The sequence below is a fragment of the Miscanthus floridulus genome, chromosome 17 (assembly GCF_019320115.1).
Source record: "Miscanthus floridulus cultivar M001 chromosome 17, ASM1932011v1, whole genome shotgun sequence".
Taxonomy (NCBI): Eukaryota; Viridiplantae; Streptophyta; class Magnoliopsida; order Poales; family Poaceae; genus Miscanthus; species Miscanthus floridulus.
The window spans coordinates 39,208,184-39,275,245 of NC_089596.1; the positions used below are offsets into that span (position 1 = coordinate 39,208,184).

The window sequence follows — 67,062 nt, forward strand, 5'->3', positions numbered from 1 at the left end:
AACCATGATATAAGGATCCCTTCCTAGGTTTATATATATATACCATCCAGATTACACTGGTTAAGAAGGAAAAGAAGTAGAAAAACATGAACTCCATACTCCTCGTCATTACAAACTTGTTTCTTCAATTGTGGTATTGCAAAAAGGTCTAACTTGTCAGACATTGTGCCTAATAATAAAATCCATGAAGTGCATCACTAGAAACTCTTTTCTTCTAGTTTGTTCCTTGTCTATGTTCATGCATTTCTTTTTGAAGTAATTTGGTATGTGAGAAGTGTTCGTTGAGTACTTGAGTTGTATATTCAATGACTTGCTCTTTTTTTCATTGTAACTTTAAATTCCATTATACCGAGGATGCAACATATTCTTAACTTTAAATTCCATTCTACCGAGGATGCAACATAGCCTCTATATGAGGATTAGTCTCTTTAGAGCAAACACAAGTACACAAGCCAACTCATCTAAGTCATGAGCTACTTTATTATAATCCCTAAGATTAAGCATAAAATCCACTTTGTGAAATTCAAGTCCATCATGTCCTTTAGTTTGCAAATGAGTACACCCACCAAACTAAGATCAGAAGACCATTTTACTAGGTATTTGGTTCACTCATCTTCTAAATCTAGTCTCATTTAGTCACTTTTACTCAAACACTATGATAAAATGGGACTAAAAAGTGCATTAACCAACTAATCATCCAAATGTTGCTAAATGGAACTAAAGTCCACCTTTTAGTCAGGTTGCCTCACATTTTAGTCACTTTATCCAAACACCCAGTGCCGGCCCTAAGGGGAGGGGCTGAGGGCCCAGACAGGGAGGGGCCCAAGCCCAGGTATATAAACCCACATGCCCTATAGTCCATTAGGCATCAGTAAACTAATGAGAAGAGGGGCAAAGAACTGGCCAGCCGGCCCAAGGAGGCGAGGAACCGCTCCGCAGTGCCGATCGCAGATCGTGACTAGTGAGTTCGCGACGCGCTCACACGCCGGCGCCCGAGTCCCGACGCACACACGCAGAGTCGGACGAGGCGACGAGCCACGCCGTCGAGTCCGAGAACGGTGCACGACGGCGGCGACCAGGACCAGGCAGGGCTCAACGACGACGATATCTTGGTTCTTGCCTTCTTGCGAATTGCGATCAGTTGTTTCAGTTCATGTCCAGGCCCTACGTATTTTTTCCTTGTTCATTTTTAATCCAAATTAATTATTTGTATAGTATTCCAGACTTCTGGTACTTTGTACTCATATAGTCATGTTTTTCTTCTAATTTAGGCATGTTAAATTAAAAATATATTATTGGATTTACTTTCCTTTTACAAGTAAAATTAGCGTCTATATAATATAAGATTTTATACATAGTCTAGAGGGGCCATCGCGACGAGCTCGCCAGAGGACCCTCAAAATCCTAGACTGGCGCGGCAAACACCATGACTAAAAGGGAGTAAAAGGCCTCTTTTAGTCCACCTAACCAAACAATATGTGACTAAAGTTTAGGAGCTGATTTAGGTGACTAAATTTTAGAAGGTGTGAATTAAACACGCTAGTCACTGCCTGCTTGATCATCAGAGCATCAGATTACACAATCACTCTTCCTGTTTCCAGGCCGTCCCCTGCTGGCCCATATAACGTCATCTGACTTTCTGGGGTCACATGGTCCCATCCTCTTGAGCATATTAGGGCAGCCCAAACGCACCATGTTGCACATCGGCACCAAATGTCCAGCGCAGACTGGTGCCTGCAGAGGTAACAGCAGCCTCATCTAACAAAAAGTTGAGGCAGCTGAGAGTAGGTTGTGAGAGAAGCGGTGTTTTTTTACAAAAATGTGAGGGCACTGAGAGTTTGTGCAAAAAGTGTAAGTAACTTTTTTATTGCAAAAAATTAGCTTGGGTTGTGAGATTGATATTTTCAGTTTTTCACAATGTCTACCTGTTCAGTAACTTTTAGCTGAGGCATAAATTGATGACTGCCCACATTGGGCCTGTTCTTATTGGGCAGAAAGCTCCATCACAACCAAGTTTCAGAAAGTTGTCTGGTGGTCTGCTCCATCTTTTTGTTGCCGGATGTGAACAGTACTCAGCTCTTTCAGATTTTTCACCACCTTTGCTTCCTTCAGTTGAATGCAATAAGCGAGATCCACTACTTTCCACTTGGCTTCTCAACACGACTGAGAAGAAAGACTATGTGCATCTCGGTTTTGCAACTTTGTCAAAAATAATAATCTCGACTAGTTTGATTTCAATGAAATACATCATCTACCACAAAGTTATCATCAATCATTAACAGAACTGCAAAACACAAAATGTCGGGTTTTCTTCATTTCCTACTAGCGCATTTCCATGTATTTGCAATTTGTGCCAGAACACGAGTAGAACAACCATCCTTGCTCAAAGCATGCGCTGATTGGCCTCTAAGCTCACTTGATCGCTTCCTCAATCTTTCAGCTTCCTCCCCTACCATCGCACGCCGAATCCCATTCGCAACTTCCTCCTTCCTTATAAATCGATCAGCTCCGACCTTTGCCCGGACGGCCACACCAACCTGGACCTCCATCATCGCAGCATTCATGTTTTGCTCAGCGTAAAGTGGCCAAGCAACCATAGGAACGCCGTTCATTACACTCTCCAGCACTGAGTTCCACCCGCAATGCGTGACGAAGCACCCAATGGAAGGATGGCCAAGTATGGCTGTCTGTGGCGCCCAAGACTGGGTCACTATCCCCATCCCTCTAGTCCTCTCCATGAACCCCTCAGGTAAGAAATCCAAGGGAATGTGCTCATCACCTTTTTGAGTCCCGAAGAATGCTCCAATTGTTGAACTTTGGTGTGGTCTCTTGACAACCCAAATGAATCTACACTGACTAAGCTCCAGCCCAAGCGCCAGCTCAGCCGTCTGCTGCCATGTCAGCGTGCCACCACTGCCAAATGATACATACACCACGGAGTCACGTGGCTGCTGGTCTAGCCAGCTCATGCACCTGTGGTCCATGTCCACGCCGGCCGGTCTGGTCCAAACCAATGGCCCAACCGGGTGGACAGGCAGCTGCAGCTGCAGACCGTCCAGACCCTCGCCCACCGCGGGCTCAAGTTCATTGAACGTGTTCACAAGAATGCCATCGACTCTTGCGGCATCCTTGGCCATGGACAAGAATCCGGCGTACGTGTTGCTGCTCCGGTCGGCGAGCATGGACGTCGGCAGGTCATGAGCATGGATGGGCACGCAGCCGGGGAGGTGGATCGGCTCCGTGGCGTCCCAGTGCTCCCCGGCGCGAGTGGCATCCATCTCGGGGAGGTGCAGGAGCAGGGAAAGCGTCATCCACGGGGACGTGAAGAACATGTAGAGCGGGACGCCCAGCTCCGCCGCGACGTCGCGCGCCACCACGCCGACCATGTCCACCACGAGCGCGACGAGCGGCGCGGCCGCGCCCAGCTCCCGCGCGATCTCCCGGATGCGTGGCACGTTGGAGACGACGGCAAGTTCGACGCGCTCGCGCGTGGGCGCGGAGGGAGGCAGCGCAGCAACTGGCGGCGGTGCCGGCAGCGCGACGAGGTCGATGGCGTCGGGAACGGCGGCGGCCACGGCGAGATACTGCTCCGAGGGCGCGGATGTAGCCGAGGCGAAGAGGAGGGTGGCGGCGAGGCCGTGGTCGGCCACGAGGCGGCGCGCGAGCTCGGCGAAGGGGATGAGGTGACCCATGCACGGGCTGCACAGGAGCAGCACGCGAGGCCGCGCGGCTGTACACGCAGGTGGCTTCCGCTCCTGGAGTTCTCCCATGGCGCGCAGGTGAGATGTGCGGGCTCACGGGAGGAACGGCAAAGAGAGAAGAGAGAGGACGAACATGGGAGGAACGGTTTATGTGTCCCACCGCCAGCGGTGGTGCTGCGGCGTCCGGTGACGCTGAGAGCTTGGAGTGGAGAGCCTGCGCAGTTGTGTTGTTCTAGGATTCTTGAAGACTCGGCGGTCATCAACTTTTTAGTTTTTTTCTGCAGAACACGACGGAGAGTGTTGATCCTGCCTGCTAGATCCAACTCATGTTACATCATTGCTTGCGTTATATCACGTGCCAGGGCACTAAGTATTCCACAGCTTCTGTAGATCGATGTGGTTTAGGCTGTGTGTTTAGTGGGGTGAAATTTGGGAATTTAGCTATAGTAACACTTTCGTTTTTATTTGGCAATTAGTATTCAATCATGGACTATTTAGGCTCAAAACGTTCGTCTCGCGATTTCCAACCAAACTGTGCAATTAGTTTTTTTTCGTCTATATTTAATACTCCATACACGTATCGCAAGATTCGATGTGATAGCTACTGTAGCACTTTTTGAGAAAAGTTTTTTAAACTAAACAAGGCCTTAATAAACTTCCCGTTTCACGACCAAAATAAGTGAGGACTGACGACGGCTTCCAAATTGCATTGAGTGCCACGACACTGCTACCTCCACTTTGATACGCTAGTCCATCAACCAGTGGTTCTATCGATCACCATTAAATGTTAGTTTTAGCCAAAATCAAACTTTTTAGTTTTCACCAAATTTATGTAAAAATAGAAAATATATTAAGATCTACGATATCAAATCATATATTTTATAATATATATAATGAATCTTGTATATGAAAGAATATATTTTCTTCATCATGATTTACCACGCATGATCTATGACAGATGGGTCTTCGTCATGCTACCGTCATAAATACGACTGCTATGGTGAAGATACCTAAAATTTTAACATCAACAGGCCGTCACAGATCCTTAGATTTCTGGTAGTGGTAATATTTCCCTTAACTCTTCGTACACCGAATAAAGGGGTATAAATAGCTCCAACTCCAAAAACTAGCCATGACCCACCGTTACAACGTTTTCTGCGAGCATCGGACTGATTTCGTGAGCATCAGACTAATAGGTGTGTAGTATCACACTAATATGTGCCACTGTTCATTTCAGTTCATAGAGCATCGGACTACACCCTGTTTTCAGCATATCATGCTTTTGTATTTTGGACATAACTTTTAGCTCCGAACTCCGATTTCGATGATCTTAGACTCTCTGAAAAGTTATTGAAAACCTCTACAACTTTGAACGAAGTCATGTCAATTTGAGCAGATCCAAAATCATAAGACAAGTCCAATTCATCCATCTCTTGTCTCGGCTTCAGTGGCTTCAATATTTTGTTTGTGTCTTTGCGTCCAGTCTTCTACTTCTAGGTGCCTTAGACTTCTAGCATGTCTTCTAATATCTTCCTTGAGGTGTTAATCATTCGGACCATCACTTTGCCTTAGTCTAAGTCCACCTTGCATCCATTTGAACTATACATTATATACTAGTGTCGATACGGGACCCATGGGATACCCCACAAGGAAGGGAGAAGACCTAGTCTAACTAGGATTCTTCCCATATAATCTTAGTAGTAGTATTATTCTGTAATCCTATTAGGAACTCTCATTGTAAACCGACTATGACTCTGGCCTTCTGACTATATAAAGGAGGGAGGAGTTCCTGGAGGAGAACACAACACAACACTTTACAATCAATCCAACGCAAAGGCTAACACTGACTGGACGTAGGGCTATTACTCGATCACGGTCGAGGGCCCGAACCAGGATAAATCGACTGTCTCTTGCGTTTACCGTCGAGTTCTGCATACGCTGAAGCCCAAACATACTGCCCCAGGTACCCCCGTGGCAGGCTATCGGTGGTGAAACATCGACAGCTGGCGCACCAGGTAGGGGCTTTCGGCGAATTTGCATCCAAGAGCTCGACGGACCTTAACAACATGATCTTCTCGACGGGATTAACCTTCATCTTCGGTTCATGGATCTACGAGGTGGACGACAACGGCAAGCTTCAAGGCCGTCTCCTCGAAGATTCGGATCACCATGAAAACCTTTCTATTTTGACGACTACGACAGATCAAATCGCCAGAAGATTCGCGCAGCTCGTGATATCTGATCCAACTCAGATTTCGTGAATTTCCGCATCTGAGATGGGATCTCTACCGAGTTCTTTCGAGAAACCGAGTTCTTTTCCGACAGGGCTCCGGTACGCGGCCTCGGCCTATCAAGAAAACAACTCAGAATACACTCAGACTCTTTTCAAGAAGTCAGGGCCTTTTCCGTCCGGACTCCACAACATGGCAAAATCTTATTAGGCACGGCCTGAAGGATCCCTCGATCCAGTGCTTAGAATGCCACTAAAAGGAGCTCAAGAAGGTCTCGTACTGACTATAACACCTCAAGACTGCATCGTTCACTGGCCAGGTTCTGTTCCTAAAGACAGCGGTATCCAACTAGTCGGCACGACGACGATGGCAATTCTACCCTACCAAGAAGGAGACTCGATCTGCAACCTTGAAGCCTCTACTAAAATCATCAACAACTCCGACAGTGTGGAAACCAACACCAATAACAGAACAATCCACACACGAGAAGTATTCATGGTTTGCCGTCCTCGATCACCTCTAGTCCCCCCAGAAGCACCCGACATCAGGTCATCGGACAAATCTGAGTCCAACATATCACCCTTTATCCAGGGGCACGATGGTGAGACCGAGAGCCAGAGGCAAGCCAGAGAAAGAAGAAACAAATTGAAACAAGGACGCCAACGCCATGCTAGGCAGCACAAGGAAGCTTAGATCAAGTATGAGTCAGATCTGGCTGAGTACGACAGGAAAAAATCAGAACAAGAAGTTGAAGAAAAACGTGCGGCGAATACACCCTACAATAAGATCCGAGAAGCACTAGAAGAACTCGGAGCGACATCACTTCCAAGTGAAAAACAGGAACAGCTCCGAGACCTCCTCCAATCAGCAGCCCTAAGGACGCACGATGGAAGGGCCCGCTCAAGATTACCCGCCAGGTCAACATCTCATAGGAAGGAAGATCAAATTCAAAAGAAATCCGCTTTCGAGAGACTTGGACCAAGCGGAAGTCACAACAGAGAAAGTAGAAGGGACCACAGTCAAAATTACCGAATCAAACAACCAAGAAAGATCAGAAGCGAAATACCTATTCAGACATCCCCGTAGAACTACTCTCACTAAAACAATAGTTGACAGGAAGGAGGTGCCAAATCAGAATACAAAGAAGCCGGAACGCACGATAGATTCCCCTATTTTGCAAACAGACTTGCTTCAATACGACTGCCTCACTAGTTCAAGCCATCCAACCACTCTAAATATGATGGCAAGACCGAACCAAGGCAGTGGCTCAGAATTTACTCACAGTCGATTGAACTAGCCGGAGGAGACAACGATATCAAGACCTTATTTTTTCCCATGGCACTGGAAACAATGCCCCTCCAATGGTTCAATAAATTAAATCCAGGGTCAATCAGAAATTGGAAAGACTTGCAAAGAGTTTTCTGTGGGAATTTCATGGGTATCATTACGCACCCCATCACCCACGCAGAATTAAAAGGACTCAAGCAGAAAGGAGGCGAAACTCTCAGAAATTACTATCGACGATTTGGCGAACTACGTGCTCAAGTACATGACATCACAGAACAGGAAGTAATCGAAGCTTTCTCTCACAGAATTATGGCTAGGTGGCAATTTCAAAACTTCTGCAAAGAAAACCTGAGAAGCAATGAAGAATTCAGACGCATAGTAGAAAAGATGATTACTGCAGAGGAGAAGACACGAGAAAGGTTCCCGGATAAAAACAACCAAGACAACCCGGACAAGCAAAATCATCGAAACATCAGACATTAGGAAAGAAAACGTGGACCAGACAACACCGTGGCGATGGCTGATAAATCAAGAAAGTTTTCCAAACCCAGAGGGTATGACGACATTGAAAACATGCGTTGCATTTTGCATCCTAAAGGAAATCACACCACTAGAAATTGCTACACATTCAACGAGCGATACACGAGAAAAGATAATAAGGTAAACACTAAGGAAGACAATCAGAAAAAAGATGAAGACAACCACGAAGGCAAGGGATTCCAAAAATCCAGGGGGACAGTAGCAGTAATCTTCGCTGGAGCCCCAGATTCTAGAAGTAAACATCAAGAAAAGCTAGTTCTACGAACCATCATGGCAGCAGAACCGGCTACTCCAAGATATTTCAATTGGTCACAATATCCAATCCAATTTTCAAGAGAAAACCAATGGACTTGCATAGGAAACACGGGCCATTACCCACTGGTTCTAGATCCAACTATCGTTGGCATGACTATCACTAAAGTACTAATCGATGGGGGAGCCGGACTCAACATTATCTTTTTAGAGACGCTAAGGAAGATGGGACTACGACTCGACGGGATGATTACACCAACAAGCACCCCTTTTATGGAATAGTACCCAGCAAGGCAGCTATGCCACTTGGACAAATCACTCTACCGGTTACTTTTGGCACTCCCTCAAACTATCAAACAGAGTTCATCAAGTTTGAAGTTGCAGACTTCGATTCATCATATCATGCAATCCTCGAGCGCCCAACACTAGCAAAATTCATGGCAATACCGCATTACCCGTACCTATTGCTTAACGGATTCATCAGAGAAATCCTTCATCAAGATTGGCTGGCAAACCCAGTTCTAGTACAAAAAAAAAGAACACGGACGAGTGGCGCATGTGCGTAGACTACACATATCTTAACAAACACTGTTCAAAAGATCCATTTGGGCTACCACTCATTAACCAGATAGTTGATTCGATAGCAGGATCTGCCCTATTATCCTTTCTTGATTGCTATTCAGGATATCACCAGATTGCATTAAAAGAACAAGACCAGAGCAAGACATCTTTCATCACTCCGTTCGGCGCCTACTGCTACAAGACCATGTCGTTTGGACTCAAGAATGTTGGTGCCACATACCAAAGAGCTATCCAAACATGCCTTGGTGATCAGATTGGCGAAAACGTAGAAGCATATGTGGATGATGTAGTAGTAAAAACAAAGAACCCGGACACACTAATTGAAGACTTAAGGCAAACCTTCAAAAACCTGAAGAGGTGGAGGTGGAAATTGAACCCAAGCAAGTGTGTATTCGGAGTTCCTTCAGGACAACTACTAGGATTCTTGGTCAGTCATCGTGGAATCGAAGCCAACGCCAAGCAAATTCGAGCCATAACAGAGATGGGACCTCCTCGAAGTGTCAAGGATGTGCAGAAACTAATAGGCTGCATGGCAGCCCTCAATCGCTTCATATCAAGACTTAGCGAAAAAGGGTTACCTTTCTTTAAACTACTAAAGAAGGCAAACAAGTTCGAATGGACAGAAGAAGCCAATGAAGCTTTCAAAAGACTCAAGACCTACCTCACAACCTCACCCATTCTCACACCTCCAAAGAAATATGAGGACATGATGATGTACATTGCGGCAACTTCTACTGTGATCAGCACAGCGATAGCCGTAGAAAGAAGAAGAAGAAGGGCACGTATATAAAGTACAATGACCCGTATACTACATCAGCGAGGTACTGTTAGAATCAAAAATCCAGTACCCGCATGTGCAAAAACTACTCTACGCCCTCCTGATCACTTCACGCAAGCTTCGCCACTATTTTGAAAGCCACAAGATTACCGTGGTGGCAGATTTCTCACTCGGAGTCATCCTACACAATAAAGATGCAACAGGGCTCATATCTAAGTGGGCAGTTGAACTTGGTGCTCTGAATATCGATTTCACCCTACGGAAGGCAATCAAATCTCAAGCCCTTGCCGATTTTGTGGCCGAATGGACAGAGATTCAACAACCCATGCCAAATACCATCCTTGACCATTGGAAGATGTACTTTGATGGATCACTCAAGCTAGGTGGAGCTGGTGCAGGCGTTCTCTTCATTTCTCCAGATGGAAAACAACTCAAGTATGTCCTTCAGATACTATGGCAAGCCACAAACAACGAAGCAGAATACGAAGCCCTCATCCATGGACTCCGAGTAGCAATTACCCTCGGAATCAAGCGATTACTCATATATGGCGATTCGGCGGTAGTTGTCAACCAAGTCAATAAAGATTGGGACTGCACCAAAGAAAACATGGGCGCTTACTGCGCTGAAATACGAAAACTCGAAAAACATTTTCAAGGATTGGAAATTCTACATGTCCTACGCGATTCTAATATTGCAGCAGATGTACTCGCTAAGCTCGGATCGGACAGGGCAAAGGTCCCACCCGGCATATTCATAGAGGAGTTATCAGCTCCCTCTATAAAACAACCCGGTGAGATAACCCCTGAACTCCCAGCAAAAGGCACCTAGATTTTGGTAATCACCACCTCATGGACCTAGGTTTTTATCGATTATATCAAAGAGAATAAGTTACTAGCAGATAAAGCAAAAACTACCAGAGTTGTTCGTAGAAGCAAGAACTACGTCCTAGTAGGAGACAAGCTATACAGAAGAGCCGCATCATCAGGAGTCCTCCTAAAATGTGTCTCGTTTGAAGAAGGCAAAGAGATCTTAATCGAAATACACTCAGAGTGCTATGGGAATCATGCCGCTTCAAGAATACTAGTCGGCAAAGCGTTCCACACCGGATTCTATTGGCCAACCGCTTTAAAAGACGCAGAAGAACTCGTCAGAAAATGCAAAGGTTGTCAAATGTTCGCAAGACAAGCTCATGTACCAGCCCACAATCTCATCTGCATCCCTCTCGCTTGGCCTTTCTCCTGCTGGGGGCTGGATCAAGTAGGACCTCTCAAGAAAGCAAAGGGCGGTTTCGAATACATCTTTGTAGCAATCGACAAGTTCACCAAGTGGATTGAATACAAACCACTCGCAAAATACAGCGCAGCCAAAGCAGTCGAGTTCATCCAAGACATTATGCACTGCTTCGGCATGCCCAATCGAATCATCACAGATTTAGGTTCTCCCTTTACAGCTATAGAATTCCAAAGTTGGGCACAGGATTGCGGTTTTGGCATAGATTACGCATCGGTCGCACATCCAGAAGCCAACGGGTAGGTAGAAAGGGCTAATGGACTCATACTAGCCGGATTAAAACCAAGATTGTATGAAGAACTAGTGGACTATGGATCCAAGTGGATCGAAGAATTACCCAAAGTAGTATGGGGGCTACGAACTCAAATAAGCAGAGCCACTGGATACTCACCTTTTTTCCTAGTTTATGGATCAGAAGCCGTACTACCTACCGACCTGATCTGGATGTCACCAAGAATAGAATAGTATGACGAAGGAGAAGCAGAACACACCCGAAGATTAGAACTCGACAGTACAGAAGAAGTCAGAATAAATGCTACCCTTCAATCAGCAAGATACCTCCAAGGTTTAAGACGCCACTACAACAAGAATACCCAGCCTCGATTACTCCAAATCGGAGATCTGGTACTAAGAAGAATATAAAAAACTAACAGACGCCATAAGCTACTCAGTCCATGGGAAGGTCCTTTCATTGTCACAAAAGTCACCAGACCAGGCACGTACAAGTTGATAAATGAAGATGGAAAAGAAGTCAACAATACATGGCACATCAGCCAACTAAGAAGATTCTACGTGTGAAAAACAAATCAAGGAGGGATATACGTACAAGCTACAAGAGATCAACATTCATGATCAATAAAGATGGTGTTCCACGACAAAACATGTATTACTATGGATTTCCACCAGTTGTTTTCAATAACCATGTAAACAATCATGATCAATAAAGATGGTTCTCCTCGATAACAGATGTCTTATTACGAATCTTCCTGAGTTGTTTTCACTGAGCATACCGGTTGAGAGCAAAAGAGCTGAAAAGATGCTTAAGCCCGCCGATGAGGGTAGCTAATAAGCTAACACCCGATCCAAAAAGTAAAATGACTGAAATCATGCCTGAGCATACTGGCTAAGAGCAAAAGAGCTGAAAAGATGCTTGAGCCCGTCGATGAGGGTAGCTAATAAGCTGACACCCAATCCAAAAAGCAAAATGGCTAAAATCATGCCTGAGCATACCGGCTAAGAGCAAAAGAGCTGAAAAGATGCTTGAGCCCGTCGATGAGGGTAGCTAATAAGCTAACACCCGATCCAAAAAGCAAAATGGCTAAAATCATGCCTGAGCATACCGGCTGAGAGCAAAAGAGCTGAAAAGATGCTTGAGCCCACCGATGAGGGTAGCTAATAAGCTGACATCCGATCCAAAAAGCAAAATGGCTGAAATCATGCCTGAGCATACCGGCTGAGAGCAAAAGAGCTGAAAAGATGCTTGAGCCCGCCGATGAGGGTAGCTAATAAGCTAACACCCAATCCAAAAAGCAAAATGGCTAAAATCATGCCTGAGCATACCGGCTGAGAGCAAAAGAGTTGAAAAGATGCTTAAGCCCGTCGATGAGGGTAGCTAATAAGCTAACACCTGAACCAATCCTAAGATGTTTTCTACAACCAGACGAAAGCCAAACAAGCACTCGACAAACCAAGAAAGTTTGTCAAGACAACGATCTACAAAAACCGAGTTGTTTACACGGCACAGATGAAAGCTAGACAAGCACTCGACAAATCAAGAAAGTTTGCCAAGACAACGATCTACAAATACCGAGTTGTTTACATAGCGCAGACAAAAGCATGACAAGCACTTAACAAAATCAAAGACATCCAGGCAAAGAAGATATCAACGAAAAATAAAGGATCTTCATTCAAAAAGAAATATAATATTCTTATTACAGAGGCTAGAGTAATAAAGTCAAAATACATCAAGCATTGCCATCAGGAGAAGAAATATCAATATCAAGATTATCTACAATCCTCCTAGCCAAATCTTTGACCTCAGGCTCCATCTTTTCAACAACGTCAAGATATTCTTGACTCTCGGCTTCCTCTACAATCTTGGACAGGGGCATCTCCGGAGCAAGAACCCGGGCCTAGGCAAGAACATTTCTGGTACATAGTTGGGCACATCTCTTCATGAACTCCTAGAAACGGGTCGGAACCTAGGGAATAAACTGAGCCCAAGATTGACCATCATCCGATGGAGTCCGAAGAAGATTGGCTACTGACCAAAATGATTTCCACAAAGCATTCTAGTTCTCAGTAGCCGTCGCCAACTTACCAGTCAAGGCTTCAACTGTTTTTTGGGTCTGCACAAGATCCCTGTCAGCTCCATGCCTAATCAACTTGGCAATCGTAAGTTCTTCTTCAGCACGAGTAATTACCTCTTCAGCCCTGTTGTGACTATTGTGAGCAAGTGTCTTCATTTCTTCAATACCCTCCGAGAGCTTCTGCTTTTCAACTCGGAGAGCTAAACCAGGCACCAAAAACAAGTCAGCAGAAAGGGAAATTTGAATACAAGAGGAAACAAAAAGAACCCACAATACCATTGCACTCATTCTTCATGGCCTCCACAGCTGCATCCCTCTGTTTTCCTGCCTCAACCACCTGGGCACGGAGAGCTTTCTCCTCCTTTTGGTGCGTTTGACGCTCGGTCTCCATCTCGGCCCGACAGAGATCAAGCTCTGTTTTTAGGGCACTAACCTCAGAAGACAACTTTTTCTCGGCTTCAGACAAGAAAAAGAAGCCGGTATGGTCCCGAGAAAAAGACTGAGCAAAAACAGAAAGAGAAAAACAAGACATAAGAACAGAAGAATGACGAACATCTAAAGAAAGAACTTTAGAAAAGACTTACCTAGAGTTTTTCACCAAAAGAAGTCGCAAGGGTCCCCCAGGCAGCAGTCAGCTCTGACAACCGATGAGTGGCATCGAATTGTTGCACCACATCATCATCCAGACGCTGAATGCCACTAGGAAGAGGAGCAGAGGGAGAAGCCAGCTGAGGCAAAGAAGACAAGACCAGGGCCGTACCCTGGGAAGCCCCGACTACCTCCCCAGATGGCTCCACCACCACGGCCACGGTCACCTCCGAAGTCAGCAAATCAGGATCACCGGAGAACTCTGTCACCCTCACAGCCACCTCGCCGACCGCACATTTCGTGTCCTGAGACTCAGAATGCGGGGGCGCACCAGAAGACTGAAAAGAAGTCAACTGAGGGTTGAGGGAAGGCGAAGGCCTGCAAGATGATAAAGAAAATCGACGATAAGAATATGAATTAGAGAAGGGGAAAATAGAAGAAGAGAAACATAACTAGGATTCACTCACTTAGCTATCTTCTTCTTCATAAAACCCCCAAGACCAATAGAAGACCTTAGAGGGGGAACTATAGAAGCAAAAATATCGCCGCCACCTTGCAACGGGAGTGGCGTGGTCGGAACCGGAGCTCTAGAAGAACTCGAGGTCGACGACCGCTTACTACAAAAGAATAAGGTCAAAATCAGAGCAAAAAGAAGTGGTCAACAGTAGAAAAGTAGGAAAACAACTCACCGACGCGTAATAAGGGCCGCATCATCATCCTCCTCTTCCTCACTCTCAAGCATGACATCCACAGCGCCATCTAAAAAAGAAGACAAGTACTTGGTTAGAGGCAAAAGCAAACAACAAAAAGACAACATATTAATATGCTCACCTAGGAGCATGCTACCTATAACTTGAGTACCTGGACGAGTACTCGATTGACGAGATTTCTTGGCGGCAGACAAACCGGAAGAAGAACAATCTGCTCGCCCCCTTTTTCCGACACTACGGGGAGCTCGAGGAACTAGACGAGGAACATACTCTACATATGTGTCAAGAATGGCGGAAGAAACACCAGGAAACATCGTAGTGGTTTGAAACTTACTGGTCAAAGATGCCCTAGCAAGATTCTCCCCAAGCTCCACAACGGCGGGGCAGTCATCAAGGGGGATCGGGTCAACAAAGTTACGCCCCAATTCCTATAAAAGAGTAAAACAACTAGACAAGAAATATTAAGCGAAATTGGAGATAGCAAAGGAAATACGAAAAGTACTAGCATCAGAAAAAACAACTCACAGGAGGAGGCGGGTTGTTAGCACAATACTCAGAGACAGTATGCGGGACGACGCTTACTCCCTTCAACATCTTCTGAAGGCGCTCGAGCACCTCCTCACCGGTCAGCTCAAGGGCAAGGACCATATGAGAAGGGTCCTCTGCCCTAGAGTATTCAAAACCGTAGTTTTCTCACTCCTTTAGAGGTTGAAGACGACGGCGAAGAAAACTAGAGACGATACCAAAGCCGATCAAGCCTTGCTGTTTCAGAGCACATATCCTCTCCAAAAATGGCTTGATTGCCTAGAGCTCATCCACCGTCATGGGATTCTTCTCCCATCGGTCGTTAACCACGGGACCAGAAGAAGAATGGACAGCAAGAGGAGGGATCATATTGGTGGCATAAAATCAGTCGGCACGCCAATCCCTTATAGAATCAACCAAATCACAATCAAAGAATCTACCCTTACGACCCTGACAAAACTGAATCCCGCAGCCACCAAGAACATGGGTGTCATCGCTGCGGGGTTGGGGCTTCAGACGGAAGAAGTAATGAAAGAGAGAAAGAGAAGGAGGAATCCCAAGAAAAGTTTCACAAAGATGAACAAAAATAGAATGATGAAGGACAGCATTGGGAGTAAGATGGTTCAGGCTAATCCCAAAATAATTGAGAAAGCGATGAAGAAAAGCAGAGGCGGGAAAGCAAAGACCAGCACGGATAAAGGAGATAAAAAGAACAATCTCACCAGAGCCTAAGGTTGGAACCTGATGCTGGCCTAGAGCTCTCCACTCAGCAATCTCCTTGTCCTGGATCAGGCAATCACTGACTAGCTCACGCAACTGATCCTCAGTAGTAGTCGGAGTCGGCCAGACCTTCTAAGCAGCCCTCATGGCCATGAATTCTTGATTTTCAATCATGGGAAATGATGCCTCCTCGTCTACAAAGGTTGCCTGGGACTTGCTCGTGGATTTCTTCCTACCCATATACTAGCGAAAGCAATAAGGAACTGAGAAACGACGACGGTCAGGTGGCGGTGCTTAGATGACAGTGACAATGGCGACAGCGGAGTAAGAACTAGGGTTTCAAGGCAAAAGCAGGGCAGTAAAGAAAAAGAAGAAAGAAGGCCTTTAAATAGATTTTTACAGCAATAAAAATGCGACCCATTAGGCCCGTTTTAACACGGCATGTGAACGCAACGGTTCATTTCCCAACACAACTGACAAAGCTGAAATGACGGACGGCACGATTCTACACAACGGTACAGTTCAACGGGTAGATTTCAGACTTATCCATCCAGCACCAAGGCAGAGTTAACATATTGCTACAAAAAGAACCCATCTACAATAAAGCAACGAAGGGTCGCCACACAAGGAACAGAAGAACTCGGATCTTACAGAAAGAACTCGGAATCTCACAAATAACCACGACATCAGCAGAAAAAAGAATGACAACCCACAAAACAATATTCTTTCCATTATAAATGGCTTCAAAAATTATAAGATTACACATCTTACAAGACCCAACGAACTCGGTACTACTACAAGCAAGGTAGCAAAAAGGAACCCAGACACAACTAGGCTCTAGAACGACTACGTGTTCCAAATCGCTACTCGGTAGAACAAACCGCACTCGGCTACACTATTTTCTTCAAAGGATGGATACAGAACATCCGAGGCAGAAGTCAGCAGCACGGCAGGACAACATGGAACAGGGAAGCCCAGCAAGCATCTGTCTACCCAAGTCCAATGTGACACCAGATCAGGTGTTGATCTGCACCGGACAGTCGCAGGGCAGGCAAGGGGGATTTACCCAGAACTGCTGGATGAAGGAATGTATCCCGCATCACAAGACTTTCTCCAACTACCACAACATACCTCCTGGTACAATGCCGCTGCGAGATTAGTCTACCTCTAATCTCTATCACAAGGCTCCCTCTAGCTACGACAAGATATACAAGAACTACGAGATACGCCCGGGGGCTGCTCTACTTCAGAAACTATCATATTCATGGCTATGAAGATTTCAGAACACGCAACAAAATGCTCGATGAATCAAAACAGCACACCAGGAGGATATTTATAGACCAAAGAAGCGGTGCACGTGGACCAGGAGCACCAATGGTAACATACATAACAAAGGGCACAGTGAAAAGACAGAATTCAATGAAAGAGGACTCAGGCATGAAGGAACAGTACTCAAGGACAAGCATATTCGAAAGGATATGCCAACACTGTACAACTCGTGAACAAATGACATTTACACTCAACCACTACCATACTGTGGTAGAACCTCCTAAATTATAGGGCCCACATGCACCTATCACTGTCCAACGACCTTTGACATCTATGCATATGTTCCTGGTAACTTAAGAAGACTGTCGGGTGTCCTCGGGGAACCCCGAATCATCCACGATTTCCGAGCAGGATCACGTTACAGAGTCATTGCAGTATTACAACATTTATTCAAATATATACACCAGAGTAAATACAACGGAAGTCTTACAATAACCTAATTTACAAAACAGTAGTTTCAAACCTCACAACTAAGTTCGATAATTATTACGAACCATAGTAGTAGTGGAGTGGCATTATAACATAATACAAAACACACAATGAAACTGCCCTGCCCAAGGGCCACACATTTACTTCTCACCGCCATCACAAGGAACAACCGTCATGCAGTACGATCCAAAACAGATCTGCTCATGAGGCTCACCTGCAACAAGGGTCAATGAACCCTGAGTACAAAAGTACTCAACAAGACTTAACCGAAATAAAAATTGATAACTCAGGAATGCAGGCTCAGGGATTCAAGGTATGGCTTTAACAATAATCAAAGTTCTTTTGCATAAAAGCTCTTTAACAAAATTCTTTACTTCAAAGGTAAAAATTTATAAGTACCACATATGAATCTGCCATGATCCGTAATGAGATCATGAGCTTCATATCGATCTCTTTCGCAAACCTTTCTCAAGTTCCAGTTATTAATACTACGATGATGAATAGTGAGTTGAGTCTCCATAACCAAGGAGCAACGACGATTCGAACCGATTAAAACCCAGCTGGGAATTCCAGACCACACGACATATGTAGGTCCCTGACCTCCATATACCAACCTACCCTTGGATCCTCTAAATAAGAATGGGTCCGCGCCACCCGAGAATACAGTACTCCACCAATCCAGCCCATGGCCACGTGGGTACACGCTACTCTTGCCATCTCTCCACTCCCAGTGCGCGAGTAGCCATTCTCATAATAGAATAGCCAAGTTAAGGCTTACCGGAGTATGTGGTTAGTACTACAAAGTCTCACCTCATGCAATTCAACAACGGACGGACCTTAATCGACACAGGCGGAAAGAACCTGCTCACAAGACCTCCATGTCTTGTGGCTCACACACACCGAGTCCGCCCGGTCTAGATTTATTACTCCACATTCCCATATCACATGATAACATAGTAACCAAAGTTCTATTAAAAATGTGCAGGTGGCAGGTAATCACCCGACTTTCATCGTTCTAAGCATAGCTAAGCAAAACTAGGCATATACGAATTTAAAACTGGTAATATGGTAAATATGGAATAACAAGGTTGGTCATGCACCAATTTGGTTTATACTTGACTCCTAATCACTTAATGCAGTAAAAAGAAGCAAAAGCGAAATCAATTTGTAAAATACAAAGTAGGGTTATATGCATCCGGGGCTTGCCTTCGTTGACGGAAAAGTCCGACTCCTGCGACGTTTCACAAGTATTCGATCCGACCTCAATAGACGGATTAACTTCCTCAACAACTTGATTAACTACCATGTGTTCACCTTCGTTCACTACACGTAATAATAATGCCATGTTTAACATGATGCGGAATACGAAACATGATGCTCGATTATGGATGCAAAAACCAAAAATTTGAATACAACTTTCCTTCGCGGTACAGTTGCAAGCCAAACAAACTAAATCTTTTTCGTAACACATATATCGATTGCCAAGGATCATTAACAACAAATGACCCAAGGTCATCACTCAATCCAAAATTTCAAACAAAACCTAAATCATTAAAGGTTACTATTTGCTTTTATGAATTAATTATTTAATTCAAAATTATGAAATAAATCAACTTATTCTAATTGAGCTCAAAATTTTTGTAAATGTTCATTACATGATAAGTAAGTGGCAAAACAAATTTCATAATTTTTGGACAATTAAATAAGCCTAGAAAAATCATGGAAATCCATTTATTAATAAATTGAGCAATTTTTATCACATTCAAAAAGTACCGAAAAACATTATTTCATATTTTTCTTAAATAATATACATCATAGGGAAGTCACACAAAAATTTTCATAATTTTTGGAGCTCTAAATAAATCTACACAAAAATAACAAATTACATTACTATCCATTCAAATCTGAAAATAGAAAAATTCCATTTGAACGTTGAGTCACTGACAGCCCGACCCCACCTGTCATCCCTAACCTCCGACGTTGACCACGGCGGCATGCATGCTGACCGGCGAATTCTCGATGCCGGTGAGACCAACAGCGACGGCGAGGGTACTAACATGATCACTACGTCACAGCGCATCGATTTATGGCACTAACGCGACCAATTACGGACTGAACCGAGCACTACGCCGACCATGGCGGCCACGACGGCACTGCTGCACTACGCCGGCGATGTGAGACCTATAAAGCTTAAACGGATGGCTCAGGAAGCACCAGCAGCTCACCCCGAACGAGTTGGAGCCAAGAGCCGAGCTGGATGATCAACGGAGGCGCTGGTCGACGTTCACAACAACCACGGCGGAGCACGCAACGACGACGGCGATGTTCCGGCGACTGTGGTGGACAAAATGGTCAATCAACCGGGCACAAAGCACCACGGCATCACGGAGAAGCTGAAACAATGCTTCCCGAGGTCAGAAGCTCACCGTAGAGTGCTGGCCACGACGGAGCAGCCATGACGGAGATGTTGCCGACCGCGAGGAAAAAGAGCGTGCACAGCAAGTTCTCGGCGAATACAGGCGACCAAGGTTGGTTGGCTGGGTGCGCAAGGAATAGGCGAAGCTGGGACAGGCTTTGCCGAGACGGCAACGGCGCTAGGTCGACGGCGAGAGCTCGACGGAGCTACGGTGGTGGTGACGGGAAAAACAGAGGAGGAAGAAAAACAACGACGATGGCGTCTCGGTTCTTATAACGCGACCCAGAAGCTCAAGGAAGCCACGACGGAGCCGTTTCCATGCCAGCGCGACGCCAAGGACGGCCACGACGCGCCTGGAACGCCGAAAAGGTCGCCGGCGGTGTAGTTTGAGCGGCGAGTACTGTTCCACTTAATTACAGAATTGCCATCCAGTTAGAAACTCAAATTACTCCCAAATTTTCATAACAACTCAAAAATCTCCAAAAACAAAAGTTGTTCAAAATCAAAAGTTCTACAACTTTGCTTTTATAACCATCTCCTAATTCGGTCTAGATTTTGAAATGAACTTTTGAATTTGAATAGGGAAATTTAACGAATTACACCTTTTTGAATTACTCCAAATTTTTCTAAACAACTTGAAAAACTCCAAAAACAAACTTTGTATAACTTGACAAGCTCTACACTTTTTCTTTTGGGCTCAACCCCAAAATATGCTTAGATTTTGAAATGAATTTTCAGGGTAAGATTTAAATGCTGAAAATCGGGGTTTTCTCGAAAAATTCAAAATCCAAACAAACTTTGAACTTGAGTCAAACAATACAATTCAACACATACCACATAAATATAAACTTGTTTTAGTGTATGCATCTCAAAGTTTTCACCAACTGCCAAATGCTTTGCAATGCGTATGATGACATGTCAGGTTTTAGTATTTAAACACCCGAGGTGTTATACATACAACCACATCTGACAACAGCAGACTACCAGAGAATATGCCAAGACCCTGCACTCGGGTTCTTTTTGGGTAAAAGAACCTGGATATATGTTCGGGGGCTGCAACATAAGAGGTTTTCCAGCTCTTTTGAACAACATAAGATTCAAGACCCTCCAGCTCCTTGTTCCAAATAGCAAGATGCTCGGGGGCTACACTCAGTGAGTGCACTTTTTTCCTTGAAAAAAGCGCACGTCACCAAGAAGACTTCTTCAAGACAAACCACTTCAAGGACTCGCGACAAAAAGAACCTAGACTGAGCTATATCCGAGTTCTTTTTGATAAAGAACCCGGGTGTATGCTCGGAAGCCTTTTGATGAAGAATCAGAGCAATTTCAAGACAAGACCATCTAGCTCCTTGTTCCAAATAGCAAGAGCAATTTCAAGACAAGACCCTCCAGCTCCTTGTTCCAAATAGCAAGAGGCTCGGGGGCTACACCCAGATGGGAGTACTTTTTTCTTTAAAAAGCACACACCACTCGAAGATCCCAAGAAGCGCTACACGGTTTCACTCAAGAAAGCACTCGAACGACGCTTGTTCCTGCTCGGCAAGACCTGAATGAACAAGATGAGGCTTCCAGAGCTCAACCATGAAGTGCTCGGGGGCTTGTCGATACGGGACCCACGGGATACCCCACAAGGAAGGGAGAAGACCTAGTCTAACTAAGATTCTTCCCATATAATCTTAGTAGTAGTAGTAGTAGTATTCTGTAATCCTACTAGAAACTCTCATTGTAAACCGACTAGGACTCTGGCCTTCTGACTATATAAAGGAGAGCGGAGTTCCTGGAGGAGAACACAACACAACACTTTACAATCAATCCAATGCAAAGGCTAACGCCGACTGGACGTAGGGCTATTATTCGATCACGGTCGAGGGCCCAAACCAGGATAAATCGACTGTCTCTTGCGTTTACCGTCGAGTTCTGCATACGCTGAAGCCCGAACATACTGCCCCGGGTACCCCCGTGGCAAGCTATCGGTGGTGAAACATCGACAACTAGTATACATTGTTAGTCAAAATGGTCATGTTGATCATCGAACACCAAAATCCAAACTTAATGGTTCATAAGGTTCATTTTCCTTACATCAGCGATGTGTTGTACCGCACCAAGGTCTGTGGGTCTACAGTAACTAATGTGACGCCGAGCTCTGTGGGCCCTAGTGCCACGCTGGCTCCTGCGCTCGGCATCCTAGCTGACGTGATAGGGTTCGGCATCCAGTCGTCCACTGACATGATGCTGAGCCACGTAAGTCGGTGTACCGTCCTATGACGTCGAGCTCTGGGTCTATTCATGGAAAAGGCTTGCCGAGGGATACAATTGTAGAAAAGGTTTTAAAAAAGGACTAAAATGCAAAATTTCCCCACGACGATGAGAGGCTGCAAGGCCTGAGTCTCGAGATGCAGGAAGCAAGATTTAAATGTGAATTTTGTTTTCAACTAATTCCTCAAAAGGGCTAATAAAATGCGTGGATTCAGTTATTTTTGTAGACTTGACGCAAGGCAAGCCGTATGTTTACTATCGTTTCTTGTGATACTTATGAACTAAAAGATTTCATAAGAGAAAAGAAATCCTGCAACAAGGCATCATTCGACCTTATGAACTAAAAGGATGGAATTTGTCTTTTGTATTGTTTGATGCAGGTGCTTGGTGATCACTGCCTTGGTGGAATAGAAGATTGTTATCATGGATACTACATTGGAATAGTTATTATTGTCCACGACAAATCATCCTAGGATCAAGCTAACAATGTTAAGCCATTGGGAGCACAATTGGAAGGATTATTCGTTTACATTACATGGATATTGTGTTATGTCCTATGTTGGATTATTTATAAAGATGAATTTTGAACTTTTTTTGAAATATAAAGGTGCCTTTGTATAATGACCTAACACGCCATTCAGATTCCAGACTGATGTTCTTTGGCCATTGATGTCTTTTGACAAAGTTGTCATCCTAAACGGCCGTGTATGCTTCATAAGAACATCTCCAGGAGCTCTTCTAAATCTCACTTTCTAAATCATCATTTGGAGAGTCATGCATAAAAATCATTTTCTATATCTTTTCATTTTTCAATAGCTTTTCTATATCTTATGCGTACTCTAGAGAGCCATTCTCGTCTTCTATATTTGGCTAGCGAAAAATCCAGAATAGAAGATAGCTATATTTATATGACCATTTAGAAAAGCTGTTGGATGATAGTTTTTCACCAAAATCTTTATTCCTAGCATTTAGGAAGGATATGGAGAGTCTCTTGGAGATGCTCTAAGGTTTCATTCGATTTGATTTCGTCAAGATCGGATTGATTTACATCATAATTGTCCATGTATATTTTCAAGCATAAACCTAGTACAATTATAGATGAGCAAATGGCCCACCTAGCCTGGCACAGCTTGACTTGGCTAGGCCAGGCAGGGCACGGCGTGCTGCCAGACCATGCCAACCTGGGCTTTGTGCCTGGTCGATGGCCCATGCACGGCCTACCGTGCCGTTTTTCAGGCTGGACCGGCCCAAAAAGCACGACCAATCTAGCAAGCCGGGCTGGCCTGTGTCCCGTGTCACCGTGGCCTCGTGGAGGGAGCACTGCTGTGTCATAGAGGAGCCGAGGGTCAAGGCCACATGAGGGCCTCCACTTCCATGGTGCCACCGTGAGCGGGAGCGAGGAGCCGTCACCGAGGCCTCATGGGAGAGCGCCACCACCCGCCATGGCCCACGCCAAAGTGAAGCATCAAGCTGCGACCGGGCGTGCGCGACGAGCGGAAGGCCGAGAGCGCCTCTCTCATCGGGCCGGCTTCTCCGCTGGCGCAATGGCGCTGTCTGTTGCTCGACCTTCTAGGCGGCCTCCTACTAGGGTTGGGCGCGGAGGCGCGGTCCGCGCTGAGAGGCGCGAGTGGGGACCAGGGACGAGGAGGCAAGGAATGAGGGCCGAATGCCGGATGGGACCGAGCAATGCGAGGGCCAAGGGGTACGATTATGATTTAGGGTTAGCCGAGATTGGGAGCGGGCGCAAGACGCTGGGGGATTTTACCAGGCCTTAGCAGGCCACGCTAACCATCGGGCCGGTACCGGGCCTACTGTTAAATGTCGTGTCGAGCTGTGCTGTCCGACGTGCCTGAGCAGCGCCCTCTGGAATGGCCCTATGCATCGGGCCGGGCCAGCCCAAGCCCGTGAAACATCGGGTCGTGGCGTGCTCGTGTTAGACTAAAATAGCGGGCTTCGTGCCGTGCCTACGGGCTGCACGATCATCTATAAGTACAACTTACAATTCTAACCGCACTCGTGCATATATTCGACATTCATATCTATTAGCTAATTGGCCAGAGAAACCACAGTTAAAGGTTAGACGCACGAGGAATGGGAAAAAGATTAAAAATAAAATGCTTCATATAGGTCTACGTACGTATGTAACGAGGTCATGACCCCGGTCCCCACCACTGGTCGTTGTGATCGATTCGAGTCCTAAACGGTCCTAAGTTTTGCGCAAGGGTCGCTCCTAATCCGTACAGAACTCAGTGTTCCAAACTCCGCCTTGTAATCGTATATAATTCGGTATTAGTAATACCCATCGGCCCTCTATGTATTCATATATGGTAACACGCAACTAGCTAGCTGCTTTCCGTTTTGGACGTCGCCGGTGTAGTCGACGATCGAAAAAAGAGAGAAAGAGGCCATGACGTCGTGTTGGTCATCGGTGCTGGCGGTCATCGGTGGCTACGCAGAGGACGACGACCCGGACATGCAGGAGGGGGAGGAGAAAACGTCCGCCTCGCTGCACCGCAGGCTGCTCGCCGGCTGGGCAGCCGCGGCGTCGGAGAAGGAGGAGGCCAAGAACCTGACGGCGGAGGTGCAGGCGCTGGAGCGAGCGCTGGCGGCGGCCAGCATCTCGCGGGAGGCGGCCGAGGCGAGGCGGCGGGACGCGGAGGCGCACGCCGAGGCGGGCGAGGCCGAGCTGCGGGCGGCCACGGCGCGCCAGGATGCCCAGGTGGAGGAGCTCCGGCGCGCGCTCGACGCGCAGGAGGACAGGGACGCGCGCATCCGGGAGCTCGAGGACCGGATACGGGACCTCAACAACGCCACCAGCAAGTGGCGCTTCTTCTAGCCTATGCATGCATGGCCGGTTCATCTCCGGTTGCAATTGCAACGAAACTGAGACAAGCAATTGCTTGGACATGGATTGGATTGACAGCCGCGTGCGTGATTCTTACAGCATTGGATTGTGTACTTTTTTTCCTTAACGGTGTTTCCTTCCCCAAAGGCTGTAAAATTCTAGCCAAGTTTTGATGATGAGATTATTTGTGCTTACCCGATGCGACGAGTTCTGGGTTTAGGGTTTTGCATCGGGTTCATTAGCTTTGAGGGTTTACCGTCGGTGGAAGGAGGCAGCGAGTAGCTGGGAATCAACTCGAGACTTTTATGTATATAATATAAATGATTATTCAATCAAGTTCTACATCTTGAGCCCAGGAATTTGATTGATTATGATTCTTAATTTGCGTTCACAGATTTTTTAACGATGAAATAGAAAATATTTATCCTAGCATCTACATCCAAATTGAGAATTTAGTACTCCTAGATTGGTTGATAAACTACTGTGTGGCCGTTACTCAATTACTATGAAGAGGTAAGTGACCTAACTTTTTTTTTGTTACTGTTGATTTCCCTAGTAAACTTGAGAAGGATGATTGATTTTATCAGATTTCTGTTGTGCATTGCATTTTGGTCAAGATAAGAATCAGATTTTTTTTAGTGAACCTGGGGGAGGGAAGCAGATTACGGCGATTTGCACTAAGCTAATGTTGGGAAGCGGGCTTCCGCCATTCGAACGCCTCGCTCCATTCAGTCCTGCCCACGCGGATTCGCGCCCGTGCATGTTGCGCGCCCTGACTTCAACAGTCGACTCTATCTGCCCACATCGCCCGCCCCGGCCCGCTTGGATTCGCCGCCTCCACCGCGCCAGGGCACCGCCATCCATTGTCGCGACGCCTCCACCGTGTCAGTTCGCCACGCTGCACGCGTCATGTTGCGCTGAAAATATGTGCGCCCGCATCATGTTGCGCTGAAAACATGTGTGTTGCAAATGTATGTTCCAGGTGTTTCAGAGATATCTTGCAAGTGTTTCATATGGATGTTGCAAATGTAGACCCAGATGTTGCACATGTTGCAATGGCTATATATGTATGTTGCTAGAGTTTGTTCAAAATGTTTCATCTGTTGCAGATGTATGTTGCAAGTGCTTTATCGAGACGTTGCAATGGCTATGTTGCAAGTATATGTGCCAAATGTTTCATCTATTTCCAGACGTATGTTGCAATTATTTTATCTGGGTGTTGCAAAAAGTAGATCTTGATATAGGGTTATCGAACGAGGAAGAGAGAGCTAGCGCGGGAGCCATGGCGGCTTCGGTTGGTAAGATGGCGGCAGTGCTCCACCGGAGGACACGCAAGGTCACGTCCGCGCTGGCGTACGCGGCCCGTTCCCTACGACATGCTGCCTCTGCTGCCCCGCGGCAGAAGTCCTAGAGTAGAAGCTTGTGGCACAACACGGAGAGATGCAGAACCTGGCTATGGAGAACGACAGGCTTGCTGCGAGGTATGCCGCAGGTGACTTGGGCGCGCGAGGACAAGACCCCATGTGGTGACAAGCGCGGGTGTGGCAGGGCTGGCTCACCTATTACGTGGGATGCGGCGGATGCACTTCTGTTACGCGGGGGACGGGATGGGCGCGGCGGATGCGTCGAACAAGAGTTGCAGCCAGATGTTCGCATGCTAGCCTTGCCACAAATCCCTAATGCTGGGAAGCAGGTGCCCGTCCGTCCGGATGCCTCGCTCCGGTCACTCCCGCTCATGCCGCTTGCCCTCGCCCGCATGGATTCGTGCCCCCACGCCGCACGCCCTGACTGCAACTGTCATCTCCATTTGCCCACGCTGCCTGCCCCGGCCCGGTCAGATTCGCCGCCTCCACCACGATGCGCGGACTCGTTCCACCCGCCGCAGCCGCTCCATCCGCCTGCCGTGACCACCCCCACTGCGCCGGGGCGCCTCCATCCGCCTGGCGCGGTCGCCTCCACCGTGCTGGGACGCCACCATCTACTGTTGCGGCCGCCTCCACTACATCAGTTTGCCGCGCCGCCCGCGTCATGTTGCGCTGAAAACATGTGCCCGGCCACGTCATGTTGCGTTGGAAACATGTGTGTGTTGCAAACGTGTGTTCGAGGTGTTTATGTTTCAGAGGTATCTTGCAAGTGTTTCATATGGATTTTACAAAGGTAGATCCAAATGTTGCTCATGTTGCAATGGTTATACATGTATGTTGCAAGAGTTTGTTTAAAATGTTTCAAACATATGTTGCAAGTGCTTTATCTATATGTTGCTTATGTTGCAATGGCTATGTTGCATGTGTATGTTCTAAATGTTTCATCTGTTTCAGATGTATGTTGCAATTGTTTTATCTGAGTGTTGCAAAAGTATATCTCGATATAGGGTTGTTGAGCAAGGAAGAGAGCTAGCACGTAAACCATGGCGTCATCGGCTGGTAAGTTGGTGGTAACACTTCACCGGAGGACGCGCAAGGTCACATCTGCATTGGTGTACGCAGCTCGTTCCCCTACGACATGCTGCCCCTGCTGCCCCCGCTGGAGGGGAAAAAATTCGGTGCAAACTGTATCCACCGTACCTCCCTGCATACATGCCATTGATAGTTGCCACGTGTCCGGTCAACGCGATCCAATCGCACGCCTAGATGATTTTCTCGCATGTCCGCATGTGGCTTCGGTTGCCTCCTGCACCCGCTGCTTTTCCGCCTCCACTATGCGCGGTTGGATCGTGTTGACTAGACATGTGGCAACCATCCATGGCATGTATGCAGGGAGGCGCGGTGGATACAGTTTGTACCGATTTTTTTTCCCACCGGAGATCCTAGAGCACAAGCTTGTGGCATAGCACGGAGAGATACAAAACCTGGCTGTGAAGATTAACGACTGGCTTGCTGGGAGCCACTCCACTGGTGAGGCGGCGTGGAGAGGATGAGACCTTGTGTGGCGAGGCGCGCGAGCGGGCTCCCCTGTTACGTGGGGCGCGGCGGACGCAGTTCTGTTACACGGGGGAGGGGATGGGGCGCGGCGACGGCGAACGCACTTTTTACACGGGGGAGGGGATGGGGCGCGGCAAATAGGAGCTGCGTCTAGACGCTAGCTTGGGGCCGAACATCCGGTAGCCTTGCCGTTTGGCCTAGCATCGTGATGGAAAAAAGAGCCCATTTGATATATGACATAGAAAATTTTAATCTGGAAAAGGCACTACAGTACGTCCGTACCAATGACTTGAAATGGCGACAATGGTAAAAAAAACGGAGCCTACTTCGTTTGTGCCTTAATCATGCCGCTTAACTTAGTGATGACAGTTCTGCGATGAGTGCTCCATTAAGATTACCAAGTTTTACCTCAAGCCCTTCGTTTATAAACAACTTCATACACTTTCATTCCATCAATTTTTTATATTAGTATATATTTCTAAAAGAGAAGTGTTCGTCAGCTGGAACAGTCATGCCTTGCTGAACGGCAGATTACAGGCTACTTCTTGCTGAACTGCAGTCAGCATTGAGGGCCAACCTGTTAAACCAGGAATAACCGGCAGTGACTGCCCAGTTCAAACTTTAAAGTTTGAAAACAACATACACATATCTTTGCAATAAAGTCAACCTTGAGGTTTCTCTATTTGCTAGTACTTCTATTTTACAGCTAAACCAAAACGGATACACTTTTTTGTGCCCACTTGGCTGCTACTTACTCCATAAGAGCACACCATATAAATCCATAATAAGGTTTTCATTGATCCAGGGCCATCTTCATAACAAGATCATTCCACGCATCAATGGGGCCTGGCACACACCAGTGCAAGCAATCATTTTGAACGGGCGTGGATTTCCTGCTGCCCTTTGCGAAGGGATAGGGTGTTCTGTAAGGCCCAACGTGACCGTCCGGTCTCAAGAACGAGAGGCTGTAGGTATCCATGAGTCCCAGCCTATCCACATCCACTGAACCCCTAAGCGCGGCTGCAGCCTTGTTGAAGGAGTCAAGCTCGATTTGCCTCATGACACGCTCGATGTATCCCTCTCTGTACTCTCCCTTCTTGTAGGGCAATTCCCTGTAACAAGACCCACCATTGAACCACTCTCCATTCTCAAAGTGATCAGGTGACCAGGTCCTGAACAAAACTACTGGCTTGTGTTTTGCTGAGATGATGAAGTTGAAAACATTTTGTAGAGTTTTCCGATACAGGTGCTCAAAACCAAGTTCAGCAAGGTTCTTGTTCTGAGAATTATGACAACCAACCACTGCACCATTCTCCCAGTAGACCGCTGTCTTCAGAAACCATTGTCCGCCAGAAATAATAATATAGTCAAAGCTCTCATACTGACTTGTCCAGCTAGCATCAAGTATATCAAGGTGGAGCTGTATCTCAGAGGTGGATACACCATCCTCATTCTCAAAAACATCAGATTTGATGAGGAAAGGAGCCCAGACGATGGACACTGTGAAGTTGTAGGATTGGAAGTGCCATCTCCTGTTTTTGAATTCCTTATCATGGTAAACCTCAACAGGTTCTTCAGCCTAAACAAACAGCAAGCAGATATTCTCAGGATATTATAGCACTACAAGTTCCCGTTATGGAAGAGACAATAAGATTAGAGCATCAGGGAATTTCCATCCCAGTGTTATTTCTACCAGAAAAATGATTAAAATAGCAAAAGCCAACAGCAGGAGGCAAACAGTTCTAGTTTTGGCAGCATCAGAAGGAAGCATATGACTAGTGGTACACATGAAGTTTAGTGAACACTGAACAAGAGTTTCCGCTATTCTTGTTAAAAGTATGGTAACAGGACCTTTACTTTTGTAGCTGCATAAAGTTTTTATCAAAGCACTTGTTATCAAGCTAAAACATCATATCTATTATTCCAAAATGAAGATTTGGAAGGAAAGAAAGAGTGAATTTCCAGTACAATTTTGTTAAAGAGCCCATCATATTCAAATATAGACATCGGGACTATGTATAGAGGAACATGTTGGTCAACGGGCAGTAGGGCACTGCATCACCTGAGAACGAGAAAATAAAGTTGGTAGCATTTACCTTAGACAGAAGGCAAAGCAATGACTGAACTTGGTTACGAAGAATGGAGTCACCAATTAGTCCCCAAGCTTTGTTTCTCATATAATCTAGAAATCTGACTGCATCAAATGGTGGAAGATCACATCCATAAGGCCTCCACTTCCAACGAAGATATTCCTTATCAGGTCTACCATTCATCATGCAGTTCTGGTGATCATCAATAAATCGACAGCTTGCATTTGTATAGGCTGGGCCAGAGGGATTTGGTATCCATTCCCCAATGAAAAGATTGCATTTTCCTATAAAAGTAACACCTCACATTAGAAATACTAGAAACAAGAACAAAAAATAATAAAACATTCAAGTTTACTCATACCGTTTCTGCTTTCAAGATTCTAAAGCTTGGTAACCCTGTACTTGTAATGTACAGGGATTGTAATTTACTACATCCAATAACAAATAAGTGCCGTATTAGAAAGCATTCAATTGAGCTACTAAAATTTAGACCAACACCAACTTTATCAATATTTAGATCTTTTATACAATTATACTGTATGGAAATAAAAAAATAGACCCAGAAATTGACTTGTCTATCTAGAGTATTTTCAAATTATGATAATTTTATTAGGACACAAATAAAGTCTTGTCCAATTAGATTCCAAAACCATGTCAATCTACAAACAGCATTTGTGAGTTGTGACTGTAGGATGCAAAAATCTATGGTCTATAATGTTGGCTGTTTACAAAGCTTAATCTCATTTTCACCAGCAAAAGATGGTAATAGCAAATAGACAGAAGGATCAAGGTACAGTTTTGATGTCCGGAACATATTTCATCAAGACCAGACACTCACCTAACTTGTTGATCCCATGTTCTTTTATGGATAATAATGTAGTAAGATCATTCCAGCCTCTACATCCAAGGACGTGCACAGCCTTAAATATTACTGAGTCACAGCACAGTAGGACGAACAGCTGGCCTAACTTATGAAAGTTTAATAGGCCACGTAGCATTCGTGGTCCCATGCTTGTACAGTAACTGTGATTAACTTGGTTGATGTCCTCAATTATCATTTATCTTACTAGAACTCATTGCTAGCAACGAGTGGTCATTGTAGTCTTCAAAGCATTGTATGGCAAGGGTGTTTGCAGATATGAGGCACTTGTTGGGTATCTTTCTAAAAAAATAAAAGCAGAAATGTAAATAAGCAAAAACACAATCTTAACAAGCAGGTGAGGGTTCTTATGGAAAGCCTGCAGAGCATATGGACAGGATTCACTATCTATTAAATCGGATCCCAATGCGTCAACCAAACGCTTTGTGTGGTGAGTATTTTACTTAATATGCTTTAGCCAAGTCCTGAACTAGTTATGGTATGATCAGACATGTTACAGGGAACCCAGAGTTTGACTATCCGCTGTGCCTAGTGACAAATCAAGAGGATGCAGTTCTATGGCTCTAAAGGTTGTAGGTATGCCATGTTTATGATGGTAGAAAAGCAGAATTTTAGTAACAAAGCAAGGCACCAAGAGATATATCAGGGTATTGGAAAACTGAAAGAACTAAATCGCTTGCAAAGTATTGGAAAACAGTGATGTGTTGATAAGTGCTATTAGTTCAGATTTCAGAGTAGCAGACCACCTCAAGGAAGTGGACTCCTGAAGAACAGTATTTGGCAAATAAACCTTGTATCACTCAAGTCTGGAAAACAAAAAAGGAACAAATATTTTTTGACATGCTTATTAAGGCATGATAGAATTCTAACGTCGCCATGGAAGACAACTTAACCATATGAAGCCAACCTCATGACCAGATTTGTGAAAACCTGCTACCATTAATGCAAGAGCAGTACAGCTGTAAAAATGTTGCCTTTTTCTGAGACAAGCTTGGAATCTGGTAGAAGTTGGATGGCCCAGGCCAACAGGGATCAATAAAAATCAACTTGAGGAATTACATTTGATGGACCGATTAGAGAAACAAAACATGCAATTAAGCAAGAAAGGAAAGGACAGCTTTCAAAAGAGCGATTGTTTATGTTAGATGAATCTATGGAAGGAAAGAAATACAGGCAATTTTTCAACAACAGCAGCTTGACAATTTGCAAGTTCATGTACCAAACGAGGGAGGATATCACACACAAGGACTGCTTGGAGCGGTAGACAACTAGACACGCAATCTGCCTCTCTTTGTTTATCAACCAGCCTTGCGCAAATAACAGCAGCTTGACAATTTGCATGTTATGACCGGTAAGAAATATAGTGAAATTGTCTTTCCCATTCTTTCCCCCGATCCCGCTACAAAAAAAGACGTTCATTTCTTAAAATATCCCATATATGTAGGGGGAAACCAAACGAGGGAGGATATCACACACAAGGACTGCTTGGAGCAGTAGACAACTAGACACGCAATCTGCTTGTCTTTGTTTATCAACCAGCCTTGAGCAATCAGCTATTGCATTTTTTACTAATCATATTATCTTGCTTCCTTTTTTCCCTGTTAATGAAAGCACAACTCCTGCATATATTTGTCTCTTTTTATTTCAAATGAAACACAAGAATCTGGAGATACCTTTAATTAGCAATTCAATATGTTTAAGTAAATTTCATGTTATTTTGCAATTTATATGACTATGGCCAGATCAGAAAAAAATCATCAGCACTATTAGATTTTCACTGAAATCATGGCAAAGATCAAAACACATTTGTTTTGTTTCTTCTCCGATCCAATTACTAAACATAGCTAAAATCTAGTTATATGATCAGTAAGCATTAATCACTTGTCACTAGGGGTGTAAATTTGTTATCGGATAGGATATGGACGGATATTGCTTACACGGTTACACCATATTTGTTTTCATGTTTTTCTTTGAAGTTGGAGTAGGGTACAAATAATGTCGGATACTATACAAATGTGGATTTGTCTCAGTTACAAATACGAATAAATTTGTATTGAAAACAAGACAAGTCGGATACCGACACCTTTGGTCATGAAAAAATTCATCGGATATTCAGTAAAGGCAACAACAATATGTATTGCATGTTTTCAATTCTTCAAGACACTTTAGTCAGACACCAAAAAATTATAAATTCTCTCATATTAAGAACACATGTTTAAATTTTAGTCAAATGGCTCTTCCCAAATTTAAAAAAATTGCGAAGTTGCATTAACTGGACATTTGTATTTTGTCATAATGAAGTTGGATTTAAACTTAGTTCATACTTACTTTGAGTTTATTAAAATATTTCAGTGCTATTGAATTTGAACTTAGTTCATACTTCAGACATCTATAGAAAAAGATACCAAATCTACTTCATTTACCTTTTTTAAGCTAAAATTTATCTTGGGCTTGCAGTCCACTCCTAATGGATATCCAATAAAACTATCTGAATCCAATATCCGACTTAGCTATCCGAATTATCTGACCGGATATATGATATCTGGTTGATACCGCCCTTCTTATATTCATATCCGATATCCGGGAAAAAAAATCCAAATCCATATTCAATATCCAAGAAAATGTCTAGATATACGAATCAACATCCCACACTCCTCGGTCGATCGTACGGTCAGGAAATAGCTGTACCGTTTACAGCCCTACTTGTCACTATTGGGGAATCAACTCGAATTAAGAAATGCCAAGGCAGGACAAAACAACATAGCTCCTAGTTCTCGAAGGGTTCGAAGTATTATTTTTAACTTGTCTTCATGAATACTCGTGGCCAGGTGGGGCTTTGTCCACGTGGTAGAGTATAAATAATTAATCGTTCTTCGAGGATGAGGTCAAAATGCCAAGCTACTCGATAAGTCGATTCCCTTCCTAGCAACAGCTTGGGCGCTCTTGCCACATGAAGCACCTGAAATCGTGCTCTTCAAAAAAGTCTCCACTAAATTTTATTGTTTCATTATTTTCTCATTCCTATTTAGCAAAGGGAAAATTTTCAGACATACAGCAGGGGCACACACAGCAGACTCAGACGGACAGCTCCAATCTTTTCAGTTCCCTAATAAATCGCGTCACAAAACAATACACATCATCCATGAAATCGGATCAAGCTGCAACAAACTCTTAATTTAACAATTTGATCGCCCCATAAAGACCCAAATTTCTTTTCTTCAGTAAGATAAGGATATTGCTGCATTCCAGCATTGAATTCAAAAGGAAATCGCCACCATTGCTAATTCAGGAATACAATGCCAGCAAAAAGAAATTCAGAAATACAAGAACATAGTCCCCAAATCTCAGAACCAAAAAAAAACACAGAAGGTGTTAAACCCTAAGATCCCGCACCAGGGTAACAACTAACAACCCTTAGAACAGCAGAGAAATCGAATCCCGCACCTTTTGTGATCTGCAGCGCCGGCGCCGGAGAGGACGGGAAGGAGCAGAGCACCCGGAACAAGAGGCCGGCGAGCAGCAGGAACCCGACGGCCTTCACCACCAATGGCCCCCCCAGCGCCCACCATTTCCCCGCACCGCGGCCCCACGGCGACGGCGGCGGTCCTGACCACCACATCGGGCTCGAACCCATGCTCCAGCGCGAGCGGTGTGGCTCTCAGGGGAGGGAGAGGGACGGGCCTCGTGAGACAATCAGACAACAAGAGGCGAGTGTGACCGACAGCGTCCGTACTTTAGGGCAGAGACGGCGACGTGTCTGCTCAGTGATGTCGATGTCGGCGTGGCGTTGGTCTGCAACTCTGCAATTTGTTTGTGGAGTCGGTGACGATAATGGGCCCGTTCGGGCAGGCCGCGATGGGAAAAAGTGTGTTGTGCAAGCATGTGTAGCACTTGAGCTTAAATATCCAGACACTCAAGTTTAGAGGTGTCACATTGGATATTACGTGAAGATATTATATGAAAATATTTGGATAGTAATAATAAAATAAATTACAAAAGTTTTCAGTAATCCACGAGACGAATTTATTAAGCCTAATTAATCCATCATTAGCACATGTATGACTGTAGCACCATATTGTCAAATCATGGACTAATTAGGCTTAAAAAATTCGTCTCGTAAATTAGTCGCAATCTATGTAATTAGTTATTTTTTAGTCTATATTTAATACTCCATGCATGTGTCCAAACATCCGATGTGATAGGGTCTAAAGTTTAGGAGGGGAAATAAACAAGGCGAAAAAAAAAGCATGTGTACTGGGTGAATGGAAAAGGTCTATTGGATTTCTTTTAACCGTGAAGTCTTATGTGTTTTTCCAATTATATTATAAATTAGACTTTTCTAAGACAAGGTCCTATCTAAGCCCTTATCTCATTTTGAGGATCCAAAATACAAAAATTGTTCTTCAACTGGTCTCATATCCTAGCCCCGACGAATGAGGGCGCCTCATTTCTCACTCCTTGCCCCCCACATCTAAGGGCCTCCGATCTAAGGCCTCATCTGCCGGAGAGGAGCAACGGCCGCCTTTCCGCGTCGCCCAGAGTTCTTCGAGCCGGTATGTCCCCATCCCTCTCTTTTCGCTGTGGTGTCGTCCAAGGCCACCATGGCTCCTATGCTTGTGCTGATCCCCTTTTGACGCCATTGCGCCCTTCCACGAAGACCTACTGGAGGCATGGAGCAGCCCCTGCTCGCCCTGCAGAGGTCGCCCAGTGCTCGTGTGCCATGCTGGTGCTCGTCCCATGTTGCGTCAGCTGTCGGAGCTGTCTCTGCTCGCCCCTACTATGGTTCAAATTATCCAATTATCTTTTTAAATAGTTTTAAAAAGCGGGTTTTATTGACATAGCGCCACTTCAAAAGTCTTATGTGGCTTCCACGTTAGAGTTCAATTAGACTATATCGATAGTTGAGGAAAACCAATTAAATTTTATGACAAACAAATAATTTCTTAAAAAAGAATCCATATATTTTCTAAAAAAATGCATTTGAAAATATTAAATTTGATTTAACCTTAAAAATCATAGAAAATTTGTTTTCATAAAAACATGACATTAGTTTTTTTTTTCTAAAATCATGCTCTATAAGCCTGTTAGGATGGTGTATTCTAGGCAGAGCGCACATGTTAACTGGAGATTCAAATGCTGACAGCGTTTGTCTGGTGATGAGTTTTGGGGTTTTAGACCTCTCTGTGTAACACTAGATTTATCTAGTGATTAAGGCATCAGATATGAACACATCGGACTAATCTCGCATTAGCTCTCTAGTGATCATTGGAGGCTATTAGTAGCCATTACCCCCTGGTGGTTGGATCGCTAGGGCTCGACTGCTATGGTGGAAGGCCGTAACGGCCACATCTCTCCTCCTTCTATAAATAGGTGTGTGCTCGGTTTGGAGGGGTCCTTGGCCCATTTTCGAACTCCATACATCCGTCTAGAGCTGAGCTTACCTCCCCACTCTCTCTTGTTGATTACAAATACATTTGTGAGAGATTGGATAACCTCTGGTGCATTGGATTTGAAAGTTGCATATTGTGGCACTAGTGGATCATTGAAGCTTGGGTGTTCTTGCTAATCTTGGTGGTTCTGCCTTGGAGGTTCGGTGATTGGTGATGGAAATTGGTGTCTTCGCCCCCAATCAAGTTGATTTGTGAGAGATTTGGATCCCACCTCGCGAAGTGCGAAGGGATACTCTAGTAAATTGCTCATGGCTAGTCGGATTGCTCTTTCGACTGATTCTTGCGACACCCAAGTTGTGAGTCTAGTTTGTTATGCTAGTGAGTGCGCGAATCATTCATCTTGAGACTCGCCGCAACGAAGATTAAGTTGTTAGCAAGCAAACAAACCTTGGGAGAAAACTAGATTGTATTCATCTCTCTTGCCCGGTTTGATAAAAGCTCACGACTTGTATTTACTTTCATATTTGAGCTGGATTTTGCTTGTTGCTTGTGTAGCCTTGTAGTGGTAGCTCTCTAGTTAGTGTTAGCTGTAGCACTAGAGTAGTTAGTTATTCTTGTTAGTAGTAACTAGTTGTTAGTTGGTCTCTAGCTTAGCTCTCTTGTGTAGTTGTGTAGCTAGTTGTTTTGTGTGGTGAAGTGATTAGGATAGAATTCAATTGCTACAAAACTTGTGTGTAGGGCTTGCTTGGTTGAACTAGAGATGGTGTTTGTAGTGGCTATTAGGGTTATATCTTGTACTAACCACTTGCTCTAAGATTGTACTTTGTGGAAGAAAATTTTTATACGCTATTCACCTTCCTCTAGCCATCTAGGTCCTTACACCAACCCCCTAACATACCTAATCCACTCTATCTTTTGCTCACATATTCCTGCATTATTCACATAATCACTAAAACTAGTGAAATTAATTAGAATTAAACCTTATCACTAAGTTATGATTAAAGGTTTTGCCATTTTTATGTTAGAGGTGGCAGTTATATTTTATGAAGTAGCTCCTAACCAATTAATATTTTTAGATATTTGCATACTTAAATATTAATTTAATTATTTCCATACTAAAAATTAGGGAGTGCTATGAAATGCGGGCCTGTCTCAGAATTAGAACCAAAATGGCACGTGGATAACTGTTGGACACGATTTCATGCTTGAAATGAAATGGGTCCTTTTCCCCTATTCGCGGGAACTTATTAGCTGGCTTATCAACTGCAGAAGAGACCATCAGCCGAACAGCGTGTTAGAAACAAGTTCGCGTAGAATATTCAGAGAGGAAATACCATTTCACTTGACAAAATGTACCATCTGAAGAAGAATATCCTCTAGCAGTCCACGAATTAATCTTTTATCTTTTAATGTAGGAAAAAGGAATTCTCCTCTCTTATATTTAGTTATTTTTGTACTAACTAATAACAAAAAGAAAAAGGAAAAAGGAAAAAGGGAAAAGCACCCTCGCTCGCATGGTCCTTCTGGTCCAGCTCCCCAACGTCGCCGGCGTCCGGCGTCCGGCGCCCGGCCGCCGCCGCGGTCCACCGGAGCTGCCGCACCGGTCGATTCACAGTATATGCTGCAGCGTCCGGTGGCCGCGTGAAGGAGGGGGAAGAGGCCAAGGGGGTGGTGGGGAAGAAGGAGAAGATTGTGATTAGAGTCTCGGACCCGGTGCGGGAGAGGAGGCTCCCGCCGCCGCTGTTCTCCGCACCAGACGAGCCGTCGGTGTCTCCACCGGATCCGGAGGAGGGAAGGCGACAGGGTGTCGACGACGGAGAGAAGACTAAGGGGCAGCATTACGTGAACATGGGGGACGCCATCCGGACGCTGCGGGAGGACCTCCCCGTCGCGTTCTACCGGGAACCCAACTTCCACGTCTACAGGTTCGTGCGATTTTTTTCTATTTCCTCAATCTTTTCGGTTACCTCAAGCTGCTTGCAGAGACAGTCGCTGTTAATTGTGGTGAATGGTGGATTACTCGATTCAATTTTTGTTCTACTGGGTGCAGGAAATTTGTTTTCTTTAATACCATCTACTTCATCTAGACGAATTAGGGAAGAAATTGTGGTTAGTTTGTCGAGATGCTCCTAGGTCGAATTGATACAAGGGGTTGTAAGGGTTTTGATATTTTCAGGCCCTGTATAACCAGCCGTAGATGAAAGTTACCTGTCCTTGCTATGTTGGCTGCTGGCAAATTTATGCTTGGTTCTAGCCCTTGTTGAAGTTTGAAGAAACTAATGTCTCTAGTCTCTACATGGTGATTTTTGCTTTGATTAACTTAGTCGCAATTTTCATACTTCAGCTACCCATCAGTCTTTACCCAATTTGGTTCTAGACTAGAAAGTACCATCAGCCTAGGTAACTTTTCCAATTCCAGTCCATTACCTGCATGGGTGAGTGTAGAACATCGGCTCTTTGTTGCGTGATATTTGAATTCTGCTGTATTTAAATGTGGTAAGCATCTAACTAGTACACAATTTCCAACTTATTTCTTCCAATAAGCAGGTTGTACACTTGTAATGGAACTAACATTTTTAATACAAAGTTTGAGATGTTTGACCATTTCTATTATTGTAACTTTTAAAGTTTCTAGTCTCTAGTTCGTATATAGTCGATTCAAGATTCAAAATTGTAACCTGTAAGGTACAAATAAGGAGCCATTGCATAGTTAGACATTCTATTAAAAATGGGATCAGAGCAAAATTTTTTATCCTTGTGATGAATGGCTGGTCATTTCTGGATCTAGAAATTTCATTCGATTTCTTGTTGTAGGGAACTTGGAGAGGTTGCAAATCTTCTTTGAAATACTATGTGTTATCAGGAATTAATATATAGCCTTTCTCTTTTTTTCCTCGAACAACGCAGGAGAGTTGTGTCATTTCATTAAAAAAAAAAAGGGTCTACAAAGGAGAGGTCAAAAGACCAAACCTGACCCCCCCACCAGTATGTTACAAAGGGAGGGTCGAGGGACCAATCCCAAAACCCCCACACAGCACCAGAACGACAAAACGAAAAACCAGCAAACACATACAACCCAACTCAGCTCCACACAAGAGAAATAGAGGATAGCAATCTGCTGAGGCCTCGGGCTCCAGCAGAGCACCAGAGACCACATTTCTCCCTCACATTTTGGAGCACCAACTGAATATATATCCTTTCACTTGAAAAAGAAACATGCTGACCTAAAAAGTAACACTCCATTTAGGTTGGCATAAAATGATCTCATTTACTCAATAACTAAGTAACACCTTGAGTATGCAAAGTATTATGGATGACATAAATAAAAGCACAAAACACATTATACTTTACTTGATGAATATGATATTTCAGCAATCAACACTGTTTTTTCTTTCTTAAAGGTAATCATAATTTAACTGAATAGGTATGTGGAAGATTAAAAAATAATAAGCAACATAACCTATGGAAGTACATGGATCCTGATTGGAAGGATATAAAGTTGACGATGCTAATTTTCCATCAATATTTTCAAATTTCTGGTCTGTGGAAAGTTGTTTGCTCGTTTATGTTGAAGTCACTTTTTATGTCTTAGGTTAAAATGTTTTTTCTGTGATGAGTTGTAATGGTGTTTACTTATTGATAAGTAGGTTTATTCCCTGAATTTTATGAATTCCGAGTACGCACAGAAGCAAACAGATTTGCACCTTATATGTGATGTTCAAGGTGATTCAAAGACAAACTTTTTTCTTGGGTCTGAACTCTGAAGCCTGAACCCATCAGGTTTGGTGGAGAGCTTTGTTGAAATCACTTTGGCATCACTCATAATACCTAGGAATTTATGTTGCACATCCTCTCCATTCTTCCTGAAGGAAGTTTGGAAATGTAGGATTCTTTTAGTAACTTAAATTATTAGGGATTGCTTAAGGGTGCATCGTGGCGGTTGCAGGAGCAGCTGATTAGTTTCTTTAACTCTGATCTGTTAGATTGACTATGAATTGCCATACTGTTTGACTTAGATTCAGGATCTTATCTTAAACATTTTGTTTATTTAGAATGGATCGTTTTTTTCTTGAACACAGACGCAGGATAGCTGCATATCATTATATTAAGAGGAGAAAACCGGGTAGAGAAACCCTTACAAAACATACACCAACACCACACCACACTCACTTCCTTGGAGCAACTAGACCGCCCATGTTGCACCACAAAACACTACCACGACCACGAGGAAATAACACCTCTAAGTCCCCTCATGGGACAAGGCAGCTAGGTAAGCAATGCCGTTGGCCTCTGGCAAACCCCATAATGTCATCTCCTCAATGGCCAACAGTGTGATACTCCCAAGATTTGGCGAGGCCGCATAAAAAAACACAGCGATTATGATGATTCCAAGTGGTCTAGGCTACAAGAATTATAATAGAATTGAGACATTGCCAGACCTGCCTAACCACTCCTTCGTTGATTATAGACCACCAGTCATCAAAGGAAGATTCTCTCGGATGAGGGGAGAGGTTCTGAAGCCCCATCCTTTGTAGAAACCCAACAATGGTGGAGCTTAGTGAGGACCAAAGTGGGCCATGGACCCCAAAGCTAGTAATTTTTCTAATGATGTGCTTATTTTTCCTTTCAAATCATATTTGGCCCCCTCCCTATTCATGGCCAAGCTCCATCACCGCAGCTCAAACCTGGTACAGACCGCCATGGAGAAGAAAGCCCAGACACATTGATGAATATGTACAGGGAAGGATGACCAAGGTTTGTTGCAATCCTGACCCAAGAGGTGGTTGTGGCTCTCCGGATGAGGTGGCTGTGGTTGCAAAAAGCAGTGCCTCACTCAGGGGGATTGCAAGTCCTGAACCAGGCCACAAGACAGTGCCCACCGTCTGGCATTTTCCTTCTTCTCGACAAGAATCTTCTCCAAATTTTGTCAATCTCTTTGATCGCCCATGGGGGAAGATCCACTGGCATAGCTAGATAAACTAGCATACAGGTGATCACTGTTGGCGATGGATCACCAGATCATAGATAATTAGGAGGATAACTTGGCCAGTGGCCTTCTATTGAATTGCAAAACAAAGCAGTTGAATTGTACAAGTGGTTCCCCCCCATGTGCTCTTATAGGCCAGGGGTTTATCCCAGGGAATATTCTAACTACCTAATGGTAGATGCTTTAGGAAACTTGGCTGCCAAGGTGTTTATCAACTTCACCATCAAGGCAAGCCCTACCAACCACATTAGGACTGAAATGTAAATGCTAGAAAACAAGAACACTAGGCTAACTACTGACAATTCTCCCCTTTAGCCTTGTGGTCCTTGGAAGTGATCTGCTTGAGCCCAATTCTTCCCCTCATCTCTTCAAATTTTGATCTTCCAAGAGACTTGGTTAGAATGTCAGCCAGCTGATCAGTGGTGGATATGTGATCAGCCCTGATACTTCCATCTTCCAAGCAGTTTCTGATGAAATGATACTTGATTCTGATGTGCTTACTGCGCTCATGAAAGACTGGATTCTTGGCTAGAGCAAGTGCAGACTTGCTATCAACTTTCAGTTCAACCACTTCCACATTCCTTCCAAGGAGGTCTGCCAGCAGCCTGGATAGCCAAATAGCTTGTGTTGTAGCTGTGGTAGTGGCAATGTACTCAGCTTCACAACTAGATAGAGCCACCACCTTCTGCTTCACTAACTGCCAGCACACAAGATTGCTTCCCAGAAAGAACAGGGTGCCACTAGTGCTCTTGCTGGTATCAATGTCCCCAGCCAAGTCACTATCGCAGTACCCAACAAACCTTGCTCTCCCTGGAGCCTTAGTATAGTGCAGGCCAAACTCCAGAGTACCAGCCACATATCTCAGGATGCGCTTGATGGCAGCTTGGTGCTCTGCAGTCGGCCTCTCCATGAATCGACTGACAAAGCCTACTGAGAAGGCTAAGTCAGGTCTTGTGTGGACCAAGTAGCGCAAGCTGCCCACCAATCTTCTGTATTGGGTAGGATCAACTTCTGCAGCCGTGCTTTGCCTGCTCAACCTCAGCCGCTCCTCCATTGGTGTATGGGCGGGGTTGCAGGCATCCATACCTCCTAGCTCAAGGATCCTCTTGGCATAATGGGTTTGCCTTAGAGTGATCCCAGCTGGATATTGGTGTACTTCGACCCCCAGGTAGAAGGACAGGAGACCGAGGTCGCTCATGTCGAAAACCTTCTTCATCTGAGCTTTGAAACCTTCTATGGCTTGAGCGCTGGCACCGGTGATGATCAAGTCGTCAACATAGACGCCGATCAGCAGCAGCTCCTCCCCTGTTCCTCGCCTGTACATCGCGGCTTCATGATCGCTTTGCTGGAAACCCATCTCCTTGAGGGTGGCGTCCAGCTTGGCGTTCCAAGCTCGCGGAGCCTGCCGTAGGCCATACAAAGCCTTGCGCAGATGGTACACCAGCTTCTTCCCGACGACGGTGAAGCCAGGCGTCTGCTTCACGTACACCTCCTCCTTGAGGTCGTCGTTGAGGAAGGCAGATTTAACGTCCATGTGGTGGACACGCCATCCTTCTTGGGCCGCTAGCGCGAGGAGGACTCGGACGGATTCCATGCGCGCCACGGGAGCAAACGCGTCGTCGAAGTCGATCCCTTCCTGCTGGACGAAACCCTGCGCCACCAAGCGCGCCTTGTACTTGGTCACCGCGCCCCGCTCGTCCTTCTTGAGCTTGTAGACCCACTTCAGGGTGATGGACCGGTGACCGGGAGGAAGCTCCACAAGCTCCCACGTGCGGTTCTGCTCAACCGCCTTGATCTCCTGCTCCATGGCGGCTTGCCAGGCAGGATCGCCTTCAGCCTCCGCGAAGTTGGCTGGCTCGCCGGCGTGCGTGAGGTGAAGCTCGGCGAAGAGACGTGAAGCCGGCGGCGGTGTGGGCGCGTCCCCGATGATGTTGGGCATGGAACGGTACCGCAGCTGCTCGCCACCGTAGAAAGCGTCAAGGCGATCGTCGTCGTCCTCGAGCGGTGACGCGAACTCAACTGGGTCCGCCTGCTCGGTCTCCGCTGCTGGTGAAGCAGAGGAGGCCGGTGGATCGTGCTCCCCTGGAGCTGGTGACGGCTTGTGCGACGGAGCTTCGTCTGCGTCGACTCCCCAGAACTCGATGTCGAAGTCGCTGGAGGCGGAAGCAGACGTCCCGACGGCCGAATTGGACCAATCCCAGCCGCGCCCTTCATCAAACACCACGTCGCGGCTCACCTTGACGCGTCCTGTCGCCGGATCGAGGACCCGGTAGGCCTTGGCGCCCTCGGCGTAGCCGATGAAAACCCCAGCCTTGCCGCGGTCGTCGAGCTTGCGCAGCTGCCCGAGCTCCCTTGTGTAGGCGACGCAGCCGAATGTACGCAGATAGCTCACCGCCGGCGCTCGTCCGTGCCAGGCCTCATAGGGGGTCTTGCCTTGCAAGCTTCTTGTCGGCGCGCGGTTGAGTAGATGCACCGTCGTCATCACCGCCTCCCCCCAGAATTTGGCCGGCATGGACCTCTGCTTCAGGAGCGCGCGTGCGGTCGCCACAACCGTCTGATTGCGCCGCTCCACCACACCGTTCTGCTGCGGTGAGTGTGGTGTAGAGTAGTGCCGCTTGACTCCTTCGGCGGCGAAGTACTGCGCCAGCTCGCCGATAGTGAACTCTCCTCCATTGTCGGTCCGCAGCACCTTGAGCTCACGGCCGGTCTCCTTCTCTGCTTCGGCCTTCACCCGCTTCACGGCATCCGCAGCAGCATCCTTGGTCGGCAGAAGCACCGCCCACATGAAGCGGGTGGCGTCGTCCACCATCAGCAAGAAGTAGCGGCGCCCTCCTGGCGTCGCCGGCGTCACCGGCCCGCACAAGTCGCCGTGGACGAGGTCCAGGGGCGCCTGCGCGCGGTACTGCGCCTGCTGCGGAAACGGCTTGCGGCGGAGCTTGGTGGTGACGCAGGTGTCGCAGACTTGCTCCGCATGCTTGATCACCGGCATCCCCCTCACCATCTCCTGCTTGCCGAGCCGGTGTAGCGCCTCGAAGCTGAGATGCCCGTAGCGCTCATGCCACCTCCATGACTCGTCCTCTTTCCTGGCAGCAAGACACACCGGCTGCGCGGCCTCCAAGTGCAGAATGTACAGCCGACTGGGCCCGCGATGTACCTTGGCGAGAAGACGACCACGCCAGTCCCAGATACGGAGCACTCCTTGATCAATCTCCACCCTGGAGCCTCCTTCGTCGAGCTGCCCCAAACTCATAATCGAGTTCCGAAGCGCTGGGATGTAGAAGACGCCATGGAGGACGCGCTGCTCCCCATTCTTGGCCTGGAAGACGATGGAGCCGGTCCCCTTGATCTCCACTCTGGACGAGTCGCCGAAACGCACCGTGCCGCGCGCCGTGGTGTCGAGCTCGGTGAAGAGCTCCCGGCGGCCGGTCATGTGATGCGTGGCCCCGCTGTCGAGGTACCAGCCGTCGAGCGCCGTGCTGTTGAGGAAGACACGCGCGCGCGGCTCGTTGATGTCGAGGGAAGCCGTGGCCTTGGAGCAGATGGCTTCGGCCTTCTCATCCAGCTCGAGGAAGCCGTGGGCGAGGAACAGAGCACCATCATCGTCCTCTGCTTCTGCGACGTGTGCAGCACCGCCACGCCCACCACCGCGCCGTCCACCTCGATCACCTCCAACGCGGTTGCCTCCTCCGCGGTCACCACCACCGCGATTGCCTCCTCCGCCTTGGTTGCCACCGCCGCCGCCGCGGTCACCACCACCACGGCGCGGCTGGCGGCAGTCGCGCGCCCAGTGGCCGCGATCACCACAGTTGAGGCAGGTGTCGTCGTCCGCCCCGCGATCGTCGCCACCGCCTCTATCTCCTCCACCGCGATTGCCCTTCCCGCACTGCTTCTTGCCGCCGCGTGGACGACATCGCGGTTCCTTGCCTGTTGCTGAAGCGGCAGCCTCCTCCTTCTCCTTGGCACGCCACTGCTCCCTTGTCAGCAGCAGACCGCCGATGGCGGCCGGTTCCGCGGCCAGCGCCTCCATGTCGTCCACCGTCTTCAAACGCCCAGACACCTCCTCGATGGTGAGGTCCTGGAAGTCGAGAAGCGTCTCGATGGCGATCCGGAGCTGGGCGTACTTCGGCGGCACGGCGCGCAGGAGCCTCTCCACCGCGCGCTCTTCATCGATGTCGTTGTCGCCGTGGAGAAGCTGCTGCTTCAGGGCCATCAAGCGAGGAGTGAAGTCCTCGATCTGCTCACCCGGACGGAAGGCGAGCTTCTCCCAGTCGCTGCGGAGTCGCTGGAGCGTGGCACGGCGCACCCGATCGACGCCGATCCGTGCGGCGCCGATGGAGTCCCAGGCCTCCTTGGCTGATCCCTTCTCGGACAGCGGCATCTGCATCTCCTGCGGCACGGCGGCGATGATCGCCTCCACCGTGCGCCTGTCCTCATGGTACGGCAGGTCCTGGTACTCGATCGCGTCCCAGAGTTGCCACGCTTGGAGCTTCAGCTTCATGATCGAGGCCCACTCATGGTAGTTTGACTTGGTGAGCATCGGCCAGGTGGAGCTTGAGCCAGAATCCTTGTATACGGTCTGGATCACCGGCGAGCGGCCCCTGGCCCGTCCGCGGTGGCGATCCTGATCCCGATTGGGCGACCGCGTCTGCCTGCGCTCGCGCTCCGGGCTCCTCCGTGGACGCGGGCGGCGATCGCGCGACGGATCCTCCTCCACCAACTCTCGACGCAGAGCCGCGGCCGTGGCGGCAGCGTTCCGAACTGCTGCTGCTGCGGCCTCCGCGGCCTGCTGCGCTTGCGTGGCTGCGGCCTCTGCCGCGGCCAGACGCTGCGCACGCTGCTCGGCGGCGGCGGCGGCTGCTGCTGCTCGTTCTGCGGAGGTGGCCATGCCTTTCCCTTTCTCTCTCAACCCCGAGCTCTGATGCCAATTGTTGGCGATGGATCACCAGATCATAGATAATTAGGAGGATAACTTGGCCAGTGGCCTTCTATTGAATTGCAAAACAAAGCAGTTGAATTGTACAAGTGGTTCCCCCCCATGTGCTCTTATAGGCTAGGGGTTTATCCCAGGGAATATTCTAACTACCTAATGGTAGATGCTTTAGGAAACTTGGCTGCCAAGGTGTTTATCAACTTCACCATCAAGGCAAGCCCTACCAACCACATTAGGACTGAAATGTAAATGCTAGAAAACAAGAACACTACTGACAATCACAAACTGAACCAGAATTCTTCTCCCAGCCTGGGTCAGTAAATCAGCTTTGCCATCCTGGAAGACGGTCTGCAATCTGGTCAATAGTTGGCTAAACTTTGTCTTAGTAAGTTTTTCAAAGACAAAGGAAGGCCAAGATATTTGCTCGGGAGATCAAACAGCTCACAGGGAAGGTGCTCCTGAACAGTGGTGATATATGATTCTGTGCACTGGATGGGATACACATTACTCTTCTGCATATTTGTCTTCAAACCTGAGGCCTCACCAAAAAGCTGCAGCAGGTCAAGAGTTATAGTCATATACAAGGCAGAAGGCTATAGGAAGGTAACCATGTTGTCAGCATACAACGAAATACGTTGTTGCAGAGCCCTCGAAGAGAGGGGCTGAAAGACACCATCATCCGCCGCCCTAGATACCCATGCGGCTTAGAACATCCATAACAAGGATGAAGAGCATTGGGGAGAGGGGATCCCCCTGGCGAATTCCTTGTTGATGGTGGATGAAAACCCTGGGAACACCATTTAAGAGCACCTGGTTGAAGAAGTAGCTAGCAGCCCGCTAAGGATATCACACCAGATTGAACCAAAACCCAGCTTCTTTAAAACCATCTCATGGAGCCAACCAGCCAAACGATCAGCAAGAATCTTGGTGATAACTTTAGCGAAATTATGCACAAGACCGATGGGTCAAAAATCCTTGATATGTAGGGCCTCTTCTTTTTTTGGGAAGAAGAATGATATAGACTGAATTGAGCAGCTCCATATTATCATGGTTTCTACTGCATACCGCAGAGATAGCAGCCATAACATTCTCTTTTATGACCTGCCAGCAGGATTTGTAGAGCCTACCAATAAACCAGTCGGGACCTGGAGCTTTGTCTGATGGCAGATCGCAAATTGTTTTCCACATCTCCTCCTCAGAGAAGGGCATTCCGAGAGCAATGGGGCCATGAGAACTAAGCATTAACTCATCCAAATTAACTTTATGCTCCCTGTCCAAGCACGTCCCAAGGATATTACTGCAAACATTACAAACAACATCCTCCTTTTCATTCTCTCTTCTCAAATCTGTATTCTTACCTATGGATATCTCTACTGAATTCATATTCCTATGTTACCTGCCATATTTCTTCCATGTTTGCTATGCACCCTGCTTCCTCACCTGTTGTCTTGTAAATCCATCCAGCACTGTTTCTTCTGAAGCCATGCCATGTGATAAGTTTCAGGTATACAAGTAGACAACTTTGAATAAAACATCATTTTCCATGGTAAAGTAACAGACCATGCAACTTAAGGAGCGCCATCAAGACAACTTAACACAGTGCCACTGTACTCATCCTCTGGAAATTCTCCTTTTGTTGAGGGAAAGTTTTGTGTGATTTCATCACAAGTGGAAATTCTATTGTTGATCTTGTCGGCAACAGCAGCCATGGTGAGACTCTGATACCAAATTGTTGTGTGCCTTTCTGAGCAACTGGGGTAGCTAACTTCAGTGCAAGACCTATAAATGCCTTGAGAATACATGGCTCTGCAACAAGTAGAATGGAGCAGAGCAAGAGGGGAGAATTAACAGAGCAGCCGGCACTGGTAGAAATGGGGCTCGTGGCAGAGAAGAATGAGAATTTGGCATGGGCAAAAGCAGAGATAGATACAAAGGGTTGTAGGGAGATGGCATTGTGTGCTTAATTTCTGAGATGACATGCTATAGCTTATGTAGAGTCAGCCCTAATATTTGAATATACAGAAACCAACTACCAAAGATATTCAGACACTGAATCTAAAAAGTCTCAAACTCTTAACTTCCTATCAAACTACCAGATTAAACTTAAACTGTCTTATCTTGTGCTGCTGCTCTTCCCACAATGTGCTACTGCCAGAGCCGGGCTACCTATTCCTGGTACATGTATAGTTAGTTCCATACCATTACTATGAAACTTGTTAATGTTGTCATAGCATAAATTGCTAGCATGTATAGTTTCGTCAGCTATGGCACTCAGAGGAGTATGGGTTATGGTTCTCACTGACTTAGCTGTTGCAGAAACATTTTGGCAATTTTTTGGGCTCTGGTATTTTGTAATAGTTAATTATGGCACCCGTGTAGATTTTAATATAATCTGGCATATTCATCTCTGCAGGCTTATTGTTCAATACCTTTTCTGTCCTAACATATCGTTTACTCGCCTAGTTCAATCGGTTAGGTGGCCCGGCGGCACTCCTCAGGTCCTGAGTTCGACTCCCCGTGGGAGCGAATTTCAGGCTGAGGTTAAAAAAATCCCCGTCCCATGTGCCAAAGCGCAGTAATGGTCCGACCCAGAGTCTGGTCCGGCCTGTGGTCCGTGTGTGTGCGCCTTGAGTGCCGCACGGCCCAGGTCCGGCAAACGCCTTCTCACTGGCCAAGGATACCGCTGCGTCAGGATGTGGACGGGGGTTCGGGGGTTTTCTCGATCTGTGTGAGAAGATCTTCTTCTTATAAGGAAACCCCGGGGGCCGTCATAACCCCCCGCAGGTCGAGTTTTTTTTTTGTTTTTTGCCAGAGATGATATTATCTTCAAAGATCCTCTCAATAGTTTCACAGGCGTCAGTAATTACAAAAGAATGTTTTGGGCACTGCGGTTTACTGGCCAATTTTTTTTCAAGGCAGCATGGATTGACATTGTCAGCATATGGCAGCCTGTAGAGAATGTAATCATGGTCCGATGGATTGTCAATGGCATCCCTAGAGTTCCGTGGGATGGCAATGGTCGCTTTGATGGCACCTCAGAGTATAAGTTGGATAAAAATGGAAAGATCTATGAATATAAGGTGGACAATATTGCCAGGAATTCACCAACAAAGTTCAAGGTATTGCCGGTCGTAGAGTTCATCAGATCAATTGGATGCGCATCCACCCCGAAACCAACATATTTTGAGGCATCATGTCTATCTCTGATTCAAGTGGCTTCATTTTGGTTGAGTTTGACTTGGATGAGGACGTACCCAATGTCCCAAATTTTGCCAGGAATGCACTACACCTACTTACCAATGAGTAGTACTTAATTGTAACAGCTGTGTATGTACAGCTATAATCCATGATTTAGATAAAATAGCTATAGATGTCCATCATGGACGAGCCGTGCAAGCTGTTATTGTCAGGTGCTGCAATTGAAAGATGTCTGGGAAACTTGTGCATCCTCATGTACTGTAGTGATGTATTTCTCTTTTGAGTTGCGCGAGGTTTTGCTTTTGGACCAGAAGTTTTGCCACATGAAAAGGTGCATTCGTTGTACAGGCTCGAGCAGAAAGATTCCCTGTTTATGTTAAGTTCTCTTGAGATCTGAGTTTAGTTACATGTCATTGTATTACGTTCCTGTTGCTTTAATTTGTGAAGATCATTCGAGCTATGAAGGGCAATATATGTTGCTTCTTGATGACCTTTCGTCCTTATTACGGAAAACAAAACAATATTTATTGTTTGCTAAAGCTAGTTTCCTTTGTCAGCTATCAACACTGCTTCTCTTTTCTTTTTCTCTCAGGTATAAGCACAGCTTTGTTCCTGCCTGATGCTCTTGTGGTCACGAGCATTATTCTCGAATTATTCAAACCTCTTCTGATTGCTCAGAAATCCCTCTCGGCATATTTGTAAGCAAAGAATATACAATTATAGGTGTCTTTTTAGTTAAAGTGCCTAAAATTGATCAAATATATAGATAATAATATTAAAAATTTATGACGCCAAGTAAGTATACTATGAAAATACATCTCATGACAAATATAATGATATTTATTTGATGTCATAAATATTGATGCTTTTATATATATAATTAGCCAAATTTAAGATACTTTAACTTGCTACCGTGCTAGAGTTATATATTTTTTTCTGAAGGGGGGGGGGGGGGGGGGGGTACTAAGCATATCTATGAATTCAAAATTATGTTTTTTAATTAATCCCTACATAAAGTGATGGAAATGGAGTGTCCAATTTTTTGTAAGGTGGAGATAATTATTGATTTGGTGGAAGCGTCACACACACAATCTGGTTCTGAATTATGTAGACTTTCCTCTACAATTGTAGCACCACAGCTTTTCTGGTTATCAACCATCTACTATCTAGTTTACTTTGCCATGACCTAATTGACCTCGTCATAAAAGCTAATCGAATCAAAGAATACAAGAACGAGAAAGAACACAATCTGAAATATGTAGATGAATGAGTAAGCACGAATGAGATCCTCTACTGTCGTGCACATCAAGTCCCTCTGCAGTCGTTGCATCTGCGCCGTCGATTAGAATAGGAAAAAGTCCATTTTATCTCCCTAAACTATCCTCGAAGTTTAATTTTCCTCCATAAACTCAAAAACCGGGTAAGCCAACTTTCTTAACTTTTAAAATCGTTGATTTTACCTCCCTGACCCGGTAATAGGTGGTTTTCAAATGCGGTTTTGTCTTTTTTTTTATTTTGGCCGAATATTTGAAAAATCATAGTAAATCACAGAAAATTTATAAAATGAAAAATCCAATTTTGTTAGACTCCACATGAGTATACATAGTAAACATATAATATGGTATGCTTTAGTACAAAATTTTTGCTGTAGCTTTAGATCAATGTTTTCCTGTAATTAATTCATAGTTGTAGTTTCTACGGTCCAACTATGGTGAAATTTTTATGATGGTCTAATTATTGTATGCTTTAACTATAGTAAAAATTTCATACTCGTTTCTATTTTTACACATTTTTTACTATTTTAAAACTATTTAACAAGCATAAAAATAAATAAATCTATAATTCAATTATACATGATTCAATGAACATAAAATTTTTACTACAGTTCAATCACATAATAATTAGCCCACCATAAAAATTTCATCACAATTGGACCATAGAAATTGCAGCTTTGAATTAATCACAGAAAAACATAGATCTAAAATTACAGCAAAAACTTTGTACTAAAGCATACCATATTATATATTTACTGTGTAGATCTAGTCATATGCAGTCCAAGAAAATTGGATTTTCTATTTTTTGATTTTTTATGTGATTTACTATGATTTTTCTAAAATTCAGCCGAAATAAATAAAAAAGAAAAAGACAAAACTGGCTTTGAAAACCACCTATAACCGGGCCACGGAGGTAAAATGAACAGTTTTAAAAATTAAGGGAGGTGGTTTACCCGATTTTCGAGTTCAGAGAGAAAAACTAGACTGGGGTAAGCCAACTTTCTTAACTTTTAAAATCGTTGATTTTACCTCCCTGACCCGGTAATAGGTGGTTTTCAAATGCGGTTTTGTCTTTTTTTTTTATTTTGGCCGAATATTTGAAAAATTATAGTAAATCACAGAAAAATTATAAAATGAAAAATCCAATTTTGTTAGACTCCACATGAGTATACATAGTAAACATATAATATGGTATGCTTTAGTATAAATTTTTTGTTGTAGCTTTAGATCAATGTTTTCCTGTAATTAATTCATAGTTGTAGTTTCTACGGTCCAACTATGGTGAAATTTTTATGATGGTCTAATTATTGTATGCTTTAACTATAGTAAAAATTTCATACTCGTTTCTATTTTTACACACTTTTTACTATTTTAAAACTATTTAACAAGCATAAAAATAAATAAATCTATAATTCAATTATACATGATTCAATGAACATAAAATTTTTACTACAGTTCAATCACATAATAATTAGCCCACCATAAAAATTTCACCATAATTGGACCATAGAAATTGCAGCTTTGAATTAATCACAGAAAAGCATAGATCTAAAATTACAGCAAAAACTTTGTACTAAAGTATACCATATTATATATTCACTGTGTAGATCTAGTCATATGCAGTCCAAGAAAATTGGATTTTCTATTTTTTGATTTTTTATGTGATTTACTATGATTTTTTTAAAATTCAGCCGAAATAAATAAAAAAGAAAAAGACAAAACTGGCTTTGAAAACCACCTATAACCGGGCCACGGAGGTAAAATGAACAGTTTTAAAAATTAAGGGAGGTAGTTTACCCGGTTTTCGAGTTCAGAGAGAAAAACTAGACTGGGGATAGAGCAGGGAGGTAAAATGGATTTTTTCCATTAGAATACAACGGCGAAGCTTGCAGAACGCATCTAAGAGGCCATACGGGTGTGATATGGTGGCCCATCTAAGCCCACAATATCGGACGTACACATGAGATAGCCATGACGAGTCCGTCCTTCCATGCGCCTTCGTCTTTCTTGTCACTGCTTTAGTACCCCGGTCGTCGTCTACTCGTCGTCCTGGGTGCCGCTGCCACCAGGCCAGGCGTTGTAGAGGCGTTTCCTGCCTTACCCACCGCCACCCGCACAGCTGCCGGTCTGCGCTTGCCGGGCCCTGGTCGGTGGTGAGAGCTGCACCTCTTCACTGAAGTGCACCCATGCGTCATCGTCTTCTTTGGGCCAACCCACCTATCGTCGCAGAAGTAGCACCACGAAAGAGGAGAAGGACATGAGCCTCAACCAGTGACCTGTTGGAATTACGTGATCTCTAGCTCGAGCCGTTACGAAGGGGTACGCGGTTAAGGACCGTTTTCCCTAGCCGAGTTAGTTGGGGACTCGGAGGAAATCCCACACGCGCGACGATCGGTAGCGCCCAAATCAACCAATGGTTGCAGCCCCAAGTCGAGCAGCGCCATATTAAAAGGGTGGCCTGGCTTCTCCTTTGGCCAATGCACAACTAAGAAATAGACCACCTCGACATTTTCTTTTCCCAATCCTAAGAGGGCGTTGGATCGACCTGAAGGCCGCCGCCCTTCTTCCTCGACTCCAACACTGGCCAAGGTGATTGGCCAGTGCCGCTGGCATCCTGAAGGTTGACCCTACACCTCCGTACAACCACACCGACCTCATCCTCACATCCCTACTCCACCGATGGCGGAACCTCAAGGTCTGTGATTCATAATGCTGCATGTGATGTGTTCATTTGACTAGGCTAGATCACCCTTCGTGTTGATCTCGATCTAACATTGTGGTATCAGGGCCGGTTAGTCTAGTCTTTGATCCATCACTTTCGGATCTGCCTCGGGTGGGATGTTTAGAGGTCGGTTTTGATCTAATTTTGCCCTAATTACTTACTGTTAATGATGATCACCCATAAAGATGCATGATTGGGCCTTAGATGATCACGTTTTATGAGTTTTATGTCTTTGATCTGTGCCTATGTTATGCGGGTAGAACGAAATTATCATGATTAGGGCTAATTCTTTTTGGGTAATGATGTTTATGCCTCTAATTTAAGTTGGATAAGTCTTGGATAGGGTTTATTTCTCCCATGTTCATGTCGATTTTATGCTAATTTAATGCAATTCGGGGCTAAGGTTTCGGATCATGAAATCAGAAAGGAGGGGATGAGCAAATCAGTTCAATTGCGATGAAATCCCCAAAATCCCGAAAGCCGAGATGACGTTTTAACCCAAATCCTCATGAATCAAACCCTAATTTGGGCTCAGGATAATGCTCCCTGGGCCATTATCGCCGTTGCCCTCAAGATTTGGCACGACGACGTGCAGCATCAGGACAGCCGCCACTGGGCTTAGCCTACCGCGCGGCTTGTCTGCCTTGGCCTGAAGGCGAAACCCCACGCCATTGCTGTGACTCTGCAGACAAGCCGTCGCCGCCGCGATAACGCCTCGTGTGCGCCGCCGCTGCACTCACTTCCGCGCCAGTCGCCATGAAGGAGCCGGCCGGGAGCTGCTCGACGGCGCCGCGTGCAGCCATGGCCGTGGGCGTGCCCCAGCTAGTGGGCCTAGGCCGGCCCCACCATTTCCCACCACGCCGCCGTCGCCTAAAACTCACCGCGCGAGCGCTGCAGTCGCCGCCACCGCCGCCCTCACTTTCTCTGGTGGCGGCCAAGCATGAAAGTCGTAGGAGAGGAAGTAGAATGAGCTCGGGTTTCCAATTTTCTTGGTTTTTGTTCTAGGCGCGTGCAACAGGAACCGTCCGATCTGTGAGAATGGCTCAGATTGACCGGGCCGTTAGCTAGGTCGTGGGATGCGCGCACGCTCGTGAAATGGCGGCCCAGGCCTAGGTTGTGTTGCTGAAAGCCCATGCGGGAGCGCATGAAGCTGTGGTGGGCTAGGCCGAATGCGGACTCTTTTGGGTCGCTCTTTCATTTAATGTTTTAATGAATTTTTCCTCTGGGCCAATAATGTTTTATGGCCCGAGTTCATCACGTTTATGGGCTTTGATGTTTTTAGTGCATTATGAATTTCGTTAATTTTTATTGCAGCACTATTTTATGATTATTTATGCCCATAATGATGTTATTTTTCCGCTACGAATTATGTTTAAGCTCTCTGATTAAAATGGAACCAATGGAAAATTTTAATTGGAGAATTTAATTTAAGTGTGGCATATGTATATATTTTCTGATCAACGTTGATTTTATATGCATATGTCACAAATTTATGATTATGATTATGATTATGTGTTCTTTTTCATTTCTGCCTAACGGTAATGCGAATTAGAGCTGTCATTCATGTTTTTAATCAGACCAATGTTGGGTTATTTACATGCATGACATTATTTAATTGTTACTAATGTTGTGTTGGTTTATTTTATTCAGCTAATGCTTCGCCTCTCACCCGTCAGCTCACCAACTTCACTCCTCTCAATGGCACTAACTTCAAGTCTTGGAAAGAAGAGCTTGAGATTTGGCTTGGGGTGAATGACTTGGACCTGGCATTACGTGAGGATGAGCCAGTTGCTCCTACAACTGAGGGTGATAATGATGCCACCCTAGCTGCTAGGATAGCCAAGTATGAGGAAAAACTAGGGAAGTGGGAACGCTCCAACAGGTTGGCCATAAAGGTCATGAAGAACAACATTACTCCTGCAATCAGGGGAGCTATTCCCACCTCAGATAATGTAAAGAAGTACCTTGCAAATATTGAAGAGCAGTTCCAAAGCTCTTCTAAGGTTGAGGATAGTACTTTGATTATGAAAATGGTTTCAACTAAGTACTCAGGGCCCACCGACATTAGAGAACATATCATGATGATGGTTGATATGGCCAAAAAACTTAAGACCATGAATATGACCATCTCTGACAACTTCTTAGTGCACTTTATCATGACTTCACTTCCAAGTCCCAAATTTGAGGTGTTTAAGGTCAACTACAACCTCCTAACAGAAAATTGGAATGTGAATGAACTCATTGCTAAGTGTGTACAGGAAGAAAAGAGGTAGAAGGCTGATAACAAGGATCAAGTCAATCTTGTTGGCCAAGGCAAAAGAAGGAACCGTGGGGATCCTAAGGCTAAAAAGAAGTTGAACTTCGTCAAGGCAAAGAAGCATGACTTTGAAAAGACTAATACTGAGAACGCTAAGGGAAGTACCAACACTGAGGCAAGTACCAAGGGGCCTAAGTGTCGCTTCTACAAGGACTTTGGGCACATTCGAAAGGACTGTGATGGGTTCAAGAACTGGCTTGCTAAGAAAGGTACTCATGATGTAATTACTTTTGTTGATGAATCCCTTTATGCTAATGTTTCCCCTAATGCATGGTGTATTGATTCTGGTGCCACTGTGCACATTACTAATTCATCATAGGGATTCCTTACCGTCTGGAGGCTAGTAAAGGGGGAGGACAAGCTAAGAATTGCTTACGGACATGAGACTGATGCTGAGGCCATCGACACTCTTCGATTGCTCTTAAGTAGTGGCTTCATTCTTAAGTTGAATAATGTGCTACTTGTTCCTATCATGATAAGAAACCTTATTTCTGTTTCTGTGTTGGATAATGATGGTATTCATTGTAACTTTGGGAACAATGAATGTTTGCTTAAGTTTGATGATGAGATTATTGGTCTTGCCCCCAGACATGACAAACTTTATTTATTGCCTCTTAATGATTCCTCTGTGATGAATGTGTGCGATGTCACTAATAAGCGAAAGAGAAGCATCACCAACGAGACATCGTCGAAATTATGGCACTGTCGTTTAGGCCACATTTCAAAGGGGAGAATGGAGCGTCTCATTAGAGAAGAGATACTTCATCCATTGGATTTCTCTGACTCAGAGCACTATATTGATTGTATTAAGGGAAAGTATGTGAAACAAATTAAGAAAGGAGCAATACAGAGTTCGGGACTATTAGAATTAATTCACACCGATATATGCTGTCCCTTCTCTGTTACATCAGTTGATGGATTTAGTTATTTAATTACCTTCACTGATGATTACTCCCATTATGGATACATCTTTCCAATATGTGAACGATCTTAAGCACTTGATAAGTTCAATATATTTAAGGCTGAAGTTGAAAATCAGCATAATTTAAAGATCAAAGTGGTAAGATTAGATCGTGGAGGGGAGTATTATGGGAGAGTTGCTCCATACAGACAAAACCCCAGTCCATTTGCTCATTTCCTTCGATAAAATGGCATAGTTGCTTAATATTCAACTCTTGGTGAACCTCAGCAAAATAGAGTAGCTGAGAGGTGTAATCGCACCCTAATGGATGTGATTTGAAGTATGCTAAGTAAGTCTACGCTGCCAGTGAGTTTGTGGATGGAGGTTATGACAAAACCGCCCAATTTATATAAGATCAAGTACGGTTGTCCCTGTTAAACACGTTGACACACGCATACTTTCACTTTTATAAACCCGATAGTCCACCGAGTGTCACGAAGGACCTCAGTAAATCAATATCATAACCAAGATCGCATGATTAAGCAAATACACATCACATACACAGAGTTGCAGCAAAAATAATATTACAAATGGGTTCACAAATAATAGTATAAGTTTGGGTTTTAAAACCGATTAAGGGAAAACAACATAGCTTTCAAATGATTACATTAATATAAGTTCCAAATACATTGCTAGCATAAGTGACATCCTCCGACCAAAGAATATAGATGAGAAACAAATATAGAGTCATCGAGCCCACTGGTGGTTAGCCACCATCTTCAGCAGGCCGAGAGCTTCACCTGCAACATGGTGGGATAAACCCTGAGTACTCGAATATACTCAGCTAGACTTACCCGTCATAAACTAGAAATAAAATGACTCCAAGGATCATGCAAGGCTTTATAGGTGGAGCTAGCTTGACAAAATTTTGCATAAAAACCACTAGTTGAGCTATACATTTTATAATTCAGTAACCAAGTTAATTATAGCTATTCATCTCTATATTAGCAACTAACATGTGGAATATCATTTAGTAACAAGCAATAGTAACCATAGCCGGCGTAGCATTTCCATATTCATCATAACGATCAATTTCTATCAATTAATGCTATGTTGCCGCTGCTTAGTCAAGTTCTCACTATCCGAGAGAGACGGCGACTCGAATCGATTCCAACTAGCTGGGGAGATATTCCTAACATAAACCCAGACATACCGACGCCAAGGTAGTCTTAGGTCACCTTTGGTACAACTCAGATATAGTCGTGGGTTCGATCAGCACCGCACCCTCAGGGATACTACTAGTTTGCCAGGAAGTTCCGGCCTGGCCTGCCCTTGGACTCACACCACTGGCTCCCCGCACATCCTTACTGTCTCTAGTGTGCGCACTTTCACTTACTAGGTTTCGGCCTGAGTTGAGCTACTTGGCTTCATGGTTGAAACGACTTATTTGGCCAACTAAGTGCTAGGCATGCGTTCAACAGGACATGAGGACATACAGCGAATTGGTCCTTAACCAACATAGACGGGGATAAATAGGCACCAAGACCTCCATGCCTTGTTGCTTCTCTATCACAATCTCGCCCGGTCTCCTTTTATTTATCAACACATGGTTATTTCCACGATAGCAAATATAGCCAACTGTGCTTTGATATCCACCTATATCTCGTAGATGATAGGAAATCACCCGACTTTTACCGGTCTAAGCATTGCTAAGCATACATTCGATCCTGGACCTACATAGGGTTCAAGGTATATTTCTAGACAAGGTAGTTCTATGCATCAAGTGGTTGCAATCAACTCTTATAACCTAATACATCAAACATAAAGGACTCAAGTGATATTTGTAAAAATATAGAAGGCTTATAATGCTCTAGGCTTGCCTAGGATCCAATACTAGGTTAGTGTTTGTTAGACGACACTCGCTTGGTGAGCATCTCCTGTTCAAGCATGTACTCTAGGGGTCCTTCCATCTTTGAGATAGGTCCACCAACATCGTCTTCTAGTTTGATTCCATCATCACATCCTTCATGTGGTGCATCTAGCGTACCTAGATGAGATGCAAGATGCAAATGCATGAATATGAAGAATGGTAATAAGAGATGCATCACATAAGAGTGTTCAAGACAAGCACAAGATTATGCAAGACATAGGCACCTAGAGTTATTTAACTTAACACTATTCTAGCACAACAGGTGGATATGGCAAGCATATCGAGCATGACATACCCGTTAACTTAAGTTCAGCTATTGCAAGCATTTATCAATCATGAACTAACAAGTTTAGCCAATTAAGAGCACACACGTACATAAATCTGGACAGCAACACAATAGTCAATTGTTTCAACCATAACTGAAGTTATAAGCATCTAACAAGGGTGATACTAGACTTTCTAGAAAGCTAATAAAATTATCTAAAACTTTGTTATTAACACCAAAAGCTGATTCAACAAATAACAAGGTCAAAATACATCATGAAGCAGAGCTTATACAACTAAGGACAGAAAACTGATATTAACTTCAGAAATGCATAACTGGAGTTCTAGACATTTAGCAAACATGATTCTTAACTTTATGGAAATATTATTAAGTTATCTATAACTTTATTATTATCATATTAAGATGATTCTATAGCTAACAAGGCTAAACAACACCAAGAAGATATCTTTGTCCAGATTTGGACAAAAATCTACCATTCCGCTTTGAATAGCTATAACTGGAGTTCTAGACCACCAAAAGCAGTGATCTTAGACATTTTAGAAAGCTTAGGAAAAGCACTACAACTCTCCTATTATCACCAATACATGATTCAATGTTTAAAGAAGTCAACCAAAGCAATCATTTAGATCTGTTCAGAGCACTTGCAAAAGTTGACAACAAACTTGTAAAATCTATAACTCCTAAACCATCAGGCCTAAAATCATGAAATTTTAGTACAAGTAAGATAAGGAAATTATATACCAGTTTTGTAATCACCATATTTATAAAAAACATCATTTGATTCATGAAGTTATCATCACAACAAAAAATACACATGCAATAATTTTAGAATGTAACAATTTAATGTTTCACTTGTTTCGCTAACAAAGAGCATGCACACATGAGCCATTCAAGAAATTCAACCACCACTAACATACTTAGCAACACTTTATTGAACCCCAATCACTCAAAGCATCACCAAATACAATTACAAGCTTTATCTACAATTATGCTTTTATTAATCCTTTTTCCCAATAAACATATATATAATTTTAGTGATATATGAGAACAACTAGTTTGGGGCTTAGACTTTTTATGAGTGGTAGATGTTATAAAAACATGGATACTGCATGAATTTCACATGCTCCAGTTTTATAATTTAATTACTATGAAAAAGACAAATTGCTATTGCAAGAAAACATGTAAAAGCAAGATAAATCTAAAGATCATCATTTTCTATAAACACATAGACATATTATATGTTATTATGGTAGCACAACATAATACAAAGGTAGTGGAATCACATTTTCCATTTTTATACCAACATAAAAATTATAACTTATTTAAAATCATTTATCAAGCATTAACCAGTTAAATCAATAACTCAACCATAATGCATCTAATGAACATGAAATTTTTACCACAACACACATATAGCATCAGTGGCCTACCATAAAAATTTCATAGCAATTAGAGCACCACAACTTTAGATATGAGAATAACAAGAAAAATATGCTAAAATTGCCTATTTAAGAAGATTAAATCAAAACATTATAAAAATAGTACACAAATAGCATGTCTAATAATTTTATTAGCTAGATAATGTCACCATAAGATTAACACAACTAGAACTATCATTTTTGGACTTCTATAACTCAAGATATGCATCCAACAACTTAAAAGGATTTTTAAAAGCACTTTGCAAGAATAAATAAAAATAGCAGAAACCTTCATCTAAAACATATCATATTGTGACTCTACTGCATAGATCTAGTCGCAAGGATTCCAAGAAGTCCTCATTTGCTATTTTATGATTTTTCTACAATTTATTATGATTTTCCAAAGTTTCAGCCATAAAAGAAAAATAGATTTGCACTGAGGACCCTAACTTTCCACTAAAACGGATTCCAACAAACAGGTCCTTATAGGTACTATTCACATGAGTTATAGGTTCTTCACTTAACCCCCTTCACTTGCTTCTATTTGAGCGCGACGTCCTTCTTCTTCTTCAACTCACCGGGCAGAGCATAGGAGATGGCCGGTGGGCCGACCGGTCTTGGTGGGCGGTGGCCGGCAGCGGTGGGGAAAGGTCACGGCCGCGTAATGGTGGGCCATGCCGATGGGTGGCCTTAGCCTATCCTGAGGCCGACCATGGCTCCCTGGCCATGGGCGCTGGTGGTAGCCCGGCGATGACTCCGACGGACAGGGCGTTGGCGGAGCTCCGACGATGGGGAAGAGGCGGTGGAGCACCTAGGGGCCCGCATGCATCCTAGAAAGGCATCGGTCAGCCGGGGGCAGCCCCGGTTTGGCCTGACCACGGGCCATGGCGGCAGCCCGACGGAGAGGAGTAGCGGCGGCAAACAAGGAAGCCATGGCGGCGTCGGAATGGTGGAGAAGGTTCCATGGGCCTACGTGCACCCGTGGAAGGCAGCGGCTTTCCTGGAGATGGCTCGTGGCCACCTAGCCACGCATGCACACGGCGCCTAGAGGCATAGCCTCGGCGGTGGCCGTCTGCAGTGGGGAGAGAGGCCAGAAGAAGGGGCGTGTCGGGGCAACGTGTGGTAGTGGAGGAGCTGGTCAGGCGAAGGGAAGATGGAGGGGGCAGGAGTGGCGGTGGCAGGGCTCTGCTCGCCGGCCATGGCAACCATGGCGACTGCGCTCGCAAGCAGCAGCAGCGCGAGAGGGAGAGCGCAAGGGAGGGAGAGAGCGAGTGGGAGAGGAAGAGAGTGAGCCTGGACATCTCCCCATCGACACAGGTCCGTAGGGGCACGCGGCAGTGGAGGTGGGGCACAGAGCCGTGCTTGGCCGCCACGCATAGGGCATGCGTCGCCCTTTGGAACATTTCCCGAGCATGTGGCGGGCAATGTTGTGGGCAAGGTGGGAGCCGAATTGTGCCGGCTACAGGCCAATTTGGACCTTGGACCCAAAAGTAAAGTTGTAGCCCACCTAATGATCTACAAAACTCATTAAGTGTGCCTAGCTATTAGAGCTCTCCATTAGAGGCTAATTAAGCTCCAAGTTGACAGTGTTAATGACTTAACGAAGGTTAAGCCTTGCTCTGCTTGAGCTCGAATTACTTGGTGAAAACATGGACAAATTTGATCCAACTTTTTGTATGTCCTTCTCCAAGATGTAAACTCTAACTTTATTTTGGGATCAAGTCAAGTTGCTTAATGAAAACACGAGAACGCGACATGCCAACTATCCTTGCCACTAATCTCAGACTTAGAATATTTTTTGGGGCTGAAAACAACAGCTGATTCAAACTTGAGACCACAGTTTGGGCTACTTAGGAGTTGAAATAGGTCTTGGTCCAAAAATAAAGTTTGTTTTACTCCACTCAAACTTTAACTTTTATTTAAGGTCAAACTTCATAACTTGTTTCCACACTATTATTTGACCTTGGTCAAAGCAACATCATGATAAACCTTAAATTAGAGTTTTAGACCGATTGAGGCATTTTGTTGATAGTTGCTCAACACGAACCCTTCATGACTTTTGTTGTAGAGTTCAATTAGAGTCATTTGTGTAAGGTTGCAAGGTTTGGTCAACATCTCATATTCCCATTTACTTAATAAAGCAATTCAATCAAGGTTATAACTTATCATTTTATGTGACTTCTTGGCTTCAAACTTCATGAAACTTTTCCACTGGTCAAGATGGATGCATGTTGATGTAATGTTCATGAAATAAGAATATTTAACATTACTCATGCCTAATCTTAACCAGGGTCCACATGTAAGCAAAGTGTATTGTCCGAGTCCAAGTTGGGGCTCAGTTTTATAGGTTTGACCTCAACACCTTCATCATTACTTCAAGATTATGAACTAGAGATCATAATCATTGCTTGACATATCCTACTTAAGTTCAATTTTGCTGCTTAACTCGTGACTAACATCCGGGGTGTTACAACCCTCCCCCTTATGGGAATCTCGCCCTGAGATTCGGTGCGAAAGACTTTTAAGGGAAGAGAAGCATGTCATCCATTTTCCAATATCAGTGATAGCATTAGGCTACTTAACTTTGGAGCATTAGAGAGGCTAATTTGGTCAAGACAACTTTCTGATATTTGCGCTTTGTAGTAAATTTTGTTTGAAGAATTTCTTTCATTGACTTCCATGAAGCATTGTTACTTTGAGAGGAATCCAAGATAGCACAACACTTCATTCTCTGGATACAGAGAGTACTACAGAGCATAAACTAATTACCCATAATATCTATTTCTCTAGTGAATATAGCATGGACCATGTGAACTTTGCACTAGACTGCAAGCTTCTAAAAGCTACTCATTACATTGGTTCCATGTTCATTCACAAAGTTCAAAAAGCAGTCCTCTACCAAAGTAGCTTGAGTACAACCTTTCATAAGGGATGAGATCATAGACGGGGTAAGCATCCTCTAAGGCTGTAAGAAATCGACTAACCAACAAACAATGTCTATGCTGGTCATAATTGTCCAATCACTCAGATGCCAATCGATGAAAAACTACATAATGTTCCATGTGTGCAGTTCTCTTTCTCTAATGATAACACTTTATTATCTGAGTCTGTTGAGTGAGCGGTGAATGTGATAGCTGACTCTGTTGACTCAGTATTTTCGACGATCATTATTTGAGTGAATCCTCGTATCCAAGCGACAACAGTTATTTGGGTTGAATCTGATGCAACCTCTTGGGTAAAAACACATGGAAGGTACCAAGGACAAGTCCGCCTTGGAGATCATTACTAAAGAAGGATGATAATGAGGTCTGGAGGTCAATGAAAGTTGCAAGTATACACCGACTAGAAAAACAGTACACTACTAAGTAGGTTGAGCATAATTTGCCTTCATGGTGTAGTGGCACAGTAAGTTAGGTTGACTTGCACTATAGCAAAACTAGCCTTGTTGGACTCCTTTTGACATTGAGGCTTCTTTCTAATGTCAATCAACAACTCAAAATCATAATTTGAAATATGTTGTTTGGCACTTTTCAAATTGTTTTCGACTCGTAATGGCACAAATTGACTTGTTGAACACCTTGACTACTCACCATTGTTGATACGAGAGGACAAAAGCAAGGCACAAAGGGGTGCAAGGAGTCTTCTCTAGGACATCTAAAGTATTAACAATCATCACATTGCCAACATGACCTAAACTACAAACACAACCTTCTAATATGAGGGATGATAGTAGTCAGCAGAGAAATCATAGATTCTATACCTCTCGGTAATCAATTCTTATCCTACAAACTACTGCTCCATTGTGCATGAATTTTGGTAGACATTTAGATCCAAGAATCCTTTAACTACTGACCTAAATTCAGCTCAAACAAACACTGTTTGACCATCTAAACACATCATCACTAAAACTGCTTTGTTCTGAATTTTTGGGACCGAACTGTCAAAATATCTCTCAAATCTGATGCTTTACTCAACCAATCCTGAAATTGACTTAAGACATCGAAGTACCCTAAGTGAGGAATGAGCTTGCCAAGTTTTATGACAATCTAGCCATGTTTGAGCCTCTAATCACTGGCTTAAGGATAACCGGTTTAGTGCCATAAAACCTAGACAGATTTCCCGCTCTTCTTTTCCTTTGATTTACACATTGGAAAGTGTGTTCGCAGTCTTTTACTATTTTTATGACACCGGTAGCTTTCTCGCTAAGGATGGAGGCTAGGGTTTTCCTCATATGCTTCCTAGGGAACAACTTCAACCGTTGATTTAGGCACCAGCTCAACGATGCACAAGCATTGGACTAGTGTGCTATTTTGTAGGGCACAATGCATACTTCACGTGGAGGGACAGTCCTACAAGATAAGGGACCGTTGCTAACTACCCTTCTGTGCTTCATCCAATAGAGTCCAGAACAAATCCTTTGATAGCACCATATACATAATGATGCTGACCGAGACTAGGGACGTGCTTTCTCTAGCTCTTTACTTAGCTGATACAATATCTTGCACTACCCGTGTGATTGTCCAAGATGGAATTGACTTGATGACACAGGGCTTGGAGAAGAAAGCAGTACCGGCATCGCTAACCAGCTTTGCTGTTTCTTTGCTTAACATTGTTCTATGAGACCTAGCCTTCATAGTTACCAAAGAGTCAGTACCTAGCTAGAGATTAACCGTCCTACTAGTAACTAATTAGTTGTCTCTCAACACTTAAAAAGCTTTAAAAACTTCTTTTTGATGACAACAATTATAGTTGATGTGCAAATAAATAGTCACCATGGAAGTCAACAGAGAAGGGGTCACACCGAAGAAGGTCGGTTTTTGACTACATGATCATCTTGGACCTAAAGATCAAGAACTTGAATAGGAAGCTCATGAGCACCAGGTGACCTATTACAACACATAATATCTCCATCCATTGTCACTCAACTGTTAACTTATCCAACGTTACGTGTTGTGTACCTTTTTGATCCAACGGGGATGACATAAGTTGCTCACTAGATGACCGATGTTATTATAGGGATAGTCAAGTAGAGTCACTTGTCTACCACCTCTTGCAGTCTGCCAATGTTCATTTTGGTGACATGTTCTTCAAAGGTTCTCCTCTTTGCAATTTCAGAAGGAAGCTCTACTACTTTTGGTCTGATATAAGGATCTTCCAATTAGATATGGAGAGATAACCAAGGAAGAGCTCACATGAAAATAACACATCGGTGTAGTTCTGCAATGGATCATGACTAGGAACCTCGATACCAGCGCACACCCAGCAGCACAACCATGTGCCAGTCGACCACAAGGAGGCCCTAGGTTCCGCTGTGGCACCGTTAGTCATTAACCAAGACACCATTACCGAACATGCAACCTACAAGAAATCTCATGTGGCACAAATTGGGTTGCATAGAAGCAAGCACTATGCGAAGGAGGGATAGAAATCAAAGGTAGTCACAAGGTTAGGAGTCAATGAGGAGGTGATCCGAAGATTAAAACACAACGCCAGAGAACATAGCTTAATTGCCGAAGACAATTGAGCAGGGGACTCTTGCTTAATTTCCATATACGCCTTGTGTCCACCAAGATGATTACCAGGTAAAGATTAACATGAGATTTGGTCTTACCGAGCAACAACATGAGATCAAGACTGATAAACATCCAGAGACTTGAAAGAGTAGGAGACAAAACAAACGAGATTCGAGGGACAGAGCCAATGCACTATTGATAAAGCACTGGATTCTGTTTTGTGTCCTTAGTTTGACTAAGTTAGGGACCAAACTAGCTCATGACCCTTGAACAAAGTTTGCTGTGCACCTCTTGGTCTGTAACTTTGCTTAAAGGACCATGGACTGGTTCAACTTGGTTAGGGAGATACAATTCTCCAAAGTGGGGTACACGAAATTAAAACCAAGATTTAGTTAACTCCTGGAAACAATTTGTCTTTGCTGATTTTGAAACTAGCTTCGAAGATCTAAATGAACTCCAAACTTGATGAGACTTGCTTCATTATTTCCAGCACAAAGTGTACTTCCAATCATATTAAGGAATCCAATTGAGTTACCATATGAATTTGGAAGATAAAAATGTCACAACATGTCAACTCGCTGTTGTCAATCAGGGACTTAGGAAAAATCCTGGAGGGACCAAAACAACACTGTATTCAAATTTGAGACCACTATATGAGACACTTAAAAATTGAATCAGGTCTTGGTCCAAAAATAAAGTTTGTTGTACTCCACTCAAACTTCAACTTTTATTAAAGGTCAAACTTCATATCTGGTATAGAAACCATTGCTTCATCTTGGTCAAAGCAGCACCTCATTAAACCGTGGAATTAGGGTTTTCAACCAATTGAGGCATTTTCTTGACATTTGCTCAACACGAACCCTTCATGATTTTTGTTGTAGAGTTCAATTAGAGTCATTTGGGAAAGGTAGCAAGGTTTGATCGACATCTCATATTCCCATTTACTTAATAAAGTAATTCAATTAAGGTTATAACTTATCATTTCATATGACTTCTTGGCTCCAATCTTCACGATAAACCTTAAATTGGAGTTTTAGACCGATTAAGGCATTTTCTTGACAGTTGCTCAACACGAACCCTTCATGACTTTTATTGTAGAGTTCAATTAGAGTCATTTGGGCAAGGTAGCAAGGTTTGGTCAACATCTCATATTCCCATTTACTTAATAAAGAAATTCAATCAAGGTTATAACTTATCATTTCATGCGACTTCTTGGCTCCAAACTTCACAAAACTTTTCCATTGGTCAAGATGGATGCATGTTGATTTAATGTTCATGAAATAAGCATGTTTAATAGTACTCATGCCTAATCTTAACCAGGGTCCATATGTAAGCAAAGTGTATTGTCCGAGTTCAAGTTGGGGCTCATTTTCATAGATTTGACCTCAATACCTTCATCATTACTTCTAGATTATGAACTAGAGATCATAATCATTGCTTGACATATCCTACTTAAGTCCAATTTCACTGCTTAACTCGTGACTAACACCCGGGGTGTTACAGAGGCATTAAAGGT

General features: G+C 44.5%; 2 protein-coding genes and 1 pseudogene across 2 annotated transcripts; 1 reads left to right on the forward strand and 2 right to left on the reverse strand.

The window, feature by feature from the left end:
• Window positions 1-2,224: 2,224 nt before the first annotated feature.
• On the reverse strand, window positions 2,225-3,892 carry LOC136518948 (hydroquinone glucosyltransferase-like). The gene has a single exon (XM_066512629.1). It carries the CDS (start codon window positions 3,768-3,770, stop codon window positions 2,313-2,315), a length of 1,458 nt encoding a protein of 485 aa, XP_066368726.1. The 5' UTR covers window positions 3,771-3,892; the 3' UTR covers window positions 2,225-2,312.
• A 24,271-nt stretch (window positions 3,893-28,163) lies between these two features.
• LOC136517311 (protein trichome birefringence-like 25) lies at window positions 28,164-34,447 on the reverse strand. Its single transcript, XM_066510861.1, has 3 exons — window positions 34,125-34,447; window positions 29,807-30,084; window positions 28,164-29,289 (listed from the first exon to the last, which is right to left on the reverse strand). The coding sequence occupies exons 1-3, from the start codon at window positions 34,312-34,314 to the stop codon at window positions 28,504-28,506; spliced, it is 1,254 nt and encodes a 417-aa protein (XP_066366958.1). The 5' UTR covers window positions 34,315-34,447; the 3' UTR covers window positions 28,164-28,503.
• Window positions 34,448-37,584: 3,137 nt separating this feature from the next.
• On the forward strand, window positions 37,585-49,941 carry LOC136518160 (uncharacterized; annotated as a pseudogene).
• Window positions 49,942-67,062: the final 17,121 nt, after the last annotated feature.

What these genes read in the sequence shown, in the direction of transcription:
- LOC136517311 (XM_066510861.1), bottom strand. Translation starts at nt 34,314, where the DNA reads ATGGGTTCGAGCCCGATGTGGTGGTCAGGACCGCCGCCGTCGCCGTGG. An exon ending in GGCGCTGCAGATCACAAAAG is followed by an intron (nt 30,085 to 34,124) that starts GTGCGGGATTCG and finishes TTACTTTTATAG; the next exon opens with GAAAATGCAATCTTTTCATT. An exon ending in TGCTTTGCCTTCTGTCTAAG is followed by an intron (nt 29,290 to 29,806) that starts GTAAATGCTACC and finishes CTGTTTGTTTAG; the next exon opens with GCTGAAGAACCTGTTGAGGT.
- LOC136518948 (XM_066512629.1), bottom strand. Translation starts at nt 3,770, where the DNA reads ATGGGAGAACTCCAGGAGCGGAAGCCACCTGCGTGTACAGCCGCGCGG.